Source organism: Xenopus laevis, chromosome 5S, assembly GCF_017654675.1.
Source record: "Xenopus laevis strain J_2021 chromosome 5S, Xenopus_laevis_v10.1, whole genome shotgun sequence".
In the NCBI taxonomy this organism is placed as follows: domain Eukaryota; kingdom Metazoa; phylum Chordata; class Amphibia; order Anura; family Pipidae; genus Xenopus; species Xenopus laevis.
Window position 1 is genome coordinate 133435220 of NC_054380.1, and position 72089 is coordinate 133507308.

The 72089-nt window shown below is 40.0% G+C and overlaps 3 protein-coding genes across 4 annotated transcripts; 2 read left to right on the forward strand and 1 right to left on the reverse strand.

The window, feature by feature from the left end:
* Positions 1–26453: 26453 nt before the first annotated feature.
* Positions 26454–30647, reverse strand: sbk1l.S (SH3 domain binding kinase 1 like S homeolog). Of its 2 annotated transcripts, none has more exons than XM_041565078.1 (4): positions 30493–30647; positions 29331–29429; positions 28023–28225; positions 26454–27726 (listed from the first exon to the last, which is right to left on the reverse strand). In XM_041565078.1, exons 2-4 carry the CDS (start codon positions 29386–29388, stop codon positions 27067–27069), a joined length of 921 nt encoding a protein of 306 aa, XP_041421012.1. In that variant the 5' UTR covers positions 29389–29429; positions 30493–30647; the 3' UTR covers positions 26454–27066. The 2 variants fall into 2 exon arrangements, with proteins under 2 accessions (XP_041421012.1, XP_018121475.1); XM_018265986.2 differs by having other exon boundaries at positions 29289–29429.
* Positions 30648–36676: 6029 nt separating this feature from the next.
* LOC121394133 (protein eva-1 homolog C-like) lies at positions 36677–48763 on the forward strand. Its single transcript, XM_041564142.1, has 3 exons — positions 36677–37048; positions 41882–42034; positions 48612–48763. The coding sequence occupies exons 1-3, from the start codon at positions 36928–36930 to the stop codon at positions 48761–48763; spliced, it is 426 nt and encodes a 141-aa protein (XP_041420076.1). The 5' UTR covers positions 36677–36927.
* pgk1 (phosphoglycerate kinase 1) lies at positions 38045–39764 on the forward strand (the record flags this gene model as incomplete). The annotated part of the gene is given in 1 exon segment (NM_001086901.1): positions 38045–39764. A coding segment is annotated over 1 exon segment (1254 nt). The 3' UTR covers positions 39331–39764.
* Positions 48764–72089: the final 23326 nt, after the last annotated feature.

Genomic DNA, 72089 nt, shown 5'->3' on the forward strand with positions numbered 1-72089 from the left:
TTTTTCTAAAAGTTTGAAATTGCATTTTTTTCATGATTTGAGAAAATTGTGGTGGGTACAGCAATTTCAAATTTGTTTGATTTTTTCAAGTTGAATTGTACAATAGAATGGAACAATGTGAATTTTGGGGCAATTACTTTGTGCTGTTTTGTAAGAAAACTTGGTCCTGTGTGTGTTATTCTCCTTCATAACAGTTGCCTTTTCCTAGTGAACATAGATAAGAGGAATGATCAGTGGCTGATCAATTGACTGATCAAATAAAGGCCAAACAATAATTGTAATCGCTGGTGGTAAAACCTACGTGTGGTGAAGTTGCCCAAAGTTTCCTTGCGTGGCAACTTCGAGGAGCTCAGGTAAAACATAGCAATGGGTAGGCTTTGCCAAAGGTGATTTCAATTATTGAGAGTGAGAAGCATTTTCTGGAGACTTTTATTGCGGTCAACAAATCTTCCTGTTGGCCATTACCCTTAGGGCTAGTCCACACGAGGAGATTCGGGGAGATTTTGTCGCCTAATCGCCTCGTCTTTTGAGCGACTATCTCCCCGAACTGCCTTGGTGTTTTTCCCCATAGGTAACAATGCAAAGTCGCCTGCACTAATGCACACTCGGCGATGCGTTTTCTATAGTCGCCCGAAGTTGCCTCAGTGAGGCAACTTTGGGCGACTATTGAAAACGCATCGCCACATTGTATCATTGTAGCCTATGGGGAAATATCTGAGGCAGTTCGGGGAGATAGTCGCTCAAAAGACGAGGCGATTAGTCGCCAGGCGACAAAATCTCCCCGAATCTCCTCGTGTGGCCTTACCCTTAAGGATTGGTGAACCAAATTATTGATATACAAAGGTATCATGCACTTTGTATAATAGAACCCATACATGCGCTATAATTCAAACTCTGAATCCCCCAGCTAGCAATTTGTAGGGTAAGTAGGAGGGATAGCTTTGAATGGGGAATTTGGGAATGCCTCCCAAATTAAGGACCATCTGATTAACAATGCAATAAGCACTAATTTAACCAACGTATGGCCAGCCTTACGCACATTTCTGTCCCTGCTAATACTGATCCATATCAGAGGACAATGCCTGAGGGGAATGTTTTGCAGAATTATTTTCAGTAATTCCAGTTATCTCTGAGATAAGGGAACAGTAATGTGGTGGTTCCGACAGGCTGTATTTACTTTCCATGCAACTAACCATGCTGTCTAGAGACACTCACTACTTTCCAGGCTCCTAGGAACACTTAGTTAAACAGAAAAGTTTACCTTTATTTATGGCATTTTATTGCTTTTCCTTTTTTCACCCCCTGTTCTGCCTTTGATGGTCAGGCTCAATGTACTTAATAAATCAGCACTGACATTTCTAATGAGGTTTTTAAGATAACTCTTGTATTCCCCAGACCTCCCTGCAGTCCCCACACGGCACTAAAAAGGAACCTCTCCCATCGCCTTTTATAGAGACCAAGGGCTGTGTTTATAAAGGTGTGTAAAATCGTTGGCATCAAATAAATGGGCACATTTATAAAGCTCTGTATTTTCTTTAGCCCCAAGCTAAAGGGAAAACATTATACAGTTATAGTTGGTAAGTCAGGCAGCTGATAAAATAAACAATTGTATAAACACTTCTGTTGGCACAGGATAACATGACATTATAGTGGCAATTTGATGCCATTTTATTTAAATATGCTCTTAAATGTTCTTATATTTTAGAGATTGTTTGCACTGGTGTTGATGTGCTGCTAATACTTGGGGGCCCAATCCTCGAGTGAAGGAATAGAATAAAAAAAACTTTGAATTTCGAATGTTTTTTTTGGCTACTTCGACCATCGAATTGGCTACTTCGACCTTCGACTTCGAATCGAACAATTCGAACTAAAAATCGTTTGATAGTCGAAGTACTGTCTCTTTAAAAAAAACTTCGACCCCCTAGTTCGCCGCCTAAAATCTACCGAAGTCAATGTTAGCCTATGGGAAAGGTCCCCATAGGCTTTGGAACAATTTTTATATAGAAGAAAAATCGTTCGATCGATTCGATTTTTTGTTTGATCGCTCGATCGAACTATTTGCGGTAAATCCTATGACTTCGATATTTGAAGTCCATGGATTTCAATTCGGCAGTCGAATATCGAGGGTTAATTAACCCTCGATATTTGACCATAAGTAAATTTGCCCCTTGGTGTGATATATTTCATATATACCTGTCTATATACACACTGTAAGCCCAAAAGTAGGTGGATACCCCATCTAATTATTGGCCACCATATATTTATGACAATTCTGTGATTCCAACATTGTGGCAGCAGATTGGGGAAAGCTCTTTCCTGATTTAGCACAATAATGCCCCAATGCACAAAGCCAGGTCCTTAAGAACTTGGTGTGCAGAGATGGGAGTAGAACAACTTGACTGACCTGCACAGAACCTTGATCTCAACCCAAATAAACAATGGTGGAATAAATCGGAACACTGATGAAAACCCAATCTTGATTTCCCAACATCAGTACCCAATCCCTTATGTAGGAAATGAAGCAAATACCACTGCCAGTTTAGTGGGAACCTTCCCAAAAGTATAGCATCTGTTATGTTCGCAAATAGAGAGCCAACTTCATACTTATACCCTGCTTTGGGGCTGAGATATTAGACAGCCAGGCCCTATAATGTACTTTTTACTTTACTATGTTACTTCTAGATAGCATAGTGGCTTGAGCTTTGACCTGCAGGACATGAACATAAAGGGGTGTGCAGTATGGGCAAATGGTTACATTATCCCAGGTCAAAGAATCTTGTTGCACAGAAAGTATAATGGAGGGGTGTTGTTCTAGTCTAGTCAATCCTTATTTGCTGAAGTTCTATCTTCTCTAATGGGGATCAGCAGCCAATAACAGCCAAATCAGTCCTGAGTAACTTTTTGGATTTATAGTAGGAGGTGAACAACTTCTCAAAAACCTACAAATGAATAATGTAAGAACAGTTTGGTTGAAAATATCTCTTGGATGCTTAACCTAACTTAACTAAATTTTATATGTGGTCATGCCCCAATTTACAGCAATCTGACAGAACACCAATCATTTGCCACCTTTGCAAACTTTAAATGGAGCTCATGGGGCACCTTCTTCTATGGTGTTCCTGATTGAATCCCCCCATACCCTGTAATAGGAGTAGGATATAATGGGAGATAGTGGTCTCTCTAGCCAATTATCCAAGCCATTATGTGTCGTACATGACCCTCAAACATCACCATACCAACACAGCTCCCCTCGCCAACCTTATTAAGATCCCCCCACACACATTTGCCCTACTCTGTTTAATAAACTGATAAATATTGCAAGGTTTTAATAAATTAATACCCACTGTATATAATACATTTGCCCTCATTTTCTCCTGTTCTGATTAAAGGAATACTGTCATGGGAATTTTTTTTAAGCAGAATTCTGCACTGAAATCTATTTCTCAAAAGAGAAATATATATATATTTAATATTGAAATCTGACATGGGGCTAGACATATTGTCAGTTTCCCAGCTGCCCCCAGTCATGTGACTTGTGCTCTGATAAACTTCAATCACTCTTTACTGCTGTACTGCAAGTTTGGGTGATATCGTCCCCCTCCCTTTCCCCCCCAGCAGCCTAACAACAGAACAATGGGAAGGTAACCAGATAACAGCTCCCTAACACAAGATAACAGCTGCCTGGTAGATCTAAGAACAACACTCAATAGTAAAATCCAGGTCCAACTGAGACGCATTCAGTTACATTGAGTAGAAGAAACAACAGCCTGCCAGAAAGCAGTTCCATCCTAAAGTGCTGGCTCTTTCTGAAATCACATGACCAGGCAAAATGACCCGAGATGCACCTACACACCAATATTACAACTAAATACACTTGCTGGTTCAGGAATTCAGTTTTATATTGTAGAGTGAATTATTTGCAGTGTAAACTGTGTCATTTAGAAATAAAAATGACATCATAAAAATCATGACAGAATCCCTTTAACAATGGGGGATGCAGCTTGGCAGTAACTGAACATGGTTCTTTGTGGTCATTAATTGTTGGTGCTGTTTTGTGGCTTTGCTAGATCATTTCCCTGATGTGACAGCTCCCACTCATACATATAAATACTCACATATTCATATAAACAAACCCATTTTGTCTGACTGCCGCATACCACCTGCAGCCAACATGTTGCTTTGTTTTGTTTGTGGAAGTTGAGTGAAGTTTCCCTAAACCACAATCACCGCTGTTAGACCTCAGCTCACACATCTGGCCCCAGACGGGAAGCCCATGTTACATAAGTAAATAAATAACAACTATTGCTTGAATTGCCACCGCCATTGACTCTCAACCAAAGTAGTCATTTCTTGTTTAACTACAGCTACAAGAACATCATTTATGGTCTCCTTACGTTCATAGTAAACACTGGTTATATTGGTTTAGGTCATTGGGGAAATCTAGTGAGACTTGAAGCCAAGAGTAGCCACGTGGGCATTGAGGTCACATGGGGTTTAGTCTAGCCAAAACCTGCTGCAGGGTCCCGAGCTGTGGAAACCAGTCCCAACGGAGCAGTGATTGATGGCATGTCATTGTGGGGCAGGAGCCTGCCGAGTTCAATAAAAGACTCTGACCTAGGCCTGTACAAAGCACCCACCACATATGACTGAAACCTGCAGTTTAGCTGAGGGGAAAGGTCAGACCTTCATTGAAATGGCTCTTTTGAAATAATGCAAAGTGAAGTATTAATCCATGGATGGAAGCTCTAAATTTTATTGCTTTGCCTTAAAATTCTCTTTGAAACCAATTAGTGAAGTTTTATTTCATGAGTTTTCCCAGAGTAAAGAATTCATACACAAAAACAAATATTGACTTGTATTATAAAAACTACAGGTATGGGACCTGTTATCCAGAATGCTCGGGATCTGGGGCTTTACGGATAATGGATCTCTCTGTAATTATGATCTTCATACCTTAATTCTACTAGAAAAAATCTAAACATCAAATAGACCCAATAGGCTGGTTTTGCCTCCAATAAGGATTAAAAAGATACTGTCATGGGAAAAAATTTTTTTCTAAATGAATCAGTTAATAGTGCTGCTCCAGCAGAATTCTGCACTGAAATCCATTTCTCAAAAGAGCAAACAGATTTTTTTATATTCAATTTTGAAATCTGACATGGGGCTAGACATTTTGTCAATTTCCCAGCTGCCCCATGTCATGTGACTTGTGCCTGCACTTTAGGAGAGAAATGCTTTCTGGCAGGCTGCTGTTTTTCCTTCTCAATGTAATTGAATGTGTCTCAGTGGGACATGGGTTTTTACTATTGAGTGTTGTTCTTATATCTACCAGGCAGCTGTTATCTTGTGTTAGGGAGCTGCTATCTGGTTACCTTGCCATTGTTCTTTTGTTAGGCTGCTGGGGGGGAAAAGGGAGGGGGGGATATCACTCCAACTTGCAGTACAGCAATAAAGAGTGATCGAAGTTTATCAGAGCACAAGTCACATGACTTGGGGCAGCTGGGAAATTGACAATATGTCTAGCCCCATGTCAGATTTCAAAATTTAATATAAAAAAATCTGTTTGCTCTTTTGAGAAATTGATTTCAGTGCAGATTTCTGCTGGAGCAGCACTATTAACTGATTCATTTTGCTAAAAAAAAATTTTCCCATGACAGTATCCCTTTAATTATATCTTAGTTGAGGTCAAGTATAAGCTACTGTTTTATTATTAAAGAGAAAAACAGGAGCTCCCGTAATTCTGAGCTTTCTGAATAATGGGTTTCCGGATAAGTGTTTTCAGTAAATAGGAAAAGATTGTTGTCTTTTTAAGAGCATGGTGCATTTGTATAGTTGATAAAAAAAAGAACTATGTGTGCCGATCCTTGGGTGTATATTTAATTGATTGATATTATTATATATATATGATAATATTATATTGACCGGCAATTGGATAATTATTATATTTATCCAAACTCAAAGCCTGCCAAAGTCAACCCTGTATTTATAGGAGCAGGTGTTGGGCATCCCCTGTAACACCACATAATTTGTCATTGTCATTATTCAGACACTCAGGTTAGGGAACACCAGAGGCCACATGGCATCCCCTACATCTAAATGTAGATATATATAAAAACACCCCTGTGCACCAGACCTGCATATCCACCAGATCCACTACCTGACCCTACTTACAGGGGGTTAACCTTACCTGACCCGGGAACTGTTTTGTTTTTTAACTGAAATTGACAATTGCGGGAAACGGAATAACCTGGTTTAGAAAAACAAAGTCCCCAGATTAAAATCCGCCCTTTATCTGGAGGTGGGTGCGTGCAAACCACCCAACCGCTCTGTGGGTGCAAGTATAGGACCTGTTATCCAGAATGCTCGGGTTCTGGGGTTTATGGCATAAGAGATCTTTCGATAATTTGGATCTTCATACCCTTAGTCTACTAAAAAATCAGATAAACATTAAATAAACCCAATGAGCTGGCTTTGCTTCCAATAAGGATTAATTATATCTTAGTTGGGATCAAGTACAAGCTACTGTTTTATTATTACAGAGAAAAAAAGACAATACATTTTTATAATTTGACTTATTTAATTGAAATGGAGTCTATGAGAAATGGCCTTCCCATTTCTGGATGAGTTTCCAGACCATACCTGTATTCTATTGTACCTGACCTGAGGTAACATGAGGGTCCCGGTTGAAGGAACAGAAACATGTGGATGAGGCCAGATAATGTTCTGGAGAAGTTGTGTAGTAGGAAACAAAGTGATTGACGAGAGAGAGAAAGAAAAAAGCAGGAATGTGAGTAATAACAAAGAGAGATGTTGAAAACAATTCCTACAGGACCCATCATTAAACGTCTCAAGGCTTCATTGACTGAAGATGGAAGGCTGTCCTCCCTTCATGGAGTAGACTTTATTGATGCTTTATGGCCTAACATAGTTTAACCTCTTGTACAGAAATACTATTGACTATAATGGAATAAAGGGAGTATCACGGTGCAGAACAAACACATTCATCCAACCAGTTGAAAAAACAAGAACCCGCTGGGCCGTGCAAGTACGGGCACTTCTATGAATTAGGAATAATACTCAACCTGTTCCACACAAGAGCAACTTTCACATTAGTGTCTCTTTTAATCTGTTTAAGGGTGTAACATTCCCATAGACTCAGACAGAGAAGACCACCTGCTAGTAGAGGTAATCCCATTTAAACATCCTGAATAGGAACATCTGCTAGAAGCACAGTCCTTCGTGAATACTTATAGTAACTTCAAACATTGAGCAGAAAACTGCTGTAAAACCCTTCAGTAATCCCCAAAGCAGAGGGTCGGCAATCAAGACAACTTTGCATTTCTCCCTTGTTTACAAAGGGAATTAAGCTGTCAGGCCATATGGAGTCATTATTTTGTTAACTGTATCTCTGGCATGTGGAAGTGCTACATTTCAAATACCAGAAGGGCTCATGCAAGGAGTCATGAATGAGAAGCCCCCGACTACTATCCATAACAAGAGCATTTGTACCATGCAGACTTTCAAACTTGCAGGCGGCAGTTGTCAGTAGCTCAAAAAGTAACATGGGAAACCAGTTCACTTAAATGCCATAGGGCTTATGCTTCACAGATCCTTCAATTAGTCTGTTTTATTTATGTTAATTGGGCCTTGTGCTTTCTTTTGCATGTGCAAATGGGTGATTAGTGAGCTAGCAGGGATCCATGCATGTTAGTTTTATGAGGTTGCCCAGATCCAGTGATAAAATATGCATATTAATGGTTATAATGTTGTGCCACTGTAGTGATGACAAGTACTAATTTTGAGCGGGATGGCCCGAAAAACCCACGGGTTGGTCGAGCTTGGGACAAATTTCGCACAATATTGGCAGGCCATGTTGTTAGTAGAATGACCTCTCCAGGCCCACCTTCCATCTTATATTTCCTTACACTGCTCCTGTCTGTGTAAGCCATAAATTTACTGGGTGCTCAGCCTCTAGTGTCCCAGCTGTGATCCCATTCCACTCAATCATAGACCAGTTGGCACTCTTCACATGAGCCCTTCTGCTATTTGAAATGTAGCACTTCCACATGCCAGAGATACAGTTAACAACTGGAGGGCCTCCTAGTCTATGGTTGAGTGGAACTTGTTGGGCCGTGAACCTTACAATGTCCCTCTTCCTCCTCCCTTCAGCACTTTATATAGGCACCTGTATACCCCGCCCCTTCCATGACATGTTCAGGACCTATAAATACCGAGATGTGTCGGGTTAGGTCAGGTGCAGCTCATGAAGGGGTGAGTAAGGGTCAGGTCAAGGTCTACCTTTTGTTGACCCACACATCACTAACATGTTAATGGCGTAACCCTGGACCCACACTGCACATGACTTTGAGCAGTGTCGGCCTGGCCCAACGGTATACCAGAAAAACTCTTGGTGGGCCCAGGTGTCAGTGGTTCCTCTTGCTTCTAACCATTTAGCCTATCTCATGGTCATTCTCTATTTTTTTATGGCAAAAAAGAGGCTTAATAATCGAAGAATATTGTAAGTAGACTAGGAGAATAAAGAGTTTGAGTGAGCAGAGGAGAAATAATAGTTTGGTAAGTGGGCCCTTGGTCTAAAGTTTTCTGGTGGACCCATGGTCTAAGGTTTTCTGGCAGACCTCTTGCATTCCAGTACGACACTGACTTTGAGGCATTGCTCCATTACACCAACATACCTCCCAACTGTCCCTTTTTCGGAGGGGCAGTCCCTCTTTTGACAGCTCAACCTGCAGTCCCTCATTTGTACTGGAAAGTCCCTATTTTCTCTGCACTGAACAGCCAGAAAAAAACCCCCAAAGTTTCTAACTTAATTGGCTTTTAGCAGAGAGCACAGAACACTTAACCGGGTGCAAATAAGATACTTTGTAACAATTTTGAGACACAAAAAACAGTTTAGATGAGGAGAAATATTCTCAAACTTTCATAACCTGCCAAATTTTTTAAAAGGAACATGGTAATTAGGGGGTGTGGCATAGAAAGGGGCGTGGGCAAAATTTTTTACTCTCCTTCTTTTTACTTCCAAAATGTTGGGAGGTATGCACCAATGATATTTTCATTGCAGAATTTTGCAACAGAGCTCCAATAGACAGTTGGAATGAGGTCCCGGCCTCGAAGAGCTTACAGTCTACTAGGAAGAGGAGACAGCAATAACATGGGAAAGTGCATATGTCAGTGGCACGCACATAATTGTATGACACGCTACCAATGCAGAAATTACATGCACTTAGTAGTTGGCCCTGATGCAAATATAAAATGCAAATTATGTGAATGACATAGCAGATTAGGAATCTGAATTCCCACTAAATTTTTTTAAAAATTATCGAAAATTACAGGAAAAATACATTAATTCCCCCATACTGGCAGGATAATCTGTTCTGAATAAAAATTACCCTAGTTTGTGCCACTTAAAGGGAAATCAGTCCATTCAGCTGATTGGATAAAAGATGTATAATATGGAAGTGTTTTATGAATAAGGATCTGAGTGACATGGGGTCAGCAAAGTAATAAAATACACGTGTCTTATGCGCTGGCATCAAGACAAATATTAAACGCCATGGGTTCTGTGTCTAACCTAGCAACAATCCAAAATGGATATGCCAATTAGTTTAATTATCCAGAACAAACAAAATAATACAGTACGCAAAAAAAAAAGGCAAGGCCTTCAGAACATAATCAGCTGCTCAGTGATGTGAATTTTATTTAGTGTCTGGTCATGGAGAAGGAGGTCTGGCTTTTGTGCTGTAGCTAATGAGCTGTGAGAAAGAGAAGACCTGTAGACCATTGTACGGAGCGCTCTAATCATGTCATTCTGTAGGGAGCACTAAAGACATTCACCGCCAGGAGAAAAAGAAAATTGAGGACGTTTGATAGCTCATGTTTGAGAAAGAAACTGGATCCTCCTGAGGGCATGAGAGAAAGAGTGCTAATTAGAGCAGAACGACATTCCTATGAACCATCTTCCACCAACCCCCCCCCCCCCCCATCACGTTGGATGATTATTCTGCAATGCTTCCGCCTCTATTGAGATTTATTTTGTGGGCAGAGACAAAAGTTAATAGATTTGTAGCTGCCTTCATTTTACCTTTTAGTAAAGAGAAACACAAACTTCTCCCCCACACAAAATGAGCTTCTACTAAACAAATATTTTCTATTTGTTAATGAAAAGTGTTTTAATGAACCTTTTATTAGTGTAGTATAGAATATTTTCCCTTTAAAGCTTGAACTGTTGTTTACTGGATAACGGATCTTTTCATAATTTGGATCTTCGTACCTTAAGTCTACTAGAAAATCATATATACATTAAATAAACCCAATAGGCTGGTTTGGCTTGTAATAAGGATTAATTATATCTTAGTTGGGATCAAGTGCAAGCTACAGTTTTATTATTACACAGAAAAAGGAAATCATTTTTAAAAATTTGGACTATTTTATTTGATTATAATGGAGTCAATGGGAGATGGCGTTTCCGTAATTCGGACCTTTCTCGATAATGGGTCCCATACCTGTATAGCATATTAAAGTATTTCACCTTAAATAAAACCAGTAACATGAAGGGGGTTATTAAATTTTAGTTTTTCTTACTACAAAATGCAAATTTTTGGTGGAAATTTTTTTTTCCGAGATTTATTATACCCCCGAGGCAGCAAAAGGTCTGAATTCAAAAATATTCCATCTTCAACCTGTCAAGGTCCTGTAGAAGTCAATGGCAGAGGTCCTATTTGCAATTTGAAGATATTGTCTGCGCTGGGTTTTGTACGATAATCCAAACATTTCAGGCTTTTCCGGCAATTTCACAAAAAATTCAGATTTTTCGGGCATCAAATATGAAAAATTTGGATTTTTCGCACAACAATCCAAAAAAGTTGCGGTTTTTCATGCGACAATCCAAAAAAGTGTTTTTTTCAATCCAATTTTTTCCCTGGTGTTTTATTGATAAATAAGAGTAAATTGTGGTTTCTAATTTGGTCAGACTTTTTTTACTTAAGAAATCAGATGTGTTGTGGCTTTTGCTTTGCCTAACTGTCATTGTTACACAGGCTGGGAGGCAACAGGTTCACTTATCACCCCCTAATGCCTGACTATTGTTTTATAATCCCTTTAAAATAAACTAGAAAGGGGATATGGCCAATCGCAAATTTGAAAGTTTGCAATTTCTGGTTGCTAGGGTAAAAATTCCCCTAGCAGCTATACAGAAAGAGACTAGAAAGACGAGAAATAAAAAGTAGCAATAACAATACATTTGTAACCATACAGGGCATTTGTTTTTTAGATGGGGTCGGCGACACCCATTTGAAGGTTGGAAAGAGTCAGAAGAAGGAGGCAAATAATACAAAAACTATTAAAAAAAAAATGAAGGCCAATTGAAAAGTTCCTTAGAATGAGCCATTCTATAATATACTAAAAGTTAACTACAAGGTACAAGATCTGCCCTTAGATTTTTTTTCATTTGCGATTTTCTAATCCTAACCCTAAACAAACTGTAGCAAGACCAATTCCTTGCACTTTCTCATAGCTTGTGTTTAGGAATAACAAACGTTCAGGAACATGTCCCTACGTTTATTGATACAAGCCAATTTGTGGCTGATTAGTAAAGCAATTAAAAGAGTAAAATACTGGCCTAGTCAGTATTTGGACAAGCTAATTAGATATTGAACAGAAATATGATCATTTTGTTCTAAAACTTGAGTGTATTAGCTGCCATTCCAGTTGAAAAAAAAAAAAAGGTTTGGAGTAATCGCCTTTATCGGTATCTTAATCTTTGGAATTAGGGAACTAAGGGTTCAGTTCCAGTGTGTCAACTTCGTTGCGGCCTTTGCACATCAGGAGCCCTTTACTTTGCTCCCCCATTGCTCAGGCACAAGGGCACAGTACAGACTTTTCATTGAGTGAATGTATGCACCAGCCTGAATAATTAGTCATTAATAGGTGCAATTTCATACCCTTTAGTTTTCTTAGCACTTGTTCCCACTGACACTAAACAACCCATTATTTACAGTACTTTTTACATACAGTGATGTTTGTGGCAGACCCTGTAGTGACCCGGCAATGATGCCAATGTATTCATGTGGTTTTTACAGATGAGCAGCCTGAAGAAGAAAAATATGATAACATCTACAGTGTTCTGAGCTTATTCGGCCAGAACACTTCCCTTCAATTAGCCTGCGCTTAGAAATTCTGTGTGGTAGCTGACCTTAATTCCGGTAAGATCAATTAATTTGGCACCAGAGCACCAGTCACGGGAAGAAGATTATGGGCCAATTTATTAACTTGGGAAAACTTGCTTTTCTGTTACACTTGACTTTTTCCTGTGGGCAATGAGGTCAGGGCAATTTAACATGATGAGCCCAAACTGCATGAATATATGGTCTATGGTCCCACCACAACTTGGCACAGGACCCTCTCTAATCTTATGTCTTGCCTGTGCAGAACATTTTTTATTTAGAACAGGGGTCCCCAACGTTTTTTACCTGTGAGCCACATTCAAATGTAAAAAGAGTTGGGGAGCAACACAAGCATAAAAAAGTCCCTTGGGGTGCAAAATAAGGGCTGTGATTGGCTATTTGGTAGCCCCTATGTGGACTGGTAGCCCACAGGAGGTTCTACTTGGCACTATACTTAGTTTTTATGCAACCAGAACTTGCTTTCAAGCTTGGAATTAAAAAAATAAGCACCTGCTTTAAGGACCCTGAGAGCAACATCCAAGGGGTTGGAGATAAACATGTTGCTCGCGAGCTACTGGTTGGGGACCACTGATTTAGAAGATGGACTTTCAAAATGCTACACTTTCCATAACTTAACAAGGAGGAGAATTTCACATGTATTTTGTTGGTTCTATTGCAATTGTTGCACTTGACCAGACCCAATATAAAGAGCTCATAAATTGTGGCCTAATTGTATTCTGCTAAAACAGCCACAACAAATGTTGGCTTTGCAACAAGCCTTCACCCATCGGGTGCTGCTATACGTTAACACCTTCAGAGTTCTCTAGTAATGGCTGACAGGTGGAAGAAGTCAGTTTGATAGGCTAAAGGTGGCCTGGTGGCCATAGACGCAACAATTACTACCTTTCTTGAAAAAGATGTTTCCAAGAGTTTCAATACACATGTGTAGAGCTTTCTATACATATAGAAACAATAGAATTCTACCTGTATCTGATGATTCAGCACTAAAAATGGACGATCTTTGGGTCCCTTCAAAGGCACCGGATGAAAATTTTCCATCCAGCCCAATCGACGAGCCGACCGATATCCAAGTCCCCTGCCGATATCTGTTGGCTCTTTTCCCACCAAACACGCACCGAATATCATTCGAAAATTTGTTTCGTACAATGTTATCTGTGCGTCTATGGCCACTTGAAACCTGGCTGCTTGTGGTCTGATGCCCAATCAACCTAAGAACTGGCACATCATTCGGCAATTTGGCTAAATAGAGGTTTAGGTCTGCTCAGTAAGGTCTGCAACGAATAGACGGACCTGGAGATAAGCTCATTTGGCGTCTCATTATACTTAACAAAGTGTCTACTGATAATTTGGACAAGTCTGACTATATTACAGTTGGAAATCAGACAATTTAGGCCCCAACATATGGGCATATGTCATCCTGTTGACTTGCAAATTCATTGACATTATTAGTCCCTGTGCTTCTTGCGTAACAAAAGTGCAGGCAACACACAATCTGCATGTCAATTTATGGTTAGGGTCACATGACGCTTGAGAAAGGGTTCACGCCCCGAAACGTTGCATCCGCAAATAAACGAGCAAGGTCAAATCCTGCTAGAATTATCCATGTTGTGCTGGTGTGTCTTGTATCTAGGGTCACATGAAGCAGGAGGAAACAGACTACATAACATTCAGGTAGTGGAATCCAAGATAAGCAATAAGTTAGCAAGGCTAGAAGCAGAAACATACCAGTAGCCATCAGAGCTTGTGCACAACAGCTGCTCTTTGGCAATGCCCCAAGATCAATTAGTGTTTGTTTTGGGGTGATTGCTTATTTTCTGCCCTGGTTACCCCCTGGAATTATAGTAGTGTGACTAACACCAATGTAAATTAGCCTGAATACCAATTAGCATGAGAATGGGATCAAGACAGTGGCGTAACTACCAGGGGAGCAGAGGTGCAACTGGGCCAGGGCCCACCCCCCACAGGGCCCCCCGGCAGATCGCGTGTGCTGCACCCGGCTGGAGTCGGCGGACGGACAAGGGTGGGGGGGGCCCTGCTGCACGGCCCGCACCAGGCCTGCCCATACCCAGTTCTGTTACTGGATCAAGATAGGCACCAAGATTAATTAGTGTGTGTTTTGGGGTGAGTGCTTATTTGCAGGGTGATTGTAACCCAAATGTTATTAGTGAGGAGCGAATTTATGTGCCAGCCATAGATTTGCGCCAAAATTCAGAATTTCGCCATGTGCAAACTTTTTTTGTGAAACTGCAGCGAAAACTTCACTGTGGAAAAATTAGCCGAGAAAAAACGTCCATAAAAAAAAACACCCATTGACTTTAATGCATTAGGACAAATAAGTTGCCATTGACTTTAAGGGCAGAGACACGCTCAGATTCGGGAACATTAGTCACCGTCGGTGATCTCCTCTTCTTTGGGGCGAGTAATCTCCCTGAACTGCCTCCCGCCGGTGATTTACATTCTAGCCGGCCGGAAGGCATTTTGAGGAGATTAGTCGCTGCAGAAGTGATTTGTCACTGGGCGATTAATCTCTCTGTCTGCCCCTAATGTATTAGGACAAAATAGTCACCATAAGAAAAAATGGCCATTGACTTTAATGCATTTGGACTGAGAAAAATTGTTGCGTGCGTAAAAATTGTCACGCATAAAAACACCCATTGACTTTAATGTGTTTCGCGAAATTTCACCGTTTCTTGGGATAACTAAATGAGAATTCAACATCACTTTTTGTTTAAGCCGTGTCTCATTATTGCTGCATGAATTTCTTGCAAAGAAGGAAACTTGATCGACTGGTGGGTAATGAAGTTACTGTAACTCATTTCCAACTCTTAAAATGTCCTTTGGTCAGATCCATCAACTTCTTATAGGAAAGGTTAAAAGTAGTGAGCTTACAAATTGTACAGAAAGTTTGGAGATTTGTAGATCAGGTGAAGAGGAAACTGATGTAAACTTTGTCAATTAAATCAATTTTGTTGTTTTTGTCTTCCACCTGCCAGAAAAATGGGTGGGAATCTGTAGTGCTTTCAGTGCAATGACCCCCAAAAATTGTACCTTTTGATGTTATTCCTGGAATATTTCACCTAAAATGAATTTACCAAATCGGTTGACACCATTAAATATACAGTTCTTATTACACATGTTTATAAAGCACCAATTTATTCTATAGTGCTGTCCACTAACTGGATGTATACATAGAGATTTCATTAAAAAAATTAAAGTGATAACCAATACAAGAAGTAAAGAGGACCAATCTCCCCAAACGCCTTCCCCTGAATCTGCACCGGCTAAAATTAAAAAAAAAAAAAACGCTGGTGCTAATCACACGCGGCTATTCGTTTTCCAAAGTCGCCCGAAGTTTCCTCGTGAGGCAACTTGGGGCGACTTCGGAAAACGAACCGCCGTGTGTGATTAACGCCGGCGTTTTTTTTTTCATTTTAGCCGGCGCAGAGTCAGGGAAGGCGTTTGGGGAGATTGGTCGCTGCAAAAACGAGGTGATTAGTCGCCAGGTGACCAAATCTCCCCAAAACGCCCTGTGTGGCCTGACCCTTAAATATGAATTCTATAGCATTTGTTTTTGTTTTGTATGTATGTGTATGTTTTGTATGTATGTACAGTATTTTCATTACAGTAGGTATCTTTTTTTGACTACTGATAAAATATTTATTCACCTAAAAGCAATGATGACCTTTAGTTCTTCAGTGAGACATGCTTGTAGCCATTGCATTCTAGTTGAGTGAACATTTTGGGACAGTCGCAGGTACAATAACAAATCGAGTATGACAGACTCATCAATGGAATAAGTCAGATAGGAGAGTTTCTGTTGACATAACCAACATACAGACATGGAATGGTCTCTACAGGGCCTGATATTATATTATGGTCTCAATCTGCCGGCTTTGTCCAGGCAGGAAAGAAATTAGTTTGTGCCCCCTAATTAAACCTACTTGCTGATAGAAGTGTCAGAAGAGCAATTATTTCCATTCATCTCTCCACAAGTGGCTGTGTTTTCTCTTTGTATCAACAGCTGAAGCTTCCGAGGTCCATCACTCATGTCTGCCCTGGAGATATTACAAAGATATATGTGGGTATTTTAAGGAGATATATATGAAACAGACCCAAAAACATGGCAGTGCAGTCTAGAGCAGCAACTCGTCTGCAGTGTCCTAGCAACTGATATCATGGAGGCTTTCATCCTTAGGAGAAGGAAAGGTTAAAACTAAGTAAGCTTTATCAGAAAGGTCTATATAAATACACCAGTAATCCCTTGAAGTAATGCTGCCCTGATTCATCTGTCAAAAGAAACACATACTTTCTTACCTTCCATTGTGTACTCATGGGCTTCTGTATTAGTCTTTCTGTTTTCAGCTTAAACCTCCAGGCCTAGGGCTTGAGCATGCTCAGTTTGCTCCTCTCCCTCCCCTCCCATAGGAGGGGTGCTCAGTGCAATGAATGGGCTAGCTTGAATACCAGTATGAGTGGAATTAAGGAATGGATCTTTACTGATCGTCTTTACTTTCCCTGAAACAACAGCAGAAATGACACACACACCTCTATGTACTACATCACAATCACAGGTGCAGCGGGAACCTGCTTTAAAGCACATACTTCTCTGAATTTGATGGACCGGTTCCAAAGGATTCTTGTTCTTTTCTTGAGACAACAGGACTATGTGTTCATAACATTGGCTGGGTCACGGATTCCTTCTGCCTACATTAGCCTTACGTAAGCTTAGACAAATACAAGAGTCCTCTGCACTCGACCCATTATGAATATATTTAAGACATTGAGACATTTTGTGCATACAGCTGCATTAGCCTTACTCTGTTCAGTAAAAGCGTCGGACTGACATTTAAAGAGTTAAAAGAAATGCAAAGACATGTTTCTCTATTTCCCTTTATTACATTCAAACAATAAGAAGTTAAAGGGGTTGTTCAACTTTGGTTTAACTTTAAGTATGATGTAGAGAGGGATATTCTGAGACAATTTGCAAATGGTTTTCATTTTTCATTATTTGTGGGTTTCAAGTTATTTAGCTTTTTATCCAGCTGCTCTTCAGTTTGCAATAACAGCCATCTGGTTGCTAGGGTCCAAATTACCCTAGCAACCATGCATTGAAGAATAGGTAAGGGCATGAATAGAACTATGAGCAAGGTTGCCCTTCTATTGGACACAAGTGGGATCACCTGACTATAGCTGGGAAGGGTGGGAGCTACAACATGGAGCTGGTCACTGCTCCTGTGTAAATGATAACAAACAAGGGAAAGTTGTGCTAACCACTAATTTTTTAAACCATTAGGCGGGGGTGCAATGAGACTGTGACCACAAATCACATACAAACAAACAGGGCCCGTACAACAAAATTTTCAGAGCTCCCAAGCCCCGCCCCAGATCCCACCCCCTCCACATCACAGTTAAAAGACCACGCAGACATCAGCACTAAAAAAGGCATTGGTGCCAGGGCCCCCCTAACAAGTTAAACAAATTGGGGCCCCAAAAAATGTTTTAAAAAAAAACATTGGTGCCAGGGCCCCCCTTACAAGTTAAAAAAATTGGGGCCCCAAAGAATATTTTTTTAAAAAAAACATTGGTGCCAGGGGCCCCCCTTACAAGTTAAAAATAATTGGGGCCCCAAAGAATATTTTTTAAAAAGACATTGGTGGCAGGGGCCTATAGAGTATTAAAATAATACATTGGTGGCCAGAGGATTAGGAAAAATAAAAAAAACACACATTGGTGTTCAGAGGAATTGAACTTGTGGCTTCAGGACTTCAACTTCGGCTGTTTTTGTGACTTCTGGTCTTTTCGCCACTTCGGGACTGTTCAGCTTTTTTAGCACTTCCGCATTTCCGCTGTTCAGGACTTCAGAAGGAGGCGGCACGGCTTCGGCACTGTCAAGGGGGGCCGGCTCTTTCAAAAAGTTCAGCACTGCTGGGCCCCCCTTCAGGCCCCGGGCCCAGTACACTTGTACCCCCCCCGATGTCGGCCCTGCAGACAAATACAAGAGTCCTTTGCACTCAACCCATTATCAATATATTTAAGACATTTTGTGCATACTGCTACTGAAAAATGCCTTACCCTTTAAACAAAACAGGGATTGTTTGTCCATATATTGCAATATATTTAAGCTGAACAACTACGACAAAGTCATCCCATATCTGGCCAGTCCTACGCTTAATTTTCATCTGATTCATTAAGAATTCTATTGCTTCATTATACATTTTACAAAGGGACTAAGTTTTACCTGCAACTTACTTGCTGCTTTCAAAGTAAAACTCCCAAACTTGGCTGCCCTTTTATTAGACACCAGTGGGATCCATGTTGTAGCTCCCACCCTTCCCAGCTATAGTCAGGTGATCCCACTGGTGTCTAATAAAAGGGCAGCCAAGTTTGGGAGTTTTACTTTGAAAGCAGCAAGTAAGTTGCAGGTAAAACTTAGTCCCTTTGTAAAATGTATAATGAAGCAATAGAATTCTTAATGAATCAGATGAAAATTAAGCGTAGGACTGGCCAGATATGGGATGACTGTGACGTAGTTGTTCAGCTTAAATATATTGCAATATATGGACAAACAATCCCTGTTTTGTTTAAAAGGGTAAGGCATTTTTCAGTAGCAGTATGCACAAAATGTCTCTGTCTTAAATATATTGATAATGGGTTGAGTGCAGAGGAATCTTGTAGTTGACACTATATATATATATATATACACACATAGATACACATAGATACATAGGGTATGGGTCCTGTTATCATGAATGCTCGGAACCTGGGGTATTCTAGATAATAGATCTTTCCGTAATTTAGATCAGCATACTTTATGTCCACTAAAAAAACATTTAAACATTAGGATTAGGACAATAAAATTGTTTTGCTTCCAATAAGGATTAATTATATCTTAGTTTGGATCAAGTACAATGTATTGTTTCATTATTACAGAGAAAAGGAAATTCATTTTCAAAAATTTAATTATTTCTTTTAAATGGAGTCTATGGGAGATGGCCTTAATTCAAAGCTCTCTGGATTTCTGGCCAGAACAAATAACTTTAATGGGAGCACTTACCGGACCTTAACTGGCTTCAGCGTGCTCCCCGTGCACCGCCATCGCCTGCAGCGATGTCTTGTCCATAATCGATTTAAAGAACGGAGCACCGAGGAGGCCAGTTGTTAAAATTTTTTAAAAAAGTTAAAATGTATTCAAAAATTCATTTAAAATGTCCATAATTACAGCAGCAAAAAACACACTTTTCGTGGCTCCCTGCTCTGGATTTTTGGATAATGGATCCTATACTTCCATAAAGCTAACTGTCTTTTTGAATTTCCTAATTTGGGAAAATGATGCCACGCCTTTATTTAAATAATTTATTGTATCTGCCAAAACCACTTCTTCAGTGGCAGAACCTTTTCCATGCGGTCACTGTAGAATAAAAAAAAAGTTTTGGGTGACAGTCACGAATTAGCAGTAATTAATGGTCAGGTATTTGGTCACAAATCATTGTGTATAATGTGACTCTTTCCCTGGGTGTCCCAGTACAAGTGAGAAGGCAATAACACTGCCAGACACTGGATTGGATTACTTGTGGGAAAGAGAACAATGGCAGGCAATGAGCTGTGACACTAAAAGAACAGGTGTAATCTCAGAAATTCTCTCCCTTTGTGTGTGAATAATAAGAGTAGGTATCCATCACCTGTGAGTTTCTCTGCAGAGTATCATTTGATCATTGTGTCAGTGCAATTACCTGCACACCACACTCATTTATTTCTAATATATCCATGTGTCTGTCAGCCTTTAATAGGTGAGGATTTGTAAAGTGTCATTTTTCACATTCTAAAGCAACTCTGGTAAGGGGGGGTCGCCGACCCTGTAAACTGTTCTAAATTGATACATTTAGTTTATATATTTCTTATCTTTGTCCCAGCTGAGCAGAATCTCTGGGTTTCATTACAGGCAGCTGTTAGAATTGATACAATAGTTGCTAATACTCCAGAGATGCTGCTGAGAAATGTAGCACCTAAGGGGTAGATTTATTAAAAGTTGAATTGAAAATTTTAATTTTTAAATTCTAATTTACTGTTTATTTTAGTGTAATTCGACTAGGGAATAGTCCAAATTCGATTCGAATTTGAATTTTGAAATTTATCATGTACAGTCTTTTAAGAATCCAAATTCGACTATTCGCCATCTAAAACCTGCCGAATTGGTGTTTTAGCCCATGGGGGACCTCCTACAACCAATTTGGAGTCATTTGGGGGATTTTTGAAAAACAAAAATGTATTTTTGGGTGAAAAGCCTCAAATCAAATTTGATCAAATTTGATTCGAATTTGCAGCTCGATCCTATTTATCCGTTTTTAAAAAAATTTGGTTTTTAAAATAAATTATGATTTTAATGTAAATCGACTAGGGAATAGTCCAAATTCGATTCGAATTTGAAAAAATTTGAATTTCGAAATGTATCATGTACTGTCCTTTAAGAAGCCAAATTCGACTATTCGCCATCTAAAACCTGCCGAATTGGTGTTTTAACCTATGGGGGACCTCCTACAATCTTTTGGAGTCATTTGGTGGATTTTTGAAAAACAAAAATTTATTTTGGGGTGAAAAGCCTCAAATTGAATTTGATCAAATTTGATTCGAATTTGCAGCTCGATCCTATTCACCCGTTTTTAAAAAAATGTGATTTTTTAAAGAAATTTTGATTGGTTATTTTTTTTTCGAATTTCGAGTTTATGGGAGTTGATGGGGGTTTTTAGAAACTCCCATAAACTCGAAATTCGACCCTTGATAAATCTGCCCCCAAATGTTGCAAAATTGTTCAGAATCTGCACCTGAATTACTGAGCTGCCAGACTCAAACACCAGAGACACCAACATTCAACTTTACACTTAGATTTTGGGAAAACATTAAAAAATAAATAATGGAAAGTAATCAAAAAAAGTCTTTATTTCTGGGGGAACAATCTGAAAACAACTGAACTGAAAAAAGTGTTTGGAAGGTGAACAACCCATTTAAGCAACTTTTCCATTGGCCTTCATTTTTAATTTACCTTCTTATTTTGACTATTTCCAGCTTTCAAATGAGGGTTACAGACCCCATGTAAAAAACACATCTATAAGGCTACAAATGTATTGTTATTGCTACTTTTTATTACTCATCTTTCTATTCAGGCCTCTCCTATTCATATTCCAGTCTCTTATTCAACTCGTTTTGCTAGGGGAATTTAGACTCTATCCCTATCTTGAATGTCATTTAGGCAGGTGTGCAAGGAGATTCCACTTCCAGGTATAAGGAAGCACATGCCAGATATTATGTATGGGAATCACTATGTGCTCTGTGCTTTCCAGCTGAGATTTTTATAGCATCTATTAATTGGACTAACTGGGACCTGTTTTTTTAGACAAGGGGGTCTGTATGTAATATGTGCTTTTGCATCCCTAAATGCTTGGAACAATAATGGGATTCATTATACAGAAAATCCTTATCCAAAAAGCTCTGAATTGGAACACCATCCCCAATAGCCTCCATTTTAAACAAAAATAATTAAAAAAATTATTTATTTTTCCCACTGTAATAATAAAAAGTACCCCATAACTTATCCCATCTCCATTAGACTCCATTTTAAATAAATAATTTAAAAAAACATTTTTTTTAATTATTTAATTTTTCCATATAATAATAATAATAATAATAATAATAATAATAATAATAATAATAATAATAATAATAATAATAATAATAATAATAATGATACAAAAGTGCTGCATACTTAATCCCAACTAACATTTAGGGGCAGATTTATCAAGGGTCGAATTTCGAAGTAGAAAAAGCTTCGAAATTGGACCATCGAATTGGAATACTTCGACTTCGAATATCGAAGACGAAGTTTTTTTACATCAAATCTGGCCATTTGCGGTCGAAGTAAAATCGTTTGATCGAACGATGAAATCCTTCGAATCGAATGATTCGAAGGATTTCATCCATCAATCTAAAGATTTTTCTTCAACTTCAAAAAACTGCTCTAGAAGGTCCCCATAGGCTAACATAGCACTTCGGCACGTTTAATTTGGCGAAGTATTGAAGTCGAAGTTTTTTTAAAAGAGACAGTACTTCGATTATGGAATGGTCGAATATTTGAACTATTTTACTTTGAATCGAATTCGAAGTCATAGTATCCTATTCGATGGTCGAAGTATCCAAAAAATTACTTAGAATTTTGGATTTTTTTACTTTAAAAATTCCCTCCAATTCACTTCAACCCTTGATAAATCTGCCCCTAAATGACTCCTTATCAGAAGCCAAAAATAAAAATGCTTTTGGGTTTAATTAATGTTTAAATTTGCACTTGTGATTGGCACAATAATAAATAAGTACAGTATGGGATCCATTATCCAGAAACCCTTTATCCAAAAAGCTCCGAATTGGAAGACCATCTCCAATAGCTTCCATTTTAAATAAATAATTTCAAAAATAATCTCATTTTCCCCAGTAATAATTAAAAAGTACTGCATACTTAATCCTAGCTAACATTTTGGGTTTATGTATTAATCCAAATGGTAAAAATATTAGTTTATAATACACAAAAGCCATGAATATTCTGTAAATTATATCCTTATAAACAGTGAGTAGTGATGTCATCAGTTATAAACGGTGAGTAGTGATGTCATTTCTGTCACATGACTCACTAAAATTTGTGTATTATATTAAATAAAGTACCCCCAGTTGTAAAATATGAGGATATTAGAAGCGACCTCGGAGTTCCATTTCCTGTATAAAAACACTCGGCCTTCGGCCTTGTGTTTTTATATGGTCATGAAACTCCTCGGTGACTTATAATATCCTTATATTTTACAAGAGGGGGTACTTTATTATTTAAGCCCAATGCTGCAAAAAGTCAAAATCCAAAAAACCAGCATCTCACCTTTCCACTCGATTTTATCGAGTTTGTCCCAGATCCAATTAAATTGTGTTTTATAAATAATAAATAAGGTCCAGTCGTGGATTCTAGTTTGGTCTGACTTTTTTAAAATAAAATATCAGAAAAATTCTGATTTTAATAAACAGTCCCCTTCACGAATCCTTATTAGAAGCAAAAAAATAAAAATTATTTTGGGTTTAATTAATATTTAATGATTTTTAGAAGACTTAAGATATAGAGATCCAAATGACTGACAGACAAGAGGATAACAGGCCCCATACCTGTATTTCATATATTTAAGTCTAAAAGAGGTTTTTGAGTTTCTAGCCAATGAAATGATGAGTTGCTGCTAAGGGGCGAATGTTTTTTTTTTGCTCATAATGATTGTGCTTGTCACCTTGAAGATACAAGGAGTTTCCTCCATTTCTTTTTATTACGACAGGTTACATTTCTAGGATATTAAAGAATTATACACTGCGTGCATGTGACGGAGAATATGTTTCACTTAGATGCCCTCACAGGACCACTATCAGCCTCCAGTCGTCCTTTTATGGCCGAAACCTGCCCAGCCACCAGATGTGCCCGTTACAATACTCGCGCTCATTTGAAACGTTTTTTAAGGAGGACGTGTCCTGCTCTTCTGACAACTCACTTCAGGTATGCTCACTAGATCCACTTATACACACTTACTTATTTAACTTATGTCTGGTCTAGTAACCCGTAGCAACCAATAGGATATTTGCTTTTCTTATTCTGCTGTCAATAGAGGTCATAAATAAATGATCCCTATTGTGTAGGTGCTTTGTTTTGGCAAAATATACATCCTGATCTCATTACAGATAAAAATGTTACAAGTACAGGATACAAATAACGGGTATCTAAAAATAAACAAATTCATTGCTGGTCTCACAGGTTCCTTAAAGGGATACTGTCATGGGAAATTTTTTTTTTTCAAAATGAATCAGTTAATAGTGCTGCTCCAGCAGAATTTTGCACTGAAATCCATTTCTCAAAAGAACAAACAGATTTTTTATATTCAATTTTGAAATCTAACATGGGGCTAGACATTTTGTCAATTTCCCAGCTGCCCCATGTCATGTGACTTGTGCTCTGATAAACTTCAATCACTCTTTACTGCTGTACTGCAGGTTGGAGTGATATCACCCCCTCCCTTTCCCCCCCCAGCAGCCAAACAAAAGAACAATGGGAAGGTAACCAGATAGCAGCTCCCTAACACAAGATAACAGCTGCCTGGTAGATCTAAGAACAACACTCAATAGTAAAAACCCATGTCCCACTGGGACACATTCAGTTACATTGAGAAGGAAAAACAGCAGCCTGCCAGAAAGCATTTCTCTCCTAAAGTGCAGGCACAAGTCACATGACCAGGGGCAGCTGGGAAATTGACAAAATGTCTAGCCCCATGTCAAAATTGAATATAAAAAAATCTGTTTGCTCTTTTGAGAAATGGATTTCAGTGCAGAATTCTGCTGGAGTAGCACTATTAACTGATGTGTTTTGAAATTTTTTTTTCCCATGAGAGTATCCCTTTAAGAGCATCTAGTCTGTTAATATAATAAAAGGAGCAAAAGTAAGCCATAACAGCCAATCAGATATTTCCTTTCAAACTGCTGACCTGTAATTATCTTTTGATTGGTTGTTAATAATAAAGGAACTTTTTGAATGGGTTAAGCACGTTTAAATGGCTTTATGAATAAATAAAATATTTGTTTATAGTCCACCCTTAATTCCAGAACAACATCAACCAATCCCATGTTGAGAGGGTAATAATGATCTACTCCTGGCCTTTTTGAGACCCTATTTCCTGTTACAGGTATGGGACCTGTTATCCAGAATGCTCGGGACCCAGGACTTTCCAGATAACGGATCTTTCTGCAATTTGGATCTTCATACCTTAAGTCTACTAGAAAATCATGTAAACATTAAATAACCCCAATAGACTGGTTCTGCTTCCAGTATATATTAGTTATGCTCAAGCACAAGCTATTGTTTTTTTATTACAGATCCCATTTTATCAATAAAACTCTAAATTACAGGAAGGCCATCTCCCATAGACTCCATTTTAATAAAATAATTCAAATTTTTGAAAATGATTTCCTTTTCCTCTGTAATAATAAAACAGTAACTTGTACTTGATCCCAACTAAGATATAATTAATCCTTATTGGAGGGGAATCAATCCTATTGGGTTTATTTTTTTTTTTATGTTTAAATTTTTTCTTAGTAGACTTAAGTTATGGACATCCAAATTACAGAACGACCCCTTATCTGGAAACCTCCAGGTCCCGAGCATTCTGGATAACAGGTATCACTTATATTATAGGGCCATTTTGAAACTATTGAGGCTGCTGTGCAGGTGGTTCATGCATATCCTCTGGTCTCTGTTGACATTCTGTATTTGTTGACTAAATAAAGCTCCACCCAGTCTATTGTGTTCAAAGGACCTTTCCTTAATTCATATTTATGTAGTGTGTTGGAAATCTCTGCAAAAAGTACAAGTATTTTTAAATAAAAGCAAAGCAATGCAGATCTTTGGGTGTGGTTATTTGTATTCATAAATTAGGTTCTACACCTTTTCTACGCAGCCTATAATACATACGGTAAGTACCAGGGAAGGTTTGTATCACAAGGTGAAAAAAACTGCAGATAACTGAATGGATGAGAGCAAATATCCCTGAAATAAATACATTTTTAATATTTTTAGGACATTTTTGGAGAGAAAAGTAGAAGGTATAATTTACAGTAGGAGAATATTTTATAACCAGTTTATTCACAATGCGAACAATTTCATTTATTAGAAATTTCAGTAAATACACATGACTCAAGACTTTTTTAAATATAAGCCCTGTTTAATTATGAATGCAACGCTCCATTAAAGGAGAACTAAAACTTAACTAAAGAAGTAGGTAGAAATGTTGTACATTATGTTTTGTGCTTCTGTACCAGCCCAAGGCAACCACAGCCCTTTAGCAGTAAAGATCTGTGTCTCCAAAGATGCCCCAGTAGCTCCCCATCTTCTTTTCTGCTGATTCGCTGCACATGCTCTGTGCTGCTGTCACTTACTGAGCTTAGGGAGCCACTCACAATATACAGTACACATAGAATAGAAATGTCACAATATAAGGCTGATTAGTAATTAATACACATAATTACTACATGGCAGCACAGAAACCAGTGCAATTAGCATCAGAATTGAATAATCAGCAAACCTGTAGCATCAGCTTATATTACAGCCAGGGAAGCTCATTTTCTGCTGGATAATTAGTGACGAGCCCTAAGCTTAGCTTCTCAACAGCCAATCAGAGCCCACTGAGCATGTGAGTGTCACAGACACTTTCCAAGATGGTGACCCCCTGTGACAAGTTTGAAGTCCTGGATCATTGCTGCTATTGACAAGCTCAAACTTTAGCCTCGTGCAATAAGTTCACTATATAAAATATGGTATTTTTAGTCACATTCATTATTAGGCTTTAGATCTCTTATACACAAATACACACAAAATATAATATATTCCCCAGTATCATATTTACTGAACGCTGCACTCAGTATTAACTTTTAGTGCAAATGTCTTTTTACATGAGCACCCCAAATCAATGAATAAAATCAATAAAAACTCCAATAAGATAGAACATATTGCATGTAGTGCTTATTATGACTCTAACTGCAGTTGCCTTTACTGGAAAAAAGACCAGGCATCACACCTGGTGCACATATTTTCATATAGAACGATTTCAATTATAGCAGTTCCCAACCATTTCTTTTTGCAGTCAATTAGACACACAAACTCTGTTCCCCACTCAAACTCAAAACTCTACTGCTTGATTTTACAAGTTCTTATGGAAGTAGTTCACTTCATTCAAACGTCTCTGCTCCCTAATACTCATTCCCGGTAGGTCCAGCCCATCCGATGAACTCAAATCTGATTGCAGTACATGCATTATCAATAACAAACTGCAGACACTTGTTCCTGTTCTTGTATTATGTACTCAATGACTTGCAGCTCATCATTGTCATCAAGGATTATAATGTTTAGATCACCCTCTACAACCAGACTATCACTGCTGACTTTAGCAGTCCAGGGTAAATGAAGAAACTTCAGGACAGTATCAGGAGGGCTCCTAGAAGAGGGGTTATGCGAGAGCAGCTTGAGAAACATAACCAGCGCCTTCTGTGTGAAGCCCTTCCACAATAGAGGTGCCGGAACATAATTTCTGTTATCCTGCCAATGGAGAAACATTTGGTACTTGTGGTTATGCCCAACAGCCTCTTCCCATGGGAAATATCCAGTCAGTGCCACAAACAGAAGAATTCCAAGAGACCAGATGTCCATACTTTGATCCAAGACCAGTAGTTGTTTAGGCTTGAGGCTGCAAAGTTCTGGTGGCATATATGGAATAATGTGCGACATTGAAGGGATTAGTGAGCCCACCAACTGAGTGAAACCAAAGTCGCAAAGCTTGATGTGGTAACATTCTTTATCCATCAGTAGAACATTATCAGGCTTCAGGTCTCTGTGCACCAGTCCTCGGCCATGCATGTAGTCCAACGCTGCCGTGATTTGCACTGCACAACGCTTCACCACCTCCTCTGGAATGCCAACCTGTCAATGAGATTGGCGATTTAGATTATTATTAGAGAATTACTAAAGTTTCCAGAAGAGCATGAATATTTTTGGACAGACGAAGACTATAAAAGGAGTATTGTAGATGTGGTATTTAGGCCTTTAGAAATATTCTTTTAGAATAAATCAAGGAACTGTAGTGGTTTGGGCACTTTGTTGCTATACAACTGGGTATCATATAAAACACAGTATGTATGCTGATCGTACATCGTTAAATTATGCTTTACCCACTACCATACCATCACGAGGATACATAGCTGCAGTGTCCTTTTTACCTCTGCCTTAATGATGGACTGAAGTGTCCCAGCCGGTGCCAGCTCTTGTGTGAAAATGAAGTAATCCATTGTCTCAATGTAGGTGGGATAGGTCTTTATTATTCCTGGGTACTCTGAGAGGGCGATTAAAATGTTTAACTCATGGATGAAGGTTGTCTGACGAGTTCTGTCTTTCCTCACAAACTTCAGGGCAACCAAGTGACCTGTGTAAAAAGACAGAAACAGTCATAATGCATGAAAGAATAAAGGTGCTTTGAGACCAGTAGACATTAATTCACTAAGTCCTCGTGTATAACCTCCCCGAGGGCAGGTCAAAGCCTACTGTGTAGACCCCATTGCCGTGTAGAAAAGAAATTCACACTTCTGCTCAATAGTATCCTTGTTATTAGCTGTGAGCACAAAGAATTGAAATAGCATCCTAATTATAAAGTGTGATATTATTTTGCATGATTGGGTCTGGTCCACTTAAGATGTTTATTGATAGAAAACATTCTTCTCACCAGCAGCCACTTTACATTCACTTTAGGCTAGGGCCAATTTAGGCCGGAGTCAGCCATCTAAAATCCACATATGAATTTCGGCTGAAATCTGAGGAGTGTGTTCGTGCTGGAGCCGGCACAAGGGTTCCAGATGCGAATGATGAAGGATGATACTGCTCATGCTAATGGCTGAAATTGGCCTGTGGATTTCAGGAGGCTGATTTCTGCCCTGTCGGGCCCTAGCTTTAACAGTTTGGTCTAGCAGACACTATTACTTTAACATGTGAATAGCTACTGATAATACCTTATTGTTAGTGATTTGATAAATTTGCCAGGCACTAATTCGCTGAAAATTTACGTTTCGCCACCAGTGAATAAATACACAAAACTGCGGAGAAAATTCTGCTGCATGTCACAATAGCTGCATGCATAAAATTGTCGCGTGTCAAAATTATTCAGACGCCCATTGACTTTAATGCATTTGGACACAATAGTTGCGCGTATAAAAATTGACGCTCGCGTCAAAATTGTCGAGCATCAAAATTATTTTGATGTCCATTGACTTCAATGCGCACATTTTTCACTACTTATTGTAAATTGCCCTGGTTACAACATACTGCCTTGGAATGATGTTTTTCATTCCATTGAATGAGAAGTGCAAACAAAGTGAATTTTGGTATTTGTTGTGCAGCAGGGCTATGATTTGCGCTATATGATGTAGCTGAATGTAGGAATGCAACTGATGCAACTTTATAGTAGTAACACATTAGCTTCATGTTACCCATACCTGAAATTAATTCTCTTGCCATCAGGACATGACTAAAGGTACCTTGGCCCAGCTTCTTGATAACATGGTAATGGTCTCCAATCTGTGATGTTCCGTCCATCGTAGACTTCAAGTGAGTCTGGCTTTTGGATTGTCTTTGATCTGGAAATATAAATACTTGTGATCAAAATCCGAAGGATCTTGTTTGCACTAATAATTAACATATGAATTTTAATACTTAAAGGTGTAATTCTTCACAGTATATCATCACAACTCCAAGAACATGCACCATTTTGCTTTACATTTATGCCAAATGCAGAGTCATGTCTGACCTTGCATTTGGCACACAGATGGGAACAGAGGCACCTTTTTGGGGATTTGTGAAGCTCTGAGTCAATATCCTTGGGTGGGGGCATCATTGAAAATACAGCAATAGTTGTGAGTCCCTATGAGTAAGTGCCCCAACAGGCATGAAACGCATTAGGCCGTTTGTTTACTATGTCCTAATAAATATTTTTGTATTTTTAATAATCTTGACTGCTTTTGGAGGGACTCACAACTGTTGCTGTATTTTCAATGATAATCTTGGATATGCACCTGTGGACTGGCGTGAACTGTGAGTATATCCCCCACATATACAAATATTTGCTTGCTTGCATAACTTATTGCAATTTTGATTGTGGTGGTGCATACACTGGTTCTTGGCACCTATTCTTGCTGTTTTTGGGGGTGTCCTTCCCTTATAAATATGAAGGCATTCCTTTACATTTGACTCAATAACAATTTTTTTGTGTGAAAGCAATAGGAACCGAACAAGTACGGTTAATGGAACCCAATCTATTGCATATCAAAACGTTACATTACATGCCTCTAAATCTATACTAGATAAATGGTGACGACAAAAGCAAATTAGTCTTGGGAAAATCATACAATCATGGGTGAAGACTAACATAACACCGAAGACTAAATAACCATCCTCTATTTTAGTTGTATTTCTACTTTTAGCCTTTTCAACCCTGTATTTTAATGTCAGATGGACATTCTGATGTTCTACAAATAGAGAAACAAAGAAATCATTTTTAAACAAAATTGTTATTTTAACACTAAAATAGTATGCACAAAATGAAATGCTGTTCTTTCATACTTTAAAGGACCCATGAAGCTTCTGTATCTGCCTATACTAAGCCACCATGCAAAAGAATTAGTAATGGTAATATCTTCTTACCTGAGAAGATCTTGATGCTGTGCACTTGGCTTCCTCAAACTGGGCAGCCTCTGTCCAAATATATGACCAAAGTTACTTGTTTTCTTTCTTGTCTTCTTTCTAAGAGTTGGATTTTCTCTTGAGTGTTAGAATTTAGTCTGAAGTACATAAGCTCCAAATTTTAAATGCAGACTTATTTTGGGAGGAGTCAATTTTCGTCGCTGACATGTCCACAGACCACTTTTAAAATGTAAATGAACTTGTCACCTAGGACTTGGCTCATTCCAAAGGAACCATTGTGATTGGAATAGGTGTTTGAGTCAGAAGTGAAGAGAAGGTAATTGCACATGGGCATTAATGGAAAATACCCTTGTCGTTAAGGATGCTAATTAGTATCATGGACTTGTCTGTGAAGGTTCTTATTCATCTTCTAGGTCATGGTATATCTATAGCAATAAGCCATATTAACTGGACTTGTATTTTTATTTCAATAAAAAAATCCAGCAAATCCAGTTAATTGTACTTATTACTATAGATATATCATGGACACACTGCTTTTTGTGTTTCCTAGGACCTAAGGGGCCAATTCATTAACTTTGAGGGAAGGATTCGAAGTAAAAAAACGTCGAATTTCGAAGTGTTTTTTTTGGCTACTTCGATCATCAAATGGGCTACTTCGACCTTCGACTACGACTTTGAATCGAATGATTCAAACTAAAAATCGTTCGACTATTCGACCATTCGATAGTTGAAGTACTGTCTCTTTAAGAAAAAACTTCGACCCACTAGTTCGCCACCTAAAAGCTACCGAACTCAATGTTAGCCTATGGGGAAGGTCCCCATAGGCTTGGCTAAGTTTTTCTAAGTTTTTTTGGTCGAAGGATAATCCTTTGATCGTTGGATTGTAATCCTTCGCAGTATTTGCGCAAAATCCTTAGACTTCGATATTCGAAGTCGAAGGATTTTCATTTCCAGTCGAATATTGAGGGTTAATTAACCCTCGATATTTGACCCTAAGTGTTATATATTTTTTTTTTATAAAAAAAATTGTATATATGATGGTTAAATTACAACTGCTTTTAATATTTTGCTAAATACCTTGCATTATGTAATCCGTTGTACAGGGAAGGCGACTTATTATCCAGAATATTCGGGACTTGTTGTTTTCCAGATAAGGGATCTTTCCATAATTATGATCTCCGTACTTTACATTAGTTAGGATAAAATACAAGGTGCAGTTTCATTATTAAAGTAAAATTTTGAATTATTTTATTAAAATGTAGTCTACAGAAGACATATTTATATCACAATGAATATTTTAGACGTTTGGTGATTATTTGGTGACGTTTGGTATTATACAGAAAACACACAAAAGGTCCAACATTTGCAGAGCTTGACATTATTATGATTTTATTAGCCTACCATTAAAGGAGAATAAAATAAATATAATTAGGCTAATGTTAGATTCAATTATTCCATATAACTATCTCTGCTCTTGGTTGCCTTATTAAAGGGATACTGTCATGGGAAAAAATATTTTTTTCAAAACGCATCAGTTAATAGTGCTTCTCCAGCAGAATTCTGCACTGAAATCCATTTCTCAAAAGAGCAAACAGATTTTTTATATTTAATTTTGAAATCTGACATGGGGCTAGACATTTTGTCAATTTCCCAGCTGCCCCTGGTCATGTGACTTGTGCCTGCACTTTAGGAGAGAAATGCTTTCTGGCAGGCTGCTGTTTTTCCTTCTCAATGTAACTGAATGTGTCTCAGTGAGACATGGGTTTTTACTATTGAGTGTTGTTCTTAGATCTACCAGGCAGCTGTTATCTTGTGTTAGGGAGCTGCTATCTGGTTACCTTCCCATTGTTCTTTTGTTTGGCTGCTGGGGGGGGGTGATATCACTCCAACTTGCAGTACAGCAGTAAAGAGTGATTGAAGTTTATCAGAGCACAAGTCACATGACTGGGGCAGCTGGGAAATTGACAATATGTCTAGCCCCATGTCAGATTTCAAAATTGAATTAAAAAAAATGTGTTTGCTCTTTTGAGAAATGGATTTCAGTGCAGAATTCTGCTGGAGCAGCACTATTAACTGATTCATTTTGCAAAAAATGTTTTTTCCCATGACAGTATCCCTTTAAGTTGTACCTTGGAAGTTTATAGTGTTTATGGTGTGTGCCGCACAGAAACGGGTAGCAGGCACCAAGTTGTTTGTGTTGACTCCAGGGACATCCTTTGTACTGCTTATTTTGATCACTACTTCAGCCTCTGCTGAGGCCAGATAAATGGTATCCTCCACTAATATTATCAGTATATGTGAGTTTAGATAAAATGTCTTCTGTAGAAAGTCAACAGTGCAGCTTCTCCTTTTTTTTGGGAAAACTTGTGCCAACCCATACAGATAGTGTAGTGGGCACAATGCCCTGTGACTACCTCCCACCTTGTTATCTACATCATTGCAAGCTGTTTGTCTCCTTATTTATTTTTTGAAGAATCCAGAAAGCATTATAAACATGTTAACGAGTGCACGTGGCCTTTAATTTATATAAGACAAGATGACTTTTGTGTTCCTTAAGTTTCTTTTATGATGACTGTAACCTCTCATTTTATTTCAGTCTAAAAATATAAACAACTGCTCTCAAGTCTTGCCTGTTCCAATATTCGGCTGATGATAGAGGTAATTATGTGCAGGAAAAAGTAACTAGAGAAAGTGGTTAGAACTATGGTGTCCCAAATTAAACTGGATTCAAGTTAACAAAAACTGAAAATTCTTAAACACAAGTGTGTATGAAAGAGAATAAATTGAAAGACCTCTAACATTTAAACCAGGGTTGGTTATAATAAAATCTTAGCACTTTAGATTCGAAATTATTTAAGAATAGATGTTATATATATTTTATCTTTCTTTGATTGATTAACTGTACAGCAACTGATAAACCAATAAATCATACACAGGTGTTAGAAATAAACTTGACATATAGGGGGCAAATTTACTAAAGGGGCGAAGTGACTAACGTGGGTGAAAATTCGCCAGCATGACGTTTTTTTGGTACTTCGCTGATTTAATAATGGTCGCTGGCGTAAATTCGCTAGCGAAGGAGATAGACTGTAGCGGTACTTTGCTCCCTAACACCAGGTGAATTTTCGCTCTGGCGAATGGACGTAACTACGCAAATTCACTAAGATGCGGATTTTACTGAACGTCACCTCTTGCGCCAGACTTGCCTTCGCCACCTCAGACCAGACAAAGTACAATAGAGTAGATAGAATTTCCTAAAAAAATTGTTGAAAAATGTTCTAAGTCTCAAAAACCCTAGCGTCTTTTCCTTTTTCAGGGTGATAGGCCTTTTGGGGTAACCGGCTTTTTATAAATGATTAAAATACATTTTTGGATAGATTTTCCTATTTCACGTATTTGGGCTTCTTAAAAAAATCCAGTTTAAATAAATTTTTTTTTTTTGGCTCATTTCTCTTTTGAGAATCAATAGAAGTGTGACCGCTGAAGACTCAAGACTCTCTTTTGACTGTAACGGAACTATTCAGCCTGATTACAATTCCACTGAAAATTTGGCAACATTTCTCATCTACTTTAGACCTTGAAGAAATGTTTTTTTATTTGGCAAAATTAATAAAAACATTCAAAATGAAAACGTATGTAAATGTATGCTCAAAATGTATTTACATTCTCATTTGATTTTTTTGTTAATGCCAAGGGCCCTATTAATTCATCGTTTTTTTTTTATTTCTCTAAAACCCTAAAAATTTAGATGTATGAAGTGTCAAAACCATGCAAGGCTCTAATACAAAACTGTGGCAAGTATAAGTAGTCGAGTCCCATAGGACCTATTTTTTTAACCAATCAGACTTTTAGAGGTTTGCCAGATATTTCTTCATTAGTAATTGTCCGAAAACCTAACATTTTTAAAGGCTTTAGTGATATTTGTATTTTTTTTTTCAGATCGTTCAGCGTTTTTTTTCTGTTTGTAATTTTTATATTTATATATTTTAATAGCTTTAATGACATTTGTGATTTTAGAGAATTAGTGATATTTGTAACCCAACTGGAAACATTTCTTTACCCAGCCTGGGCAATGTGTGCTCTCACCTCTTCTTATTAATAGGTGTAAATAGAAAAACATAGTACCAGGTTATGTAGCCTTTAACATATATGTATATATCAGGTGCCAAAACATGACCTCAAGAGCCCTTGAGCTTTAAACTTTGTCCATGAGCATGACATCTGTGTCTTATGATTACTCTTGACTTCTTACTATTTCTAGTCAACATAAGTCTATTCAGGGATGTTGATTTACCCTGTCATCCCATTGTGTGTATATCTTAGGGCGTGGCCAGTCTTCTATTAAGGAAACTGGCCAACGCTAATCTTCACGCTAATGCTAATTGACTCTTGTGCCTCCCTGAGGAACCCTGGGGTGCTCTTGTGCCAAAGTGATACTGGTCTAACTACAAAACAGTGGTAGGGGAGTGATTTGATACAAAGTGAGGAGTACAATGGGTTGTATAATGTATTTCCTCACATGCTCTTGCACCAAAATGACTAAACCATCTCATAACAACTTTTTTTGATGTCTAAATATTTCCATCATTCAGGGCTGAGCTGAATGTACAATTCTATGTGTAGTCAGTACAGACCATTAGCCACATGAAAATGTTTATTTGGTGAACAAAACAAAAATCAAATATATTTTTCCAAAATTTATACCATACCAAATGGACTGGGATACTCAGTACTCCATGGTGCCTTAATGCTTCCCTCCTATGCAGTTAAGACTTCATTAGAGGAATAGTTTATTCAGGGTCTAGGGCAGTATTTTGTAAATGTACATCAGGTGTTTACTCCCAGGTATGTGTAGTTGCCTGCATGGCTTTGGTTTTCAGACTTAAGGTCCCCATACACGGGCAATAAAAGGTGTCGACAGACCGAGTCGGTAGCTTATTGGCCCATGTGTGGGGCCATCCGATGGGCGTCCCTGATTGATATCTGGCCGAAAATCGGGTAGATGTGGATCAGGCAGGGTAAAAAATCCCATTGGATCGTGGACGTATCTGTTCGTGGATACGGTCCTACAATCCAACTGCCCATATTGCCTCCATTCTGATCCGATCGTTGGACCCTAGGGCCCACAATTGGATCAGCCCGATATCGCCCACCTCAATGTGGGCATATTGGAGAGCGATCTGCTCGTTTGGTGACATCGCCAAACAAGAGGATCTCCCTGTGTATGGCCAACTTAGGTTGCTGAAGCCAATTTTTTGAAGTCCAACATTTGGCCAGAGCCCCCTCCTTAGCTCATAACTTGAAAGCATTTTATTTTATGAATCATTCAGTTGTAGAACCAAGAATATCTAGGATATCAGATCAGAAGAGATATTTTATTCAAATATGTCCCTATCTGGCTTTCAGTCTGCACCCCCAGCCCCAGTTTCTGAGCTCAGCAATATGGGAAAACGTGGTCTGTTAAAGCAGTATAAATTCAGTTAAATGCCAGGTATCATCTTTACCTTAAAGGAGAACTAAACCCTAAAAATTAATATGGCTAAAATGTCCTATTTTACATACTGAACTTATTGCACCAGCCTAAAGTTTCAGCTTGTCAATAGCAGCAATGATCCAGGACTTTAAACTTGTCACAGGGGGTCACCATCTTGGAAAGTGTCTGTGACACTCACATGCTCAGTGGGCTCTGATTGGCTGTTGAGAAGCTAAGCTTAGGGCTCGTCACTAATTATCCATCAGAAAATGAGCTTCCCTGGCTGTAATATAAGCTGATGCTACAGGTTTGCTGATTATTCAATTCTGATGCTAATTGCACTGGTTTCTGTGCTGCCATGTAGTAATTATGTGTATTAATTACTAATCGGCCTTATATTGTGACATTTCTATTCTATGTGTACTGTATATTGTGAGTGGGTCCCTAAGCTCAGTAAGTGACAGCAGCACAGAGCATGTGCAGTGAATCAGCAGAAAAGAAGATGGGGAGCTACTGGGGCATCTTTGGAGACACAGATCTTTACTGCTAAAGGGCTGTGGTTGCCTTGGGCTGGTACAGAAGCACAAAACATCATGTACAACATTTCTACATACTTCTTTAGTTAAGCTTTAGTTCTCCTTTAAAATAATAATTGTACTTACACTTAAACCTCAAATTTACATGAAGTAAAACAATCTAAGAGACTTTTCATGTTCAGTTTATTTTTGCATTCTGTAATTAAACTGAATCTTCTTTGTGTTTGTTTCTGTTCCCCTTCACATGCATCCTTCATGTTGGCATTGACGTAAAGTTTTTGTTGCTAGGTCACCGAGCCTTGCAACTAGATAGTAACCAGATGATGAAGTTGCTTTCACTTTTAATGATCTAAAAATATGCCATGCTTGCTATTTACTGTATTATACTAGTAAAGAATATAATATTGTATTCTACATTTGTAGAAAATGTTGGATGAGTGCCAGGACCGAAGAACGTGCCAGCTCCTCGTTAGCAGCCGATTATTCGGTTCAGACCCGTGTCCAGGAACCGGCAAATATCTTGTTGTACAGTACAAGTGCCGACCAAGTAAGTTTCCTTTAGTATAGAGCTCACACCACTTAGACCCATTTAAAGGGGAACTGCTTTAGCTCTAAAAAAAAAAAAAAAACAGTTAAAGGGCTCAAAATTTTTTTCCCCAAACAATGGTTTGGGCTAATAAAGCCAGCGCTCCGGATGAGGGGTATGTTAGGATATGCACAGTGGTTTATTTTGTCTGCCTGTATGTGTGATATAAATGCTTTTCCTCTCTCTCTATTGCTGGCCAGCAAATCTCTTTTTCTTCCCATTTTTCTTGCTATGCAGACAAAGTAATAAACTATGCTCTCCACATTTTACCCAGCATTACAAGAATTAAAAATATTACTTAACAAGTGTGTCTGTTCCCATTTGGTATAATGGGAGCAAAACCTAAGCACTGGGTGTTTGCAGGATGCAAGCACTGAGCTTAATTACCAATTGGTAAAAGCTGCAGCAGGTCACATGTAAGCAAAATGTGTTTTTCTTATATGCTGATAATGGGGTTTTGCCTGTGTTTGTTTTGTGAATGATAAGATTGTAAGCTCCTATTATGGGGAGATAGGAAGCAAAATGTATATGAAGGTATTATTTTGTTAGTAATTTCAACTTTATTGTAGCTGAATGTGTCTTTAAGAGCATGGGCTGCTGGGAAAGGCAGACTTACCTACTTAAAGAACATACAAAATGCTGTTTAGTAGAACTCCTGATCTCAGAGCAAGCAGTCTGAGTGCAGAGGGTAGCTGCCTGGAAAGGGGTAGTTGCAAAGTACCCTGTTTATTTTTGTTATATGGAGTTACTTTTCTTTTTTTTTTTTTTTTTTTTTGGAATTTTGGAATTGTAAATGCTTTGTCACAATCTGGTGTCCACTCAACAACATTCCTTCGGGTCTTTTTTGTAAGATCACTAAGACAAGCTGTTAAGTCAGAGAAATTTGAGATAAAACGGCGGTAATAACCTGCTAGACCTAAAAAAGACCTAACTTCTTTTTTCGTCTTAGGAACAGGGGCGTTTGGGAGGGTAACGGAATAGCAGTAACCATGTCTCTGTCCAACAAGCTGACCCTGGATAAGGTTGATGTGAAAGGGAAAAGGGTAGTCATGAGGGTTGACTTCAATGTTCCAATGAAAAACAATCAGATTACAAACAACCAAAGGATTAAGGCTGCTGTTCCCAGCATCCAGCACTGTTTAGACCATGGTGCTAAATCTGTGGTTCTTATGAGCCACTTGGGCAGACCAGATGGGGTCCCTATGCCTGACAAGTACTCTCTGGCCCCAGTGGCTGAGGAACTCAAATCTCTGATGAAGAGAGAGATTGTCTTCTTGAAGGACTGTGTGGGTCCAGAAGTGGAAGCTGCATGTTCTGACCCAGCCACTGGAACAGTCTTACTTCTGGAGAACCTTCGCTTCCATGTGGAGGAAGAAGGGAAGGGTAAAGATGCTGCTGGGAACAAGATCAAAGCAGATGCTGCCAAAGTAGATTCATTTAGAGCATCACTTTCTAAACTAGGAGATGTTTACATCAATGATGCTTTTGGAACTGCACACAGAGCTCACAGCTCCATGGTTGGTGTAAAGCTGCCCCAGAGGGCTGCTGGCTTTTTAATGAAGAAGGAGCTTGATTACTTTGCTAAGGCTTTGGAGAACCCTGAGAGACCTTTCCTTGCTATCCTTGGAGGTGCTAAAGTAAAGGACAAAATCCAGCTAATTAGTAACATGCTGGATCAAGTGAATGAGATGATTATTGGTGGTGGGATGGCCTTTACATTCCTGAAGGTTCTCAACAATATGTCCATTGGCACCTCCCTATATGATGAAGAGGGAGCAAACATTGTTAAGGACTTGATGGCCAAGGCAGAGAAGAATGGAGTCAAAATTTCACTTCCTGTAGACTTTACTACTGCTAACAAGTTTGATGAAAATGCCAGTACAGGGCAAGCCAGCGTCTCTACTGGAATTCCTGATGGATGGATGGGACTTGACTGTGGCCCAGAGAGTGTGAAGCTGTTTGTGGAAGCTGTGGGCAGAGCCAAACAGATTGTGTGGAATGGTCCAGTTGGGGTGTTTGAATGGGACAATTTTGCTAAAGGAACCAAAGCCGTAATGGACAAAGTGGTAGAGGTCACTGGCAAAGGTTGCATTACAATCATTGGTGGAGGAGACACTGCTACCTGCTGTGCTAAATGGGATACTGAGGACAAAGTTAGCCATGTCAGTACAGGAGGAGGAGCCAGTCTAGAGCTGCTAGAAGGAAAGGTCCTACCAGGAGTTGATGCCCTGAGCAATGTGTAAAGGCAACTAAAGAATGGAACAGAATCTAGAGAACGGTTTCATCCAGAGTCCTAGGGAATAAGCACTGAAACCAGACCAGATGAGATGCCCAAACACAACCAGCAAGCACTTTACACAAACAAATCCACAGTCCTCTGCTGAAGATTTCATTTTTTGTTTGGGCAACACCCCATCACTTCTAGATATTGTAGCTATAATAGGGTTAATGTAATGACCATTTCACCAATAATCCATTTTCGCCTTATCTGGCCAGGATGCACTGCAGTATGTTCTAGGTTCTCTTATACGCTATATAACATGTTGTGCATAATAGCTGTGTGTATATATTGCCCTGTAGAAGTCTGTACCTCACATCTTCATCTTTGTTTACTGGTTTACAGGATAACAATGTAGGCTCCTCTGTTAGAGCTGCTAAGAATAAAACCATTACCTTATCCTTTCAAAAAAAAAAAAAAAAAAAAAGTATTTTTTCACAGAAAGCACTGTGATAACTCCATATAACAAAAATAAACAGGGTACTTTGCAACTACCCCTTTCCAGGCAGCTACCCTCTGCACTCAGACTGCTTGCTCTGAGATCAGGAGTTCTACTAAACAGCATTTTGTATGTTCTTTAAGTAGGTAAGTCTGCCTTTCCCAGCAGCCCATGCTCTTAAAGACACATTCAGCTACAATAAAGTTGAAATTACTAACAAAATAATACCTTCATATACATTTTGCTTCCTATCTCCCCATAATAGGAGCTTACAATCTTATCATTCACAAAACAAACACAGGCAAAACCCCATTATCAGCATATAAGAAAAACACATTTTGCTTACATGTGACCTGCTGCAGCTTTTACCAATTGGTAATTAAGCTCAGTGCTTGCATCCTGCAAACACCCAGTGCTTAGGTTTTGCTCCCATTATACCAAATGGGAACAGACACACTTGTTAAGTAATATTTTTAATTCTTGTAATGCTGGGTAAAATGTGGAGAGCATAGTTTATTACTTTGTCTGCATAGCAAGAAAAATGGGAAGAAAAAGAGATTTGCTGGCCAGCAATAGAGAGAGAGGAAAAGCATTTATATCACACATACAGGCAGACAAAATAAACCACTGTGCATATCCTAACAGGGTAACAGTAGGTTTTTTTTTTAATTGGCCCCCCGAGCGCTATGACGCTCAAACAGGGAGGGAGATTCCGGTTTGAGTGGCCATGTCGTGCAGTGGGTATGATGAGCTTCTGACATCACATGCATCAGCAAGTTGCGTCATTTGCTCATTATAGGATAAGTAAACCTTAAAATAAGTGAATGTAAAATTGATGAGGGGGCTATTCTAAGAATGTTTGCAGAGTACCGTCAATATTATTTTAATTCCAAGATATTAAGGGATACATGTACTGTTAATATGAATGAATTTTGTTACAACAGCGCCACCTGCTGGTCATTTTCCCACCAGTCTGACCAGCAAGTAGTCAAGGAAGTTGTCAGGAGAAAGAAAGAAGCTGCTCTGATGTTCTTCTGCTTAGGAAAATAATTAGAAACCTTTCTCAAATCTTTCCTAAGCAGAAGAATAGTGATGGGCGAATTTATTCGGCAGGCGCGAATTCGCGGCGAATTTGCGCGATTCGCCGCCAGCGAATACATTTTCGCCGTTTCGCGAAATTCGCACATTTTTCGGCGAAGCGAAACGCCGCAAATTCACTCATCACTACAGAAGAACATCAGAGCAGCCTCTTTCTTTCTCCTGATAACTGGGACAGTGAAAGTCTTGCCCTCAGGCTTGCAATTTAGGCGATTGTAATGAATGCAGACAAAGTTGTGTTTAGATGCCTAATGGTCTGAGAGAACTGTTAGATGGTTGTTGAGTTCATTTTTAGTATGACGGAGGGACAATTTTCAATTGTTTTTCACTTTTTATTATTTGTGTTTTTTGAGTTATTTCGGTTTTTAGCAACCATGCATTGATTTGAATAAAAGCCTGGAATATGAATAGGAGAGGCCTAAATAGAATGATGATTAATAAAAAGCAGCAATAACAATACATTTGTGACCTTACGGAGCATTTGTTATTAGATGGGGTCACTGGCCTCCATTTGAAAGATGGAAAGAGTCAGAAGAAAAAGGCAAATAGTTCAAAAACTATATAAAAAAAGGAATAATGAAGACCAATTGAAAGGCTGCTTAGAATTGGATATTGTATAACATACTAGAATTTAACGTAATGGTGAACCACCCCTTTAATGACATTAGATACAATGAAGTAGGGAAACAGTCTGAACTGAAGATGTATACTTATGTATGTTATGTTCTGACTGCATGAATGAAGTTTTAGGAAATATATGAAAAGACAAGGCTTCATCACAATGCTCAAGGCTTTATTGATAAAGGAAGTCTATTTACAAAATGTTCTTATAGTATTTATCCATGTGAACTGGGGACCATCAGATTTTTTTTTGTTCTCTGTGTAAGTTGCTCACCTGTGTAGGTCTTGAAGAACCAGCAAGTTTTCACAATAACAATTCATATTTTGGGACACCCAAACAATCTTTATTATCTTTTAGATGAATATAAGAGTAAAGTGGCGTGTGAAGACGACAAGTTGAGGCTGACCTGTAAGAAGAACACTGTTATTGCTATCTATTCGGCCATCTTTGGTCGGTCACATGGAGGCAGCTTGGAATGTCCATTGCTAAATCTAGGCTTCCCTTCTGTAGGTAAGGACAGGGGTGGGTGAGTGAAGGGAATTTTCTTCAGGATATCTTTGGCCTTTAGTTATAAATATCCATTTCACAAGCAAGTTGTGTTAATTTTGAACTAATAAATAATATAAAATAAGCCCTCTGTCTTCATCTTGAATTAAAAATTGTGTGTGCTCGTGGGAATTAACTTGATTATCGCATTTATGGTTTTCATTTGGAGGTTGTTATCCAAAAAATTAAGGAGGTTATTTACTAAAACTCAACTCGTAGGGACCCGTAGGGTTAATTCACCTATGGTCTGGTGGAAATCCCCTGCTTCTTCAGCTACAGGGTCTACCTAGCATGTTGGGAGGGTCTGGAGCTTGTTCCTGTGCAGTGCGTTTGGCAGATACCAGAGGGTGTCACAAGGGGTCCCTACTGCACCACCTTTGGATATATACAGAGCCATGTGCAGGGGCGGATTTTCAATAAGGCTTGGGGAGGCTAAGCCTCCCCAAACCTGCTTGTCAGTTAAAAAAAAAAAGACGGCTCCCTTACTAACTCTGCTGGTCTGTATCCATCTGGGGCAGAGAATCTTACTAGTAGCCGACTGTACACATATTAATGGAAGGACAATTACTGATTGCTTCTTTAAGCTTTCACGAAGCACTATCTGCCCGTCTGCTTCAGCTTCCTGTACCAATAAAGTTTAAGTCCCGCCCACTACAGCTGCGGGGAACCAGATTGGCTGAAGTCTAAAGTCTGACATTCTCAACAGCCAATCCAATTTCCCCTCCCCTGAGAGTTGAACTAGGTGGACAAAATCAGTAGCATTGAAGCTGTTGCAGACGAAAAAGAAGAAAACTGACCTGTGCTCATGGATATTTAAAGTAAGAGGCACATAGTAATAGTCTAAGCAGACATATATCTCTTAGACTAATAACTACAGCAACCATAAATGACTCTTATTAGATTTTTTTTTACCCCTAACAGACTTTGCACTAACAGGTCAGTAAAGGAGCAGTCAGTGTCAATATAGAACATTATGGGGGAGAAGAGACAGTGGGTACCAGGTAGGGTAGAGTAAAATATTAAAAAGAGGAGAAAAAATATTAAACAAGGAAGAAAATGGGTCACAGAATGTTATGAAGACTGGGAAGAAGTATTTAAAATACACAGAAAAGGACACATATAAATGTACAGAGAACCTGCAAGTGGATTTGGGAAAAGTGGCTGATAAACTTTCAGATGTGAGAGTAGTATGAGAAAAAAAATTAAGAACGAAGGGCGGTTTTTGTGATGTGAAATATAAAAAAAAAACACAAAAATTAACCAAAAAAATCCTGGAATAACAAATAGAAAATGAAGAAAAACAGGAGAGAATATGAAAATAGGGGGCAGGTATATTTTTTGTACATCCATACATGTATATGGTTGTGGGCCTATGATTCATGTTGCCTCATGCCTAGCATTGGCTATGTTGGTGGTACAACAGTGGCAAAGTGTTTAAACTGTATCTTATAACCTAAGAGAATTGTGCTGGGGTGCTTTAGGTATCAGTGCCCGCTGCCATGTATCACATGCTGGTACTGTATAATATACTTGGGGTGCCAGTACAAACTAACTTTTATTATATTTAGGACTGTACCCACTGACTTGCCATATAAAACCTGTGATACCTATCCAGAAAGTTTTTCCAGAAAGCTCCAAATTCTGGGAAAGTCATTACCTCTAAACTCTATTTTACTAAAATATTTTTTCTTTTTTCTCTGTAATAATAAAATAATTCCTTCTACTAGATGCTATACTAAGGTATATCAATTATTAGGTTTAATTAATATTTAAATGTTTTTTAGTAGACTTTAGGTATGGAGATCTAATTATAGAAAGATCTGTTATCCATGAGCAGTCTGGTTAACAGGTCCCATATAGTACTGCCCACTGCTTCTCAACATATGAAATACTTAGTTTACCAGCATACACTAGCTGTCTGCCTGTCAGTGCTTATTGTGTGCCCTATCTGGCAAATTCACTAAGATTCGTAGTTGCGCCAGGCGTAACTTCGCCACACTTCGCCAGGCGTAGTTTCGCCAGCGCTCTGCAAATTCACTAAAATCTGAAGTTGCGCACAGGGGTAGCATAAGGTTGCGAAGTTGCGCTAGCATTGATTCACTAAGCGAAGCGAAGTTACAATAGCAATGGTTAATTTGCATACGGCGCCAAATACGTAGAAATCACTACAAATGCCTGGGAAACCTTCAAAACATCAAATAAAATTTTTTATTTTGCCCTACACATGTGCCCACTGTATAGTTAAGTTGCCATGAGTTAGGAAATGTAGGGGGGAAGGAGGGGAGCCCCAAAAAATTTTTCGATCTTTTTCAGCCTATCACCCATAATATAGAAAAAACGCCAGCATTTTTTGGGACTTAGAAAAAATTTGAACTTTTTTTGAAGGAATCCCTATCTACTCTATTGCGCTTCGCCTGTTCTGAGGTGGCGAAGGAAGTCTAGGGTAAAAGGTAGCGTTCAGTACAATGCGCGCGTTAGTGAATTTGCGTAGTTACGTCCTTTGCGAAAATTTGCCAGGCGTAAGGGTGCGAAGTAACACTAGCGAATTTATGCAAAGTAACGAAAATGACCAACACTAGCGAATTAACGCTAGCGTTAGGCGCTTCGGTGCTTAGTGAATTTGCCCCTATAAGTGTGCCCATCAGACACCTATGAAAATTATTTTCACCCCTTTAAGGAAAAGACAGAAAACTCTAACCCTCACTAGTTCAAAAACAAAGTAAATAAAACTCATTTAGACGAATTTATCTCAGACTTGATCCTTCCTTAGTTACCGGTAATACTTTTAGGCAGAGACACACACTGCTATTCCGGGAGATTGGTCGCCCAGCACCAAATCGCTTCTTCTTTGGGCAACTAATCTCCCCGAACTGCCTTCCCAAAGGCTAGAATGTAAATCGCTGGTGGGATGGCACTTGGATCGATTCGGCTTCGCGCGACTTTGGAAAACAAAGCGTTCGAAGTACCATTCCGCTGGCGGGAAGGCAGTAGCCTGGTGGGAAGGCAATTCGGGGACGCTGCTGTTAATCTCCCGAATCAGCAACGTCTGTCTCTGCCTTAAAGTGATACTGACACTAAAAAATGAATTTTAGCATATGAATGTACATTGATTGTTACCTATAGGTCATGTTGATAATTTTTTGCTGAGAGGTCTGTTTTTGTATATAATTGTTAGTTGAAGTTCCTAAGCCTGACTCTCTGACACTCTGACTTTGCCAACCTGACTGTCCCATCTCAGCCTGTTAGTTACAGTTTCTAATGCTAACGGACTCCTGCTGCACAAATATGGCAGCCCCCTCATACAGGAACATGGGGGATCAGACAGGTAATGTAAAAGCATCATGCAAATACTTTATGGCAAAGTTAGAAGTAGCTTGCAAAGCCAATACTATAATAGATGCAAAAAAAAGTTTAATTTCAGGTGTCAGTATCTCTTTAAGACTGCCTATATATTACCACCTTTAGCCTCCCCAAACAAAAAAATCACCCTCCGCCTATGGCCATGTGCTCACACTGCCAGTGTTCTAGTTTCACTTTTGATGCAGGATGGAGTGATCATCTGCTGGGGTGCTACAAGGCTGACCTCAGGCTATGGAGACAAACCACAAGGTTGTTATGCCCTGTGTGGGCTCAGGGATGACTGGACCCTGATATTCTTGAGAGATGCTGCTCAGGATGAGAGATATATTCCTGGAGGTGGATGCCAATCAGATGGGTTTTGTTGTGCTAATAATAGTGTTGGGAGCAATGTCTTAAAGATCCAGCAAGTTATGTGCTCGGCTAGGAGAGCTTGGAGCCTCCAAATATTTCATCATGTGGATGCCTGTTCCAGCTCTGTGTGAGCCCCCGGGTGAGTTTGCCTGAGGGAGGGTAGAGAGAGAAAGGATCCAGCGTGACACCTATTTGTGAACGGGCTTTGGTGCTGTGCCTGCCACGTGGGAGCAAATTACCTCTGCCCAGCCGGAGAGGTATTTTGGGCAGCACTACCTGGAGACAATGGTGCTTTTTGGGGAAAAGGGACTGAGACTCTTTATCTGCCAAAGGAGTAGTGTGGGACTTTGCTTGGCAGTGAGGTGCCAGGATGGGACTGTGACAGGTTCCTCAGGGTAGTGGGTCATGCTATGTGAATGCATATATTTATACTGAATGTTTACTTTGTCTTTAAACCTTGTATAAACTTATAATTGTTATACAGCACTGTGTGTGTATATATTACTGTTTTTCTAATGGGGCCACCCGCAGGTGTATTACCGTATCCCATTAGGTGGAGGCACTGCCAAGAGAGGAAATTACCAGTACCCTTTCATCTTGCAAAGGGGACTCAGGACCCGAATTGGTAAGAAATAAAAATGTACAACCTTGGCACCAGGGGGGTGGCCAAGAGGGTGTTACAAACATACCAAAAGTTACATCAGAGGTGAACCACCACTGATTTTATTCACATCATTTCACAGGCTGTAAGATTAGTGTTTCCATAAGCCTTTTATTACATGGCAGGAGTTAACACAGAGGTGAAAAAAAATACAAACAAATCGAGGCTACAAGCGCCTGTAAAAAAAAAAAGAAAATATAAAGGCTGTTCTAATCTCTTGGCTATTTACAGAAAAAGCATCATTTACTAGTCTGCGGGTAATTAACATAATGTCACATCAGGCCCTGATGTCCTTATGTTTTGCTTTTCTTTAGAGGTCTACAAGTCTTGATATTTTTAGCAGGAATGCAGATATTGGATGATAACCCTCACTTCCAGTCGCTTAACTATAGAGGAAGCAGACCCCGCAGTCGCAGAGGGGCCCAGACGACCTACTTCCTCTATAGCCAACAAGAATCTCCCCTTCCCCAGCCACTCTCTTATCTAAGGCTGGCGGGGAAGCAGAGTTCGTCGGATCGGAGAGTGGGCAGAGTCCAAGGAGGAAGTGGGTGGAGTCTGAGCGGGAAATGGGCAAATGTAGGAAGTGGGTGGGAGGATGGGGATAGGCGCACTCTAGTTACGCCACTGCTCACTTCCATTATGCATGTGTGTGTTTGGCCAGATACGTGATTTTGTTTCTAAACCAACTTCTTATGGTTGTACATTGGTTGTCTACACTTCAGACACAAAAATTCTGCGTTATCCATCAATAATGTTGTCCAAACTTACATTGTTGGCTGCACGGGGGTCAGAAGTAGAGTTGCCACCTGTCTGGTTTTGACCTGGACAGCCCGTTTTTTTGAAGGGCTGACCGGGTCAAAACTGCCTGTCCTGTTTTCCAAATTAGGAAAACCAGGCAGCATTCCCTATGATTGACGCGACAATTGTGCAATCACTGATCGCCACGCCATAGCCCCGCCCCTGACATCACAACCCATCACCTGCAGCGTCACAGCCCTGCCCCCATTGCATCATGGACTCGCCCCCTGCCCGGATTCAGCCGGGCCAAAAGCTGGCAACATTAGTCAGAAGTCAAATACAATTTCAGGTGACTGAGAATGAAAGACAGTGTTAATTTCCCTTCCGTGATTTAATTCATTTTTCACAAGTTAAAAAAAACGTAATACTGGAAAATGAAACTGAAAAGTAGTACCAGTATGGGATCCATTATCCAGAAACCCATTATCCAGAAAGCTCCTAATTACGGAAAGGCTGTCTCCAGTAGACTCCATTTTATCCAATTAATCTGAATTTTAATCTGAATATGATTTCCTTCTTCTAGGAATGCACCGAATCTACGATTTTGGATTTGGCCGAACCCCCGAATCCTTCGTGAAAGATTTGGCCGAATACCGAATCCGAATTTGCATATGCAAATTAGTGATGGGAAGGGGAAAATATTTTTTACTTTCTTGTGTTGTGACAAAAAGTTATGCGATTTCCCTCCCATGCAAATTAGAATTCAGATTCGGTTCGATCAGATAGAAGGATTCGGCCAAATCCAAATTCTGCTGAAAAAGGCCGAATCCCGAACCGAATCCTGGATTCGGTGCATCACTACCTTTTTTCTGTAATAATTAGGGATGCACTGAATCCAGGATTCGGTTTGGGATTCGGCCAGGATTCGGCCGAATCCTTCTGCCCGGCCGAACCAAATCCGAATCCTAATTTGCTAGCGGAGAGGGAAATCACGTGACTTTTTGTCACAAAACAAGGAAGTAAAACATGTTTTCCACTTCCCACCCCTATTTTGCATATGCAAATTAGGATTCGGATTCAGTTCGGTAATCGGCCTATTCTTTTGTGAAGGATTCGGGGGTTCAGATTCCAAAATAGTGGATTCGGTGCAGCCTAAGTAATAATAAAACAGTATCTTGTACTTGATCCCAACTAAGATATAATTAATCCTTATTAGAAGCAAAACCAGCCTATTGGGTTTATTTAATGTTTAAATTAATTTCTAGTAGACTTAAGGTATGAAGATCCAAATTATGGAAAGATCTGTTATCTGGGATACCCCAGATTCTCAGCGTCTCAACAGGTCCCACGCATATACCTAGTTAATGTATTTGTACATAACCAAACACATGCGCTGGTGCATAATAACCTATTACGTTTCTCTTCCCTTAGAGTGCCAGTCAGCTTTGGCCCTTCCAGTGATGAACAAGCGATGCCAAGGCAGGAGAAGCTGTAGTGTTTATGCCAGCACGTATGAATTTGGAGACCCATGTTACCCCGGTGTCCGAAAACATCTTAATGTCATCTATACTTGTGGTGAGTAGTCTTGACAATGTTTCTTCAAGTACCACAGATAAAGTATTGTACTAATACATTTTCCCATTCACTGTGATATATATGTGACAGTTGGGTAATTACCTGAGGGCCCTATGGAGCCCATAATCCATAGTAAGGAGAGTACAAGAGTGCTCATTGGTTGGGGACAACAACCAATGACATTACACTGTGGCTTCACCAGCCATCCATACAGCTGTAACAGTTCAGCACCAAAGATGAATTTATGAAGCTGATAAGAGGTTTGAAATGGAATAAATTGGTTGACACATACCCTGTCAATGGTCTTACAGTGTGCCAGTAATCATGAAATCGGTGATACAAGTACAACCCCTTTAATCCTGTATAAAGGGAAAACATACAGGGATGGAATCCGTTATCCAGAAACCCATTATCCGGAAAGCTCTGAATAACGGAAAGGACATCTCCCATAGACAATTTTAAAAAAATGATTCCCTTTTTCTCTGTAATATTAAAACAGTAACTTGATCCGAACAAAGATATAATTAATCCTTATTGGAAGCAAAAACAGCCTGTTGGGTTTATTTAATGTTTATATGAGTTTCTAGTAGACTTAAAGAAACCGTAACACCAAAAAATGAAAGTGTTTTAAAGTAATGAAAATATCATGTAGTGTTGCCCTGCACTGGTAAAAGTGATCTGTTTGATTCAGAAACACTACTATAGTTCATATAAACAAGCTGCTGTGTAGCCATGGGGGCAGCCATTCAAGCACAGGATACACAGTAGATAACAGATAAGTACTACTATAGTTCATATAAACAAGCTGCTGTGTAGCCATGGGGGCAGCCATTCAAGCACAGGATACACAGTAGATAACAGTTAAGTACTACTATAGTTCATATAAACAAGCTGCTGTGTAGCAATGGCGGAAATTGAAAAACATCTAAATGGCACAGGTTAAATAGTGGATAACAGATAACACCATTATGTTCTACAGAACTTATCTTCTTTCTGCTGTGTAACTTGAGCCTTTTCTCCTTTGAATGGCTGCCCCCATTGCTACAAAGCAGATTATTTATATAAACTATAGTAGTACTTATCTGTTATCTACTGTGTATCCTGTGCTTGAATGGCTGCCCCCATGGCTACACAGCAGCTTGTTTATATAAACTATAGTAGTACTTATCTGTTATCTACTGTGTATCCTGTGCTTGAATGGCTGCCCCCATGGCTACACAGCAGCTTGTTTATATAAACTTTAGTAGTACTTATCTGTTATCTACTGTGTATCCTGTGCTTGAATGGCTGCCCCCATGGCTACACAGCAGCTTGTTTATATAAACTATATATAAACAGATAACTTATCTGTTATCTACTGTGTATCCTGTGCTTGAATGGCTGCCCCCATGGCTACACAGCAGCTTGTTTATATAAACTATAGTAGTACTTATCTGTTATCTACTGTGTATCCTGTGCTTGAATGGCTGCCCCCATGGCTACACAGCAGCTTGTTTATATAAACTATAGTAGTACTTATCTGTTATCTACTGTGTATCCTGTGCTTGAATGGCTGCCCCCATGGCTACACAGCAGCTTGTTTATATAAACTATAGTAGTACTTATCTGTTATCTACTGTGTATCCTGTGCTTGAATGGCTGCCCCCATGGCTACACAGCAGCTTGTTTATATAAACTATAGTAGTACTTATCTGTTATCTACTGTGTGTCCTGTTCTTGAGGAATAGAGAAGCTTGAAAGGAATCAGAAGACAATGTGAGTTTATGGACTCCTTGAGAAGCAATAGCTATAACATCATGCCAGTCGCACCTACAGCTTGCAATCATTCCAGGTTTAGAGTATTAGAGGTATTTGGTTTCTGTGAAATGATGAGCTTAGGCCTTTAAGTGGATCACACACAGCTGTCAGTGTATCATGTTCCCTACGTATCTACAGACATTCTTCCAGTGCTCCGTATATCATGGCTGCAGGAGATAACCTGTATCACTTTCACTCACCCATCAGGCCTCAAGCAACCTACAAAGGCAAAGTTTTTCTTTATTCTCGGCATGAGTTCAGGGAAACACCTGTCTGTAAATGAAAGGGATGCTATCATTTTCAAAAGATTTTCTTTTTGCCTCAAAAAAGTAGGTATGGGATCTGTTATCCAGAATGCTCTGAACCTGGGTTTTTCCGGATAACAGATCTTTCCGTAATTTGGTCTTCATACCTTAAAAATTCGGATGCACACCTGTTTGTTGAAGTTGTGTCCAAAAGCGATTATTTAAAGCCCATATATACATCACAAAAGGGCAACATTTCGGACCCCTCCGGGCCCTTTATCAAGCCTATTGTGTCACACTCAAAAAACAACTTAAAGGGATCCTGTCATCGGAAAACATGTTTTTTTCAAAATGCATCAGTTAATAGTGCTACTCCAGCAGAATTCTGCACTGAAATCCATTTCTCAAAAGAGCAAACAGTTTTTTTTATATTCAATTTTGAAATCTGACATGGGGCTAGACATATTGTCAGTTTCCCAGCTGCCCCTGGTCATGTGACTTGTGCCTGCACTTTAGGAGAGAAATGCTTTCTGGCAGGCTGCTGTTTTTCCTTCTCAATGTAACTGAATGTGTCTCAGCGGGACATGGGTTTTTACTATTGAGTGTTGTTCTTAGATCTACCAGGCAGCTGTTATCTTGTGTTAGGGAGCTGTTATCTGGTTACCTTCCCATTGTTCTTTTGTTTGGCTGCTGGGGGGAAAAAGGGAGGGGGGTAATATCACTCTAACTTGCAGTACAGCAGTAAAGAGTGATTGAAGTTTATCAGAGCACAAGTCACGTGACTTGGGGCAGCTGGGAAATTGACAATATGTCTAGTCCCATGTCAGATTTCAATATTAAATATAAAAAAAACTGTTTGTTCTTTTGAGAAATGGATTTCAGTGCAGAATTCTGCTGGAGCAGCACTATTAACTGATTCATTTTGAATTTTTTTTTTAAAGTGATGCTAACCCCCAGTGCCTATGAACCCTAGTCCAATATCCAGATAAGATCCAATGGATTTCCATTTGTATCCAAAAGCAAATGTCCAATCAATAAAAGTCTCTTCACATAGTGTCCATGGGATATCAGTGCCAAACAGTGACATAAAATAGATACATAATCCTAAAAATATTGTTTTGAAACATTTATTTTGAAAACTTATGTGACTAGTTGTAACCTTGGATGCGACATACCTGAGATGTCTAGTAGACTTTGCACCAAGAGGATTTGTGTTTAGAAAATCTATCTTTCATTTGTCGTGTGGTTTCATCTATGTAAAGTAATCCGCAGGGACATTTCAGTAAATATATGACATATGTCGACTCACAAGTGAAGAAATGTTTGATATCATAATTTTTGCCAGTATGAGGGTGGTGAAATGAATTCCCTTTAATGACTGAGTTGCACTGGGGAAGGTCCCCATAGGCTTTCCTAGCAATTTGTGATTGAAGGAAAATCATTCGATCGATGGTTTAAAATCCTTCGAAACGTTCGATTCGAAGGAATTAATAGTTTTTCCTTCGATCGTTCGAACAAACGAATTGCGGTAAATCCTTTGACTTCGATATTCGAAGTCGAAGGATTTAATTCCGATGGTCGAATATCGAAGGTTAATTAACCCTCGATATTCAACCCATAGTAAATGTGCTCCCCAGACTATTAGAAAATTATGAAAACATTAAATAAACCCAATAGGCTGGTTTTGCCTCCAATAAGGATTAATTATATCTTAGTTGGGATCAAGTACAAGTTACTATTTTATTATTACACAGAAAAAGGAAATCAATTTTCAAAAATTGGATTATTTGATTATAAAGGAGTCTTTGGGAGACGGCCTTTTAGTAATTCGGAGCTTTCTGGATAATGGGTTTCCAAATAATGGATCCCATACCTGTATATTGTTTACTGAGGGAAACAAATAAAAGGGTTACAGGTCAATGATCTGGGCTACAGACTGACTGGCAGGTGCATCTTCTTATCTGGTGCAGTTCTCAGCCTCTGCAACGAAGTCCCATCAGAAGCACAATTTCAATGATGCCGCAATCATTCTGTCTTGGTGAGCCTTAAGGCAGTCAACCTGCCAATTAAAATGTATCCAGTATTATTGTAAGACTGCTCGCTGGTTGTCAGGATCCCCCTTATCCCCATACTCTTTGTGCAGTTGTTCAGATATTTTATAGTTGTCTGTCCCTGCATATGTGTCTTGCTACAAAGAAAGACTGTCGTTGGATCTTGGACTTTTGGTTTTCAGTTTTTATTTTCAGGTGTTACTACATATATTAGGGTTTTAATAGTAGAGGCCTCCAGCCTAACAGAATTGACCCTCCATGTCATATTCCATTGAGTTATATATGTGATGTTGGTACTTTTAATATATTGTTTCCCTGTGGGATAATTAAGCCAACCCATGAAAGACATTGGACTACACTACAGTAATAGTTTTTCAAATTTTTAGTAGTCCTGCATGCTAACACCAGGGGCAATTCTATTTATACAGATAATTACTACATGGCAGCACAGATCAACGACACAGCATGAGTTAGACCGAGCACTGATGATTTCTTTCTGTGTTTTATGTACAAATTGTAGCCAAATATTGCCTATGGCTGCCATTTAGCCTTTAAAACAGGGAATCACATATAGATGTATGTTAATTGGCTGGGGCTAAAAAGTTCCTTTCTTTTTCTCTATAGCCCCTGAGTTAAGGGGAAGTGCACCATGGTCTTATTACTCAGTCACATGTTTACTGGGGGACTTGATTTTAAATGCACTACAAAGTTAAAATGCTAATAGTGTAGGAAGGGAATAATTCACAGGGGTATGTTTGTTGGCTGGGGCTTTAAAGCTCCCAGCTTTCCCACTAGAGCTCCTGAGCTAAGGGTAAGTGCACAATGGTCTTACTACTAGTCACACTGGTTTCTGGGGGACCTGATTTAAAATGCACTACAAACTTATAATGCTCACAAACAGTGTAGGACTCACGTACAATGAGGGGCCTTGATGTGGCACGTGAGCTTACAGATTTTGGCCAAAGTGTGGTACTAACACCTCCTTTTTTGTAATGATTTTTTTCTCTTTGTGTACAAATATTGGCTTTTTATCGTTTACGGCAGCAGGTCAAGTCCTGAATGTGGGTTAAACCGAGCACTGGTATAACAGTGTCTACGGCAGCTGGTCAACGCCACAGCGGCAGTTAGATTGAGCGATGACGATTTCTTTCTGTGTTTCGTGTACAGAAACCAGTGCAATTAGCATCAGAATTGAATAATCAGCAAACCTGTAGCATCAGCTTATATTACAGCCAGGGAAGCTTATTTTCTGCTGGATAATTAGTGACGAGCCCTAAGCTTAGCTTCTCAACAGCCAATCAGAGCCCACTGAGCATGTGAGTGTCACAGACACTTTCCAAGATGGTGACCCCCTGTGACAAGTTTGAAGTCCTGGATCATTTCTGCTATTGACAAGCTGAAACTTTAGCCTCGTGCAATAAGTTCACTATATAAAATATGACATTTTTAGCCACAATTATTTTTAGGGTTTAGTTCTCCTTTAAATGAATTAAAACAAGCTAAGACATTTTAGAAGTCGGATGCAACCGCAATTGGTCATGTAAAATTCTTCTCATTACGCCAAGAAGCAGATCAAAGACTTCTGAAAAGACAAATGTCCTTCCTGTTCTTGGAAGTGACAATAAAATAATATGGATTTGGGAAGGTTCCAAGTGCAGCCAGAGGTGTGTCTGCTGGATCCTCCATAACTCTGGGCCTTATCACTGCACAGATACCATGTGAATGCAGTCGAGGAGTGAGAAGGCAAGTCTGTTCTGGTTAAGGAGCCTGTTGATATACATTTTATCTTCATTAAGGTGGAAGAAAAATGACCCTGCCTTCAAAAGACAAGGAAATTTATTGGCATTCCTGGATATGCAAAATGCCTCCAGTCAATTGCAAATCCTTAAATAACTTTTTCAGGCTATCTCAGATAAACAGATCTTCAGCCAAACCAAATCTGAACCCTAAAAATACTTTTTGTATCTGCAATTTTTTGTCCAAAGTCAAATGCATTGAAGTGAATGGGCCTTTTTTTCTTATGGCGACTTTTTTGTCTCTGCAACAATTTTGTCTTGGCAACTTTTTTGTTGCTGCAAATTTTTGCCTTAGGTTTGCAAATAAAATTAGCAGTTTGCGAAATGCAGAATTTCTCGGAGGAAAAAATGTGCTTGTCACTAGTATTAACGATTGTGAATGTACATATGAATTGTTAACTAATATACCCCAAGTGCTTTGAGAATAAGCACTAAGGGTACAATTTTGCTCCGCTTCTGTACTTGGAACAGGGGGTGTAAGGGTACCTGGGAAGGGGCGGGTTAGCTTGTGGGGTGCCCACCGCCACTTGTGACTTGCTCCCCATCTTCTCGGCCACTTCCAGGTTTGCGCCGCTTATGCCTTTCCGGGTTTATTTGGCAGATCCACTTCTGACTTTATTGTGCTTGGTGCAAAATTTGAATATTTGAAGGTGCCACAGCCAATTGTTCACTGCCCAATGTAGGTCTATTTCTCATAGTTCCTGGGCGCGTTTCTAATCTGTTTCTCTGTTCCTTAATCACTACCTGTTCTTGACTATCCCTGTATTGCTGCCTGAACCGACCTTTGCCTGTATTGACTTTTCTTCTGACTTCTCTTGACTTGGTACTGTGTTTCTGGTTTTGACCTCGGCCTGTGACTTTCGACTACTCCTCTGGCTACTGATTCATTACTTCACTCCTAGATTGGCATTTACCTCGGCCTGTCCCTCGGCTGCACTGCCTGTTACTCATTCTTTCAGTACACGTTCTGTTCCCTTGCCTGCCCAGAACTCTCCCCTTGGTCCTCTCCTTATAAGACCTGGCAGCATCCAAGTAGTGGAGGGCTTCTTCCAAAACAAAAGGCGGTTGTTATAAATGGAAGCATGAGTTGTGAATGGGACCTGGAGTTAGGTGAAGATTTGCTCCTGTCTTTGAATGCATCATGATTTGAGCTGGTCATTGCCTCATCCAGGAGGCTATTATATATAATGTGAAAGACTTGGGGTCCTTGATCACTGCCTGTTCTTGACTAGCCCTGTGTTGCTGCCTGAACCGACTTTTGCTTGTATTGACTTTTTTCCGGATCCTAACTTGGTACTGTTTCTGGTTTTGACCTCGGCCTGTGACTTCAACTACTCCTCTGGCTACTGATTTATTACTTCACTCCTAGATTGGCATTAACCTCGGCCTGTCCCTTGACTGTGCTGCCTGTTCCCCATCCTTCCAGTACACGTTCGGTTCCCTTACCTACCCAGATCTCTCCTCTTGGTCCTCTCACTATTAGACCTGGAAGCATCCAAGTAGTGGAGGGCTCTTTCCAAATCGAAAGGCTGTTGTTATAGGCGGAAGCGTGAGCATGTGAATGGGACCTTGGTCTTAGTTCTGGGTTTTGAGATACCCTACGTTACAGGGACATCAGTAAAAAGCCCATGTTGTCTCTTCATGCACACGCATACATAGACTTGGGTCAGTTACATCATTCATGTCTCCGCTGATATCATTGGAAATTCTTTAGATAAGGCACCTTAGGGCTCACTTACTACTGCTGAGTGTTGTACGAAATATAGAGGCACAGCACCATATTTTGACTGTGTTTGTGCACTCACAATAAAGTGCAGATTTGCTCCTGTCTTTGAATACAGCATAGTTTGAGCTAGCCAGCGACACATCCAGGAGGCCATTATACATAATGTGAAAGCCTTGGGGTCCTTTGTCCCTGGGAGTTCTGTAGTGTGGGTCAGATGTGCCATTAAAGCACAGTCACCACATAAGTGCAACATCATTGGTATCAACTTTACTTTTCCAGGGGTTATTTACAATTAGACAAAGACAACTGTCGCCCTTAACATTAGCTCTGGGTGAAATGAAACAGTTTTATGGACTAGAAGGAAACCTTTCAACTGATTGAAGGGTAACTCACTGCTCTCTGTGTTATTATTAAGCAGAGATTTCTATAAACATAGGCTTGCCTGAGTACATATGTATTGTGCATGCCCCCGAGTGAGAATGTAAACATGATCAAATATACACTAAGGCTAAGGCACATCTGTTATGACATGGGTCTGGGGTAGTTTGTATTATAAACCCATTTGCCGGTCTTTCTTGTTTCAAGTTCTAGTTGGGACATAACAGTGGCCTAATTATGTGTCAGCCTGCAGGGGACATGGCACTGTCAAAATAGCCCATTTTGTATTCCTGATTCTAAAAACAAACAAGGAGCTCTTATGGTGTGTTAGCTGGAAATAGTCCAGAATATACATAGCCAGTGATCAAACATAGCCAGTGATCAGGCACAGGCAGGGATCAGGCACAGCCAGTGATCAATCATAGCCTATTAGCCAGTGATCAGGCACAGCCAGGGATCAGGCACAGCCAGTGATCAATCATAGCCAGTGATCAGGCACAGCCAGTGATCAATCATAGCCAGTGATCAGGCACAGCCAGTGATCAATCATAGCCAGTGATCAGGCACAGCCAGTGATCAGGCACAGCCAGTGATCAAACATAGCCAGTGATCAGGCACAGCCATTGATCAATCATAGCCTATTAGCCAGTGATCAGGCACAGCCAGGGATCAAGCACAGCCAGTGATCAGGCACAGCCAGTGATCAATCATAACCAGTGATCAGGCACAGCCAGTGATCAAACATAGGCAGTTTAGGGGATGGTTAGCCGGACATCGCACCCAGCTACAGTGTCAACCGCACTCAGTGGGATGAGATGTTTACTTTGTTCTTTCAGGCATTTTTTTGTGGTTTTTCATTTACGCTTATTGTGAGATCATTATACCATTAAAGAGATATTTTACCTTTAAGTTAACTTTTAGTATGTTATAGAATAGCCAAAACAACTTTTTATTATTCATTTTTTTTTTATTATAGTTTTTGAGTTATTTGTCTTCTTTTTTTCTGATGGAAAATGCTTAGACAATGGGTGTATATTTCTTAATTTTTTTGTGTGCAAAATACATAAATAAGTAAATGGGCAGTATCGGACAGGGGTTGCAGGGCCCATCTGGGCTGTTACCTCAGGGTCTTCCGCCTCCCCATCCCAGTTTCGAAACTCGGAGTTGGCTTACACTCCCCCCGTGCAACGCATATCTCATGTGCCTCTACTTTTGGCCACAATGTTGGGGGAGGAAGGCACAATGTCCTGGGTCACATTGGGCCTGGTTTCGCAGAGCCAAATAAGGACTGAGACCCACCAGAGTTTTTCCTGGTATCCCACCAACCCAGTCCAACCCTGTCAATGGGATTTTTTTTCATGCAAAATACATTGAAATAAATGGGTAGTTTTTGCAGCTGTTTTTCTTGTGTTTTTTTTTTTTTGCAGCAATAAATATTGCGGCAAAATTATACTGCGATTTTGCAAAGAATTAGTCAATAGCAACAAGCAGAATTTCACCATGATTCCACGCCTGCCAAAAATAGGTGCTTATCACTATTCCTGACACAAAGCTGCTCTGTAAAGGTTCCTGGGAGCTTAATTACTCTATTTGTAGGTGTCCCATGATGTGGATTTCACTCATTTGTTCCTATTAAAGATAAGCTGTGCATCCAACCTCGGGATCCTGCCCTTATACAAACCATTGATTCCTCCTCAGTTTCACGATGATTCTTTTACACATCACATAGATCAAATCAAAGGGTTTCCAGAAAGGCATCGCTCACTTCCCAACTAACGGGAAAGTCACAATTGTGCAAGAAGCGAAGTTAATAAAGTGTTCTGCTCAGGAAACCGTGAGATTATACTCCCCTGATAACTTCATGTTATTCATCGCTTTTCTGCAGAAAAAGGCAACGATATGGGAACTCGCCAGAACAGCCTGACTCTCATTAATGGAAACCTGTTATCATTGTAACAGTTAAGGTCACCATAGACGTAGATTGCCAACGAGCGGATCTCTCCCAAATATGCACACATTGAGGTGGGCGATATCGGGCTGATCCGATTGTGGGCCCTAGGGCCCAACGAAAGGATCATAATGCATCCGATATGGGCTGTCGGATCACGGGACCGATGCGGCCGCAATCCAATGGGATTTTTTAACCTGCTGACTTTTGGCCAGATATCAATCGGGGAAGCCTGTTGGATGACCCCACACACGGGCCAATAAGCTGCTGACTCTGTCTGTCGGCAGCTTTTATCGGCCCGTGTATGGGGGCCTTTAGAGAGGCCAAAAAAGTTCTGTATTGTAATAAAAGCAGCAAGGTTTGCACTAGTGCCCTGTAAATGCTGCTGTTTTGTGTTTAACGGGACTGCAGGGCTGCTGTACAAAAGGCAAAAGTGGGGCCTGGAACAGGACAGGGACCCACAAACTTCCCTTTTAACTACATCAAGTGATACATTGCGGCATGTAAAAGGGTTGTTCACCTTTAAATTAGCTTTTAGTAAGATATAGAGAGTGATGTTCTGAGAAAATATGCAATTGGTTTTCATTTATTATTGTCTGGTTTTTGAGTTATTTAGCTTTTTATTCAGCAGCTCTCCAGTTTGCAATGTCAGCCATCTGGTTGCTACAGTATAAATTACCCTAGCAACCATGCATTGCTTTGAATATGAACAGGAGAGGCCTAAATCGAAAGATCAGTACTAAAAAGTAGCAATAAAAATTCAACTGGGACAGTCCTGAAAACAAACCTGTCACTCATAGGCTGTCTCTTTAATGGAAATATTTCAGGAGATATTTTTCAATTTGTTTTATTTTTAACAACAGGTTTTCAACACAATTGTCATATCGTGAAAAAACACATGAATGGGGTAGAGGATAAAATAGCATCCTTCAAATCAGGAGAGACTTTATCGTTAAAAGACCATATCTGAGTCTATTAGGCTGGAAATTAGCCTCTGTAGCTTTCATGTTTGAGCAGGGGGTTCCTAAATCTATTTCTATTAGTGTAGATAAGTGGAAGACTATCCTTAGATCAGAATGGCTGTCTACAGTGATTCTCATAAATAGATTCCTGCAGGGTGGGCTGCCTGGAGGACGGAGAGGAAGAGGAATGGATGATTATATCAGTAGGGTTGCTCCTGAAACAAGTCTACAAGTCTACGAAACCTGCAGAAAACATCCGGATGATGCAAACAGATCTAGAAATGTAGGGAATGTAATGAAATAGACACTGCTTTCATTGGCAATTACAGCCCATAGTATGTGTGAGTGATAGGGACTTTAGATTGTAAGCTCCATGGGGCACGGGCTGATGGGAAAGTTGGTTAATCTCTGTATAGTGCTGTTGAATATGTTGCCACCACAGTATATAAATATACAATTTTAATAACATAATAAAAACAAAAATGTTGCAGGGTTGTCTGTGGTTATAAATGTAAATACACTCCAACACCAACAGATGGCGATGTACAGCAATACAAACGACTAAGATACAGGGTCCCCCTCCTGTGATCTGTTCCTGATACGTTTATTTAAATTCATTACTGAACCATTGGGTACATCAGCGCAGGAGGATTGTATGTTTTTAGATAGCTTATGGAATTTGATGCTGCTTGTGATCTGCGCTCACTCCAAAAAAAAAAATCTGTGTTATATAAAATAAACCAACCCTTTAAGGTATGAAGGTCCAAATGACTGTAAGATCCATTTACCTGGAAAACCCCAGGTCCCGAGTATTCTGGATAACTGGTCCCATACCTATATATATATATATATGTTAAAGTAACATCATGTTCTGGCAGTGAGACTGGGGTTAGCTTCCCTAGTGTTTTGGATCACTGAAACCAGATTGTTAGTGAGAAGACAAACAAACCTCAGGTGGTAATTGACTGAATATACCAGGGAATTCAGGCAAACCATTAGCTACCAGTTTGTCCTCACCCTATACTAATGTGCATATTGTTTTGCTTAAGGTGGCCATACACGGGTCGTTAAAAGCCGCCGACAGACCGAGTCGGCAGTTTATTGGCCCCCTGTGTATGGGGCCCCCTGATGGGCTTCCCCGATCGAGATCTGTCCGAAAGTCGGCCAGATCTCAATCGAATGGGACTAAAAATCCAGTCGGATTGCAGCCGCATCTGTTCGTTGGTGCGCTCCTGATCTGTTCGTTGATGCGCTTCGTTGATGCGCTCCTGTGATCCGACCGCCCGTAAAGCCATCGTTAGGATCCGATCATTGGGCCCTAGGGCCCACGATCGGATCAGCCCGATATTGCCCACTTCAAGGTCAACGATCTCTCCGTGTATGGCCACTATTAGTCAGATGAAGGGTTATTTCTGTTAAAACACTTTTAAATGAATGAATCATTTGTCCTTATAGAATATGTGCACTAAAGCATCGTTCTAATAATGGAGGGAGTACAAACCAAAAATGGCATGTGGGTGAAAGGGTGTTGATTGCACTGTGATGCCTTCGGTAAAATAATTGTCTAATTTCATGGTAGAGTCCCTCTCCTTGTCTGTTTTAGCAGACCTGTGCCTGACCGGGACCTACTCACCGAATTAGCTTCTGATTGATCTCCCTATCCGAAACCATCTGAAAATGATCCTCCCCACAGCCAACCGGCCTCCTAAGGCAGGACAGACATGGGAACCAGAAGTGGAATCCAGACGGGGACTGAAGCCGCAACCCCCCTGGGCACCCCATATACCTTATTTTTAACTTCCTGTGGCTGTGATCTGGATGGCGGCAGGTAAAGCTATGGCACCTAGTTTCTGCCACTGAGAGGATCTGCGCCAGTGTGGCCCACTGGGTTTCCCCCCCAGTGTCTCACCGAAACAGTCAGACCCTAGTGGCATCACTAATATGCAAGATTATTGGGAAACTCAAGTTTTTTATTTTCTATTTATTTTTTATGCCACCTTCAGCCTACCTGACTACCTCCACTGGGTACCCACAGACCACATGTAACAATAATAGATCCCAACTCGCACACCCTGGCCTTCTGGATATTGGGTGCTCAATGATTGAGGGATCAGCACCCTCCCAATCTTGGAAGAGAAGAAATTTCACTGGAACACGTGGCAAGTGCAAGCAGGGACAAGCTCTTGCATGTTTATTTGTGAAAATGCAATGTTTTGGGGTAGCAACCCGAAACATTGCATTTTCACAAATAAACATGCAAGGGCTTGTCCCTACCCACAGACCACCCACACAGTAAGGACATCAGGGCCTTTTCACCCAATTAGTGGCCGCTACAGGACTCTATATCTGCTTAAAGTACAATGAAAAGACAATGAAACCCAATTAAATTGTCACCTAAGTGATTCTTATCAGTAAATTGGGTGACACTCGTCTTCCCTTAAAAGACTTGGGGTGCAGGTCTTGTGCAAAATGTACCCTTGGCATTATAATGTGCCATTCCAGGTTACGATTAAAAATTTTAAGGGGGTACCTAACTAATTGGCACTTTGGATTTCATTTAAAAAATGTATTCTAGCAAGCAATGTCAGTAATCATAAACAAGATTCCAAGTGTGCGCTCCAGTTTCTCCCTTGCAGACATACTGTAATAAATAGGAACCCACTCATATTACTATAATCTGATGAGAGTCGGACCAGACAGCACATTGACCCAAAGGCAGCGACATGGCATTTATTCCAGTAAATAGCACAAAGTTATAATCCAGAGTTTAGCGGGTCAGACTGTGTGATCTTCTTACTCCTGTTTACTCTAGAAGTTCCTCGATGAGGAGGAAACACTGTGTGAATGTGAGACATCTCAACCAAGGGATTAGCCTCACATGAAGCTGCATTCCAGGTTACTGGATCACTGGTTTGGCTGCAGCTTAGGCTTCTGCACAGAATCACATCAGTGTCTGTTAGAGCCATTATAAATAGAAGGCTGGGGAGATTCTGTGCCGGCACAGGAATATTTTAGACACATGGGAATTTACACTCAAAAATTTGTCCCTGCATAACCCAATCTGCCCATGTCTAATATAAATCTAGAATTCTATGGGCTTGTTTGTACATGTATAAGCCAATTGTCTCATATGAACCTTTATATATAATTTCTTTTGTTGGCTTTGCAGCAAATGAATTATAAATAAGGCTTATATCTACCAAATGCCACACTAAGTACCAGCTGGACTCTCATAGCTTCTCCCCATCTCTGGGTCACTTCACCTTCAAAGGAGAACTAAAGTCTAACTAAAGAAGTAGCTAGAAATGTTATACATTATGTTTTGTGCTTCTGTACCAGCCCAAGGCAACCACAGCCCTTTAGCAGTAAAGATCTGTGTCTCCAAAGATGCCCCAGTAGCTCCCCATCTTCTTTTCTGCTGATTCACTGCACATGCTCTGTGCTGCTGTCACTTACTGAGCTTAGGGACCCACTCACAATATACAGTACACATAGAATAGAAATGTCACAATATAAGGCTGATTAGTAATTAATACACATAATTACTAAATGGCAGCACAGAAACCAGTGCAATTAGCATCAGAATTTAATAATCAGCCCTGTAGCATCAGCTTATATTACAGCCAGGGAAGCTCATTTTCTGCTGGATAATTAGTGACGAGCCCTAAGCTTAGCTTCTCAACAGCCAATCAGAGCCCACTGAGCATGTGAGTGTCACAGACACTTTCCATGATGGTGACCCCCTGTGACAAGTTTGAAGTCCTGGATCATTGCTGCTATTGACAAGCTCAAACTTTAGCCTCGTACAATAAGTTCACTATATAAAATATGCCATTTTTAGCCACATTCATTTTTAATGGTTTACTTCTTCTCTAAAAGAGACATATTATAGAGTTAAAAGGTTGAACTTTTATCCCAAAGTGAAACCAACACTGTATATTATTCAATTTAATAGAGTATTAGGATGGCTTTTTAATTATGTCTCATTTATAGGACAATATAGATACCCTTACATTTTCCTGTGGAATTGTTCTCAATACAGGGGTGTAAGTAGTAGAGATTAAGGGTATATTTTATTACTGGTTATGGGCAATCTTAAAAGGCTGCTCCTGCTAAACTGTTAAGTACAAGGGAATATCTGCCTCGTATAATTTTATGATATCTTTAGGCTGCATCTCTTATTCCTAGTTGCATCTCTTATTCCTACTTGCATATCTTATTCCTACTTGCATTTCTTAGTCCTAGTTGCATCTCTTATTCCTACTTGCACCTCGTATTCCTACTTCCATCTCTTATTCCTAGTTGCATCTCTTATTCCTAGTTGCATGTCTTATTCTTACTTCCATCTCTTATTCCTAGTTGCATTTGTTATTCCTAGTTGCATCTCTTATTCCTAGTTGCATCTTTTATTCCTAGTTGCATCTCTTATTCGTACTTGCGTCTCTTATTCCTAGTTGCATCTCTTATTCCTAGTTGCATCTCTTATTCCTAGTTGCACCTCTTATTCCTAGTTGCATTTCTTATTCCTAGTTGCATCTTTTATTCCTAGTTGCATCTCTTATTCGTACTTGCGTCTCTTATTCCTAGTTGCATCTCTTATTCCTAGTTGCATCTCTTATTCCTAGTTGCACCTCTTATTCCTAGTTGCATCTCTTATTCCTAGTTGCATCTTTTATTCCTAGTTGCATCTCTTATTCGTACTTGCGTCTCTTATTCCTAGTTGCATCTCTTATTCCTAGTTGCATCTCTTATTCCTAGTGTTTCCCAATTACAGGTATGAGATCTGTTATCCAAAATCCAATTTTCCAGAAAGCTCCAAATTACACTGCATTTTAATTAAATAATTCAAAATTTAAAAAATTATTTCCTTTTTCTGTGTAATAATAAAACAGTAGCTTGTACTTGATCCCAACTAAGATATAATTAATCCTTATTGGAGGCAAAACAAACCTATTTTGTTTAATTAATATTTCAATGATTTTCTACTAGACTTTAGGTATGGAGATCCAAATTATAGAAAGATCCCTTATCGGGAAAACCCTAGATCCTGCACATTCTGGATAACAGGTCCCATACCTGTAATAAGAGTTTTCAGATGGCACTGTCTAAAATAACAGGACGTGCCCATTTGATTTCTTGGCTTCTCCCCTTGACGTCACCATTAAGCACTGTTTAGAAAGATATAAGTGTGTATTTTAACTTTAATATATGACCTGCAACTTCATGTCTTTATGGTCAAATGTTTTCCCAGTGTTATCCTATACAGTATTTTACTTTACAGGGCACATTATTCCCAATATTAACAGTATGTTCTGATGTCAAAATAAAAACGTGCAAGTGTTTCAGTTACAAATCACAGCAGCTGTGGTTCTGGATCCCAAGCTAAAGGCAATTTGATGCCACATTTTGTAATATAAGAAGGAACAGTCTTACAGTTTTAGTTTTTCAAAAGACAAATCCACAACATATTATACATGTTTATATCAGCAGAATTGAGTTACTTTTATATTTCTTAGTTTGTATTTCAGTCTAAGTCACTGGCTCATATTCATTCCCCGGAGTCATAAAATGAATGCTAGCTTATAAGTAATCTGAGTTCTGTACAAGGTCCATGTAGGTGCAGCCTGTGCTTTCCCACTTCTGTCCTTCCTGTTTTATCTGGGGAGCTTGCCGAGGGGCACAGTAGCCGTTTATTGTATTTTACTCCTGTTACACTTTAAACAGTAGTCCACAAGGCATTCATGTCCTAAACAAATTTACAGAAGCGTTATATAAAATGTATAGCAATTAGATAGTTTCATGTTCAATTACATAACAAACAGCACTGCGGGGTTGCTCTGTTTTAGGCAGCACTATTGCTATCGCAAGTGAAATATTTGCTCTAATTCTTAAATTATGTATATCTGCATAGATCTATCTGTTTAAAAACAGGAAGAATCAATAGCCTCTGGGAAAGGATTGTAGCTGTGGGATAGCAGGTATAGTAGGGAGAGATGGTGTCTATAGTAACAGTGGATAATAGTCTCTGGGAAGGGAGTGTGACTGTGGGATAGCAGGTATAGTAGGGAGAGATGGTGCCTATAGTAACAGTGGATAATAGTCTCTGGGAAGGGAGTGTGACTGTGGGATAGCAGGTATAGTAGGGAGAGATGGTGTCTATAGTAACAGTGGGATAATAGTCTCTGGGAAGGGAGTGTGACTGTGGGATAGCAGGTATAGTAGGGAGAGATGGTGCCTATAGTAACAGTGGATAATAGTCTCTGGGAAGGGAGTGTGACTGTGGGATAGCAGGTATAGTAGGGAGAGATGGTGTCTATAGTAACAGTGGATAATAGTCTCTGGGAAGGGAGTGTGACTGTGGGATAGCAGGTATAGTAGGGAGAGATGGTGCCTATAGTAACAGTGGATAATAGTCTCTGGGAAGGGAGTGTGACTGTGGGATAGCAGGTATAGTAGGGAGAGATGGTGCCTATAGTAACAGTGGATAATAGTCTCTGGGAAGGGAGTGTGACTGTGGGATAGCAGGTATAGTAGGGAGAGATGGTGTCTATAGTAACAGTGGATAATAGTCTCTGGGAAGGGAGTGTGACTGTGGGATAGCAGGTATAGTAGGGAGAGATGGTGCCTATAGTAACAGTGGATAATAGTCTCTGGGAAGGGAGTGTGACTGTGGGATAGCAGGTATAGTAGGGAGAGATGGTGTCTATAGTAACAGTGGGATAATAGTCTCTGGGAAGGGAGTGTGACTGTGGGATAGCAGGTATAGTAGGGAGATATGGTGTCTATAGTAACAGTGGATAATAGTCTCTGGGAAGGGAGTGTGACTGTGGGATAGCAGGTATAGTAGGGAGAGATGGTGTCTATAGTAACAGTGGGATAATATTCTCTGGGAAGGGAGTGTGACTGTGGGACAGCAGGTATAGTAGGGAGAGATGGTGCCTATAGTAACAGTGGATAATAGTCTCTGGGAAGGGAGTGTGACTGTGAGATAGCAGGTATAGTAGGGAGAGATGGTGTCTATAGTAACAGTGGATAATAGTCTCTGGGAAGGGAGTGTGACTGTGGGATAGCAGGTATAGTAGGGAGAGATGGTGTCTATAGTAACAGTGGGATAATAGTCTCTGGGAAGGGAGTGTGACTGTGGGATAGCAGGTATAGTAGGGAGAGATGGTGTCCTATAGTAACAGTGGGATAATAGTCTCTGGGAAGGGAGTGTGACTGTGGGGATAGCAGGTATAGTAGGGAGAGATGGTGTCTATAGTAACAGTGGATAATAGTCTCTGGGAAGGGAGTGTGACTGTGGGATAGCAGGTATAGTAGGGAGAGATGGTGTCTATAGTAACAGTGGGATAATAGTCTCTGGGAAGGGAGTGTGACTGTGGGATAGCAGGTATAGTAGGGAGAGATGGTGTCTATAGTAACAGTGGATAATAGTCTCTGGGAAGGGAGTGTGACTGTAGGATAGCAGTATAGTAGGGAGAGATGGTGTCTATAGTAACAGTGGATAATAGTCTCTGGGAAGGAGTGTGACTGTGGGATAGTAGGTATAGTCTATAGTAACAGTGGGATAATATTCTCTGGGAAGGGAGTGTGACTGTGGGATAGCAGGTATAGTAGGGAGAGATGGTGTCTATAGTAACAGTGGGATAATATTCTCTGGAAGGGAGTGTGACTGTGGGACAGCAGGTATAGTAGGGAGAGATGGTGCCTATAGTAACAGTGGATAATAGTCTCTGGGAAGGGAGTGTGACTGTGGGATAGCAGGTATAGTAGGGAGAGATGGTGTCTATAGTAACAGTGGGATAATAGTCTCTGGGAAGGGAGTGTGACTGTGGGATAGCAGGTATAGTAGGGAGAGATGGTGTCTATAGTTAACAGTGGATAATAGTCTCTGGGAAGGGAGTGTGACTGTAGGATAGCAGTATAGTAGGGAGAGATGGTGTCTATAGTAACAGTGGGATAATAGTCTCTGGGAAGGGAGTGTGACTGGTTGGGATAGGGTATAGGTAGGAAGAGATTGGTGTCTATAGTGAACAGTGGGATAAATTTCTCTGGGAAGGGAGTGTGGACTGGTGGGATTAGCAGGTATAGTAGGTGAGAGATGGTGTCTATAGTAACAGTGGGAAATAGTCTCTGGGAAGGGAGTGTGACTGTGGGATCAGCAGGTATAGTAGGGAGAGATGGTGCTATAGTAACAGTGGATAATAGTCTCTGGGAAGGGAGTGTGACTGTGGATAGCAGGTATAGTAGGGAGAGATGGTGTCTATAGTAACAGTGGATAATATTCTCTGGGAAGGGAGTGTGACTGTGGGAAGCAGGTATAGTAGGAGAGATGGTGTCTATAGTAACAGTGGATAATATTCTCTGGGAAGGGAGTGTGACTGTGGGACAGCAGGTATAGTAGGGAGAGATGGTGCCTATAGTAACAGTGGATAATAGTCTCTGGGAAGGGAGTGTGGACTGTGGCCGAACAGCAGGTATAGTAGGTAGAAATGGTCGTCTATAGTAACAGTGCGATTAAAGTCCTGGGAAAGGGAGTCGTGACTGTGGGACAGCCAGGCTATTAGTAGGGAGAGATGGTGGCCTAAAGTAACAGTGGATAATAGTCCTCTGGGGAAGGGAGTGTGACTGTGGGACAGCAGGCTATAGTAGGTGAGAGACTGGTGCCTATAGTAACAGTGGATAATAGTCTCTGGAAGGGAGGTGTGGCTGTGGGGATAGCAGGTATAGTAGGGAGAGATGGTGGCCCTATAGTAACAAGTGGAATAATAGTCTCTGGGAAGGGAAGTGTGACTGTGGGGACAGCAGGTATAGTAGGGAGAGGTGGTGCCTATAGTAACAGTGGATAATAGTCCTGGGAAGGGGTGTGACTGTGGGATAGCAGGTATAGCTAGGGAGAGATGGTGCCTAAGTAACAGTGGATAATAGGTCTTCCTGGGAGGGAGTGCTGACTGTGGATAGCAGGGTATAGTCGGGAGAGATTGGTGGCCTATAGTAACAGTGGGATAATAGTCTCTGGGAAGGGAGTTGCGACTTTGGGATAGCAGGGTATAGTAGGGAGAGAGATGGTGTCTATAGTAACAGTGGATAATAGTCTCTGGGAAGGGAGTGTGACTGTGGGATAGCAGGTATAGTAGGGAGAGATGGTGCCTATAGTAACAGTGGATAATAGTCTCTGGGAAGGGAGTGTGACTGTGGGATAGCAGGTATAGTAGGGAGAGATGGTGCCTATAGTAACAGTGGATAATAGTCTCTGGGAAGGGAGTGTGACTGTGGGATAGCAGGTATAGTAGGGAGAGATGGTGCCTATAGTAACAGTGGGATAATAGTCTCTGGGAAGGGAGTGTGACTGTGGGATAGCAGGTATAGTAGGGAGAGATGGTGCCTATAGTAACAGTGGATAATAGTCTCTGGGAAGGGAGTGTGACTGTGGGATAGCAGGTATAGTAGGGAGAGATGGTGTCTATAGTAACAGTGGATAATAGTCTCTGGGAAGGGAGTGTGACTGTGGGATAGCAGGTATAGTAGGGAGAGATGGTGTCTATAGTAACAGTGGATAATAGTCTCTGGGAAGGGAGTGTGACTGTGGGATAGCAGGTATAGTAGGGAGAGATGGTGCCTATAGTAACAGTGGATAATAGTCTGGGAAGGGAGTGTGACTGTGGGATAGCAGGTATAGTAGGGATATTATATGATAGTATTATATTATATAATAGTAATTATAATAGTAGCAGTGGGAATATGGAGCATTATATCTCTGAGCCTCTGTCATTGTGTAAAGTTTGTATCCCCGCTGCCCTTGTGCTGTGCATGTAGTTATATTCACACGCTTTGCTGAGCATATTAAGGGCCTATTACAAGTTCTGCACATTCTCTGACATGACATACAGAGCTACAGGCGCACTACTGACACGTTTGGCTACTTGAAAGTGACATTTGGTTTTATCCGGTGACTGCTTTCATTTCATCCACACGCCAAAGCTTGTCTGCTGATGTTAAGAATAAGAAACAAAACTAAAAGTCTAATTAAAATGATCCCAACTTTCAATCTGCAAAATTTACTATACATTAAGACAGAAGACAAAATGATACAATAACACCTAAAAATAATACATTACAGCTTCAATAGGCAAAAATGTATAAAAATGTATTATTGGCCTTATCTTAGAGGGTCATTTGCTAGTACTTAAATCTCCTTTCCACCACCTGACCTTATCACTTACCTTGTCCTAAGAATAAACTATTTTTTAGCTCCGTATTTGGGAATTGTAATGTAGTGTAACGTGGAGATCACAACACCGTTGGGTGCAGGCCAGACCTGTTTTTACCTTCTGAGCAGGATAGTGTTGGGCGAGGTGATGCCTACATGACTGCCCCTTATTAAACATCAGTGTTTGCATGTGAGAAGCACTAGAACAGGGATCCCCAACCTTTTGAACCCGTGAGCAACATTCAGAAGTAAAAAGGAGTTGGGGAGCAACACTAGCATGAAAAATGTTCCTGGGGTGCCAAATATCGGCTGTGATTGGCCATTTAGTAGCTCCTATTTGGATTGTCAACATACATTGAGGCTCTGTTTGGCAGTACATCTGGTTTTTATACAACCAAAACTTGCTTCCAAGCCTGGAATTCAAAAATAAACACCTGCTTTGAGGCCACTGAGAGCAACATCCAAGGGGTTGGAGAGCAACATGTTACTCACGAGCTACTGGTTGGGGATCACTGACCTAGAACCTGGATCTTGTGGCACTTTGTGTGTACAAAGTGTGTCAAACAAAACAGTTTGCACCTGCTTTTTTTGCACTTTTCCACTTGCCCTATGGGGATAAATGACCCTGTGATGTTTTAAGACATGAGAAGCTTAAATATGAGTATATACTGTATAGTGTGGCTTATTTGGTGCACAAAATTTGCTGTGTGAGTTGCCAAACTGCTTGCCTCAGTCCCACTCGTATTAGGACAGAGCAGTCTGTTTCTTCCCATTACTGGCACTAATCCAGCAGATGGATTAACACAGAATAAATTTTTCTCCATCGTAAACACGACGAGATCAAAGATACCGCTAAATACCCTTTTTTTTGGAGCATAATGTATTTTATTTTTAGAAATGTAATTTCGATTTTCCAAAGAGACTGGGGATTAAAAGCAGATGTTTACAGTTTTAAGCCCTTACACATCACATGTACAAAGGAGCCTTCCTGCTAATCCTGTAGATTTCATATCCTGCAGTTCGGCATCGGCAATAGCTCTCCATTATATCTTTGTCTGGGTCAAGTCTTTAAAAAGCCCAGATGGACTCTCCACCGACAAGCTGATAAGGAAGGCGCACACATGTAATCATCTCACATCATTCAGCCTGCAGCCCTCCAGCTCATATTGGACTTCATCTCTGCAAATTCTTCTGCTGTAGGTCCGATTTTGGAAGCAGGGACCATTGTCGGGGTTTGGGTAAGAACAACCGGTAGTCAGTTAAGGACTTAGAATATTCATTGGGTTAGTTGTTAGTGGGTTGGGTTAGACCACCCAGTAGTCAGTTAGTTCCCAACCTTTTTTTTTTACCGTGAGACACATAAAAATGTAAAAAAAAAAGCTGAGAGCAACATAAGCAGACAAAAAGTTGCCAAATAAGGGCTTTTAGTAGCCCCTATGTGGACTGGCAGCCTACAGTAGGCTTTGTTTGACAGTATTCATGTTTTTTATGCAGCCTAAGCTTTCCTTCAAGACTAGATTTTGAAAATAAGCACTGCTTTGAGGTCACTGGAAGCAACATCCAAGGGGTCAAAAGTTGCTCACAAGCCACTGGTTGGGAATTACTCGGATAGTCCAGCCAGGGTCTTATAATGTTCATTGTTTTAAACCAAGCAGTAGTCAGTTAGGGCCTTAGAATGTTAATTGGGTTAGACCAGCGATCCCCCAACCAGTGATCCCCTCATGAGCAACATGTTCCTCACCAACCCCTTGGATGTTGCTCCGAGTGGCCTCAAAGCAGGTGGTTATGTTTCAATTCCAGGCTTGGAGGCAAGTTTTGGTTGTATAAAATCTAGTTGTACTGCCAAACAGAACCTCCTGTAGGCTACCAGTCCATATAAGTGCTACTAAATATCCAATCAGAGCCCTTATTTGGCATCCCCTGGGACATTTTTCATGCTTGAGTTGCTTCCCAGCTCTTTTTTACATTTGAATGTGGCTCTAGGTAAGAAAAAACATAGTCAAAGGCTTAGAATTTTCTAGGCTACTGGGTAGAGCAACCATTAGCAAACATTGATGGTTCACTAATAAAATAATGAACAAAGCTAACTAATAACATAGAACACAGTAACATAATCATTTAGGTTGTAAAAAAACACATGTCCTAGAATTCAGCCTTTTGGCCTAATGAAACCTCCCTAACTCCCTTGCACAAATTATGTTTAAAGGACCCGTAACGTCAA

What these genes read in the sequence shown, in the direction of transcription:
- sbk1l.S (XM_018265986.2), bottom strand. Translation starts at nt 29,388, where the DNA reads ATGGACGGAACATCACAGATTGGAGACCATTACCATGTTATCAAGAAG. An exon ending in GGCAAGAGAATTAATTTCAG is followed by an intron (nt 28,226 to 29,288) that starts GTATGGGTAACA and finishes CTTTTTACACAG; the next exon opens with GTCACTTGGTTGCCCTGAAG. An exon ending in AGTCCATCATTAAGGCAGAG is followed by an intron (nt 27,727 to 28,022) that starts GTAAAAAGGACA and finishes TCTCATTGACAG; the next exon opens with GTTGGCATTCCAGAGGAGGT.
- LOC121394133 (XM_041564142.1), top strand. Translation starts at nt 36,928, where the DNA reads ATGTTGGATGAGTGCCAGGACCGAAGAACGTGCCAGCTCCTCGTTAGC. An exon ending in ACAGTACAAGTGCCGACCAA is followed by an intron (nt 37,049 to 41,881) that starts GTAAGTTTCCTT and finishes ATTATCTTTTAG; the next exon opens with ATGAATATAAGAGTAAAGTG. An exon ending in TCTAGGCTTCCCTTCTGTAG is followed by an intron (nt 42,035 to 48,611) that starts GTAAGGACAGGG and finishes CTCTTCCCTTAG; the next exon opens with AGTGCCAGTCAGCTTTGGCC.